Source organism: Stegodyphus dumicola, chromosome 3 (genome assembly GCF_044657685.1).
Source record: "Stegodyphus dumicola isolate Sdum_Otavi_A_Nest chromosome 3, ASM4465768v1".
Taxonomy (NCBI): domain Eukaryota; kingdom Metazoa; phylum Arthropoda; class Arachnida; order Araneae; family Eresidae; genus Stegodyphus; species Stegodyphus dumicola.
The window spans coordinates 171234116-171287902 of NC_140770.1; the positions used below are offsets into that span (position 1 = coordinate 171234116).

General features: G+C 34.2%; 3 protein-coding genes across 3 annotated transcripts; 1 reads left to right on the forward strand and 2 right to left on the reverse strand.

Annotated features, from left to right (window-relative positions):
• The first annotated feature begins 25311 nt into the window (after positions 1 to 25311).
• On the forward strand, positions 25312 to 26051 carry LOC146998200 (uncharacterized). The gene is made up of 3 exons (XM_085812383.1): positions 25312 to 25399; positions 25498 to 25642; positions 25738 to 26051. The coding sequence occupies exons 1-3, from the start codon at positions 25373 to 25375 to the stop codon at positions 26049 to 26051; spliced, it is 486 nt and encodes a 161-aa protein (XP_085668509.1). The 5' UTR covers positions 25312 to 25372.
• Positions 26052 to 41083: 15032 nt separating this feature from the next.
• Positions 41084 to 43056, reverse strand: LOC146998201 (uncharacterized). The gene is made up of 4 exons (XM_085813614.1): positions 42040 to 43056; positions 41873 to 41960; positions 41477 to 41768; positions 41084 to 41373 (listed from the first exon to the last, which is right to left on the reverse strand). Exons 3-4 carry the CDS (start codon positions 41622 to 41624, stop codon positions 41084 to 41086), a joined length of 438 nt encoding a protein of 145 aa, XP_085669740.1. The 5' UTR covers positions 41625 to 41768; positions 41873 to 41960; positions 42040 to 43056.
• Positions 43057 to 43210: 154 nt separating this feature from the next.
• Positions 43211 to 53437, reverse strand: LOC146998202 (uncharacterized). Its single transcript, XM_085812384.1, has 3 exons — positions 52266 to 53437; positions 52091 to 52171; positions 43211 to 43462 (listed from the first exon to the last, which is right to left on the reverse strand). The coding sequence occupies exons 1-3, from the start codon at positions 52391 to 52393 to the stop codon at positions 43285 to 43287; spliced, it is 387 nt and encodes a 128-aa protein (XP_085668510.1). The 5' UTR covers positions 52394 to 53437; the 3' UTR covers positions 43211 to 43284.
• Positions 53438 to 53787: the final 350 nt, after the last annotated feature.

A 53787-nucleotide genomic window follows, 5' to 3' on the forward strand; every position in this document is an offset into this window, starting at 1 on the left:
CGTACTTCGCCAATTTTTTTTCAAAATCGCGCCAGGTACTAAAGTGGCTGCACAATTGGGACGAGAGGAAGAAGAGAGCGAAAACAAGAAGCATCGCAGCGTGATCGTCACAGTACCTCTTTAGAAGTCGAAAAATTTCCCACGAAGATGAGAAATATGGAATGGCTGTTGAGTATGAGAAGAAAGCAGAATCTTGGAGGATAAAGCACTAGATCCAACGGGAAAAGACCCCTGCGCCGCTGAAGGTTTAATTTTTCGCCTTAATTAGAATGACGGTTTGGGACAAACAGCCCAGGAGTCTGCCTGAAGGAAATTGCAGATTTGCGGAGTTCCAGGCCGCAGCATCGGGATCAGCATTTAACTAATATTTACTTACTTTTTTCTTTTGTTTTACAGAGTTTCCTTCCCGGTATTGTACCCTACAATTGCAGTATGAAAAATTTGAATGTAAAAATGCCAGTGTAATTTCGGAGGAGCCCTCTCCCATAATTTTAGAATGTTAAATCATTATAAGGTATGCGCCTGATTATTTTGATATGTCAGCCAAAAATGTTAACTTTGAGGACCGCCATTCCCCAAATTAAATTAATTGTAACTGTAAACCTTTAATGTCTCTAAATAAACGTAAGATTGATTTACTTATTTTTGTATTGTTTTAATTTTAGTTATTTTACACTGGACCTTAGTCATAGAATGGATTCACATTGCTTTATTTTCCACAATGAAACAGTTTGATTATATGCTTTCTGGTTCTAATGATATATGTTCGTCTTCATTACTCTTGCTAGAAAATATTTACTTATGTTTGTACATTTTCACACATTTACCTACTACAATATAGGTATTAACATGAATTTTCAATTACACAGTAATGATGTTTAGTAGTACCCATTATAAAAATTTCATAAGTCATAGTGTTTTCTATACTCAATAGTAATAACTTGACAACGAGCCTCTAATACAATGCTATTTCATACAAAAAGAACAGGCAAACCTTTAAGGTAATTCATGACATGGTGGGATACCGCTTGTCCCACCGCGAACCTACAGCAGTAAAATGGCATCTTTGGCCACAGAGTAAATTCTCCTAACATGCTTATCTAAAGTGCTAGTTTTAGCAACCAAATGAAAATGCAAGATATACAAACGTTTTTGAAAAATTATCTAGAAAAAATATTCTTTTAAAAAAAATTACATAATTAAAAAAAAATCGCTCTCTGTACGACTTTTTAGATATTTTTTAATGAGTTCACAATAGATTTGAACCAGAGAAGATTTTTGCTCCAGTACTTTATTTACTACAGGTTTGAAAAGGAAGATATTTAGAAGGCTGTCAGGTTAATCTTTGGATTATGGTAACTTGGCGATTTTTTGGCGAAAATTTGGTGACAGCAGGGTTGGTCACCAAATTTCAAATTTGTTTTTGTTTGGACGCCATTTTGTTTTCACGAAGTAAAGGCATTTTTTTTTTTAAAACTCAACATTTTTTTCCAACAATCTGCTAGCCGAATTACGCTTATGCTAGAACATTTATGGAACAAAAGTGCTTAATCATGATGAAGATTAGGTGCGAAATTGGGAGAAAGTGCAGAATCGCAAACTGCTTGCCGCGTTTTTAAGATTTGCACATACACGGTATCCATGTATACGTCGACCTATTTTCACTTAAAAAAATATCCCAGAATTGCACAAAAATGGCATTGCGCACACTCTTGACTTTATCCATGTACACTGCTAAAGTCCTAGCTAGTAACCTTTATCGCCTTACCAAAATGTCGCCAAACTACCTGTTACCATATTCCAAAGATTAGCCGGCTGTCATTATTTACATTTCACCTCTCTTTCCACTGCTCAAGATATTTTTCTATGGTGAATCACACTCACATATCTATTCAGTATTCAATGACATTTCACGTTACAGAGTGATGTTTTCCGATGGTTTTCATTTAACATTATTGCAATTTATTAAAAAATATAAATTTGCATTATCAACATATAAAAAGAACATGATACTTGAATTTAAAAATATTTGAACGGTGCTGCCATCTAGTAGCAGCAATTCCTACATGTGCGGTGAGACGTATTTGGTCTCACCTTTTAATTTCAATCATTCTTAATTAATATATATGAATTCAAATAATCATGTTTTTAGAAAAGGAAACTTTCATATAAAAATTTTCATTCTAACACCAAAAGCTGTTGTTCAGACGATTTAAATTGCATCAGAAATAAATAGAAAAAAAAAACTGCTTCAAAATTAGACCTGCGAAGAATTTTTTTTTACATTAATTTCATGAATGAATTTTAGTGCTGCCATCTGTTGTACATTTAAAGAACTAAAAGGCGCCATTGTATGTATTTTAAATGGAATTTTGCAGATTTGGGAGATAAAAATTGATAAAAAAGGTAGGACGCCAAAGGATTAAATCTTACTCACCTAACGAGTTCCCACACCTCTCTATCCCCAGATCCGAATCACTTGTGACGTGAATGTTCTTTCGCGAGTGGTTCCTTTCTCCTACTGTTACACGACATGATCATTGATCAAGGAAACGTAGAATCTTTTCAAAATTCATGATATAACCCTTCAAAATTGATTCTGGCCCTTTTTCGATATAAAAATTATTAAATTAAGTCCTTCAGTGGTTTTACCTTTTTCACTTTGGAAGGTAGTTTACAATTTATTTATTTTTAACAATTCAACAGTAAATTTACCTCTTTGCGAAATCCTCTTTTTGGTGATAATAATTAATCTTTGATGATGTCTGTTATATATGTAACTGTATCTATTATTATCATTAATCATAACTGTAATATAGAATAGTACTACTAAGAACATATAGTAGATTATCAATGTGGAATAAACGGTGTTTGTGTACATCTTCTAATCATCACTGAGCACTTATCTAACATATAAAATAATATATGGTGTAGTCGATCGTAGATTAAAAAATAATTTATTATTATTATTATTATTTATTTAAGAACCATGCAGCTTTACTTGTGAATAACCGTAAAGACTCTTAAACTAAAACACGATGGGAAGTTGTTTACAGTGAAATCGAAACTTCCATCGCTATTAAGTGCGTTGTTTTTTTTTTATTTCAAATAGGTAAAAATACGTATATATTGTTGCGTGCGTATGGGTTCGTTATGAAATGAATGCACAAGCCCGATGAAAAATGAATAAGATTTACTATTATCACAAATAAATAAAACAAAATGCTTAACTTTTCTCAGATATTCGTACAATAGTGTATTCGTACAATCTCCCTGTAGTTATCTTTTATTTACTCAAACGTTCAATGGAACTTAATTCAAAACAGCTAAAGAAAGCGAATCCCCGAACTCGCTGCAGTCAACAAGAGCAGTTTTCTAAACAAACTCTTAAAACAACAACTAACTAAATAACGAATTGAGAGGTGTTCATACCGCTTATATAAGCTTTTCAAATGCGCTAGAATTTTCTGGTATTTTCTTGAAATCAAAAAGATATATTTATTTATTAAATGTTAAATGCACGCGCTCTTGTATTTTTAATTTTTCCGGCGTAGCTTTCCTTTTAATATTCGTTTTTTTTTTTTTTTTTTTCTTTCTTATGAAGAGTGGATTATTCGGGATCCGATTAGTGTTTTGTGTTATTCAGTGTGTTTCTACTGTAATTCTGGTCTTAATTACTGTGGATTAATACGTTTTTGACCGTGTTTTGTGCTATGGTGTGCGTTGTGGGTGTTAAGCCTAACACGTGCTAGTGTCAGCATTGGAACCGAAGGATTACCCACCGCTTCCTCCGCCCGAGGTTGTGAACGTTAGTAAAGAAAATCTCTCTGGTTTACCCGAGGAGATATGTGCGTATGCAGACAAGGTGTTAGGAAAAGGTAAAAGGTTGGAGTCAGCTATTAAACAAGGATTATTACGATGTGGAGGATTATCAACTCGCGCTTCAGCAAGTTCTGCTTCTGAATGTTGCAGTTCATGTAGATGAGCAGTTAACGGAAGATGATCTCAATACATTATCCAGTGAGGAGGATAAGCAAAAACGTCTGGATATACACCATAAAAGGAGTGGAATAGCCAAAAGACTGGCTTTGTTATTTCAGGGTAAGTGCGACGTTTTTAGTGCCCCAAATCCTAGTATTGTAAATTTATCTTGTGATAAGTTGAATGTGAATGTTGTTAAGCATGTCCCTAAGATGCAGGTTATATCTACTGTAAATTCTGTTAACTGTAATGATACTATATCAAGTGTAAAAAATGTTAGTGATAAATCTGGTGCAATTGCACAAACTCCTAGCGGAGAAAAAACAAAAATTTTGCTTAAACGGCCTTCGAAAAAAAGGAAAAAGATGTGTGAGCGAAATTCAGGATTCAGAAGGCTTTACACAGCCGCGTAATACGGCTCGGCCTGCTAAATTAGTCAAAGCTAATGCAGAAATTAATGTTAGCAATAAATTTGATAAGCTAGGTGAAAATGCTAATGCAGATAATACTGCCACTAATAATGATATGGAAGTTAGTGAAGAGAATGAGGTTATTGAAATGCAACAACCGAAGGTGAAACCGATAATGGGGAAGCCTCCAATTAAATTTTCGGATTTCTCTAAAAAATTGAGAGCTGAAACTAATTTAGACTTTGCAGCTAAAGTTACTGGCGAGTTTTTAAAAGTTTTTCCGAAAACGGAAAATGATCACCGTCAGATAACAAAATATTTGGATGAAAAAAGTGTAGATCATTATTTAATTACCAGAAAGATGGATAGGCTCATTAAAATAGTTATAAGAGGTTTACATATCGATGGCCCCTCAGATGACATTTTTGAGGAGCTGGTTAATTTAAAGTATAAACCTCGAAAAGTTACCCAAATGCACAGAACCAAATCTACGGCTCCTATGCCTTTGTTTCAGGTTCATTTAGAGAATGTACCAAGGGTGCAATCTATTTATGATGTTAAAAAACTGCTATGTTTCTTTGTTGAAATACATCCTTATAAAGTGCGTGGAAATGTTGTGCAGTGTCACAAATGCCAACACTTCCACCACAGTAGTGAAAATTGTAAACTACAACCAAGATGTGTGAAATGTGCGGGTGCACATCGTACTGATAAATGTAATGTTAAAAAATTAGACTCTCCTATTTGTTGTAATTGCCTGCAAGAAGGACACACCGCCAATTATCGCGGATGTCCGAAATTCCCCCGATTCATAGTCGGAAATAAAACTGTGAATAAGAGTGCAAACTCAGAAAATGTAAATAATGGTGTTAAAATGCCTAGTACTTCTAATGCAAATTTGAGTTATTCTGCTGTTGCCTCCGGGCGCAGTTATGCAAGTGTAGCCAAGGGTGACGTTCAAAGATCTGTAAATACTGTTAATAATTTTAATGTTAATGTGCATAAACAGACTGTCAGCAGTGGTGGTGCTGCTAGTGCTACTGTTGGTTCGGGTATATTTATGGACTTTCTCAAAATAATCAAAGAGGTGTGTGATGTTTTTGAAGGCACCACAGTTATGAATGTTTTTCAAAAAATCTCGGCAGCCATGCCTGAATTGCGGGCTGCGGAGCATTCAATCCATAAGTTGTTTATATTATTTAATGTTTTTGACAGCGTTTTTTCCAATGTTGAATAATTATGTATAGTGTAAATAATAGGTACTTAAGTATTATTACTTGGAACGCAAATGGTTTGTTCCGTAAGATTAATGAATTGCGGGATTTTGCAAGTGAGCACAGTCCCGACTTATTTTTCCTACAAGAACACAAGCTTGACCCTAAAATACCATTGTGTGTGGCAAATTACTATACCTACAAGTCGCACAGAAGTACTACCGCTCCTCGACCACGTGGAGGTGGCACTGCACTTCTTGTCAAACGCTGATTTCCCCATTATCACGTGAACATTCCACAGCTCTCAGCCGTAGAGGCCACAGCTATCTGCATCACAACAGACACTAACACTCCATACACTTTTGTCTCCACCTACATTCCTCCCATGAGACCTGTGGCTGTCGTTAACGCAGACCTTCAAATTCTACTCACACTTGGTACACATGTTATTATTGGTGGAGACTTGAAAGCAAGACACCGCGCATGGAACTGCTACACTTCTAATGCAACAGGCAGACTGATTTATTCCTTCGCCGCGTCGGCACGGTTTAAATTGGCAGTTCCAAGTACCCCAACACGGTATGCTGCTGGGTCCACCGCAATTATTGATTTTTTCCTGTTGCGGAACACCAGTTCTCCACTGGATATTTCCATACTGGACGAACTTTCAAGTGATCACAATCCTGTTAGGATTATTCTGGACCTCAGCAGCAGACACCAGGGCCTTTCGTACAGACTAGGAGGTCTTTGCCAAAGCCCTCTCCAACACCCAGTACACTTTACCCACGATACACAAGGGGAGTGACATTGATAGTTTGGTCAAGGACCTCACTGAAAATATACAAAATGCTTATGCGAAAGCACAAGTTGAAGTTAAACCTGGTATGAAACACAAGCCTCAAGAGCTCAGATTATTGATTAAAGAGAGAAATGCTACAAGACGAGCGTATCAGCGTACCAGACACCGTGATGATGAAAGGAACTTCAATCGCCTGTGCGAAGCGGTCAAGTTTCTTACAAATAAACTCTCACAAGATCGCTGGACTAACTACCTCAGATCTCTTTCTGCAGAGGATAACTCCTTATGGAAAGCAGTGAAGAGGTACAAAAAATGCTATAACGCCATTCCGTCCCTTCACGGCCCTCAACGGATCCATTACACCGGAACTGAGAAAGCAGACCTTTTAGCTCAGCATCTGGAATCTCAGTTCTGCATTAACAACATTTCAGACTCAGACGCTGAACAGCTTATGGCTGACTTCCACTCCAATTTTACAACACAGCCATGCACAGACAACATTATCTCAGCCATGCCATCGGAGGTCTGTCTCTATATCATGCGAATTGCGAAAAAGAAGAGCCCTGGAGTAGACGGGGTCACAAATGAGATGATCAAGCACTTCCCTGTCAAGATAATACTCTACTTCACCAAGTTAGCGAATATCATACTACGATGGCAATACTTCCCAACTTGTTGAAAACTGCCAAGATTGTCCGTCTGCTAAAGCCCAACAAGCCTGCGACTGCTCCTGAGAGTTACCGACCAATCAGTTTGCTAAGCTCAATTAGCAAAATCGTGGAAGCAGTTATTCTACACAGACTAAACATCTTCCTGGATGAGCAGAAGATCCTCATACCCTATCAGTTTGGGTTCAGGCGTAACCACTCGATAACGCATCAACTCTACAGAGTTGTTGAGTTAATAAGCAGTGGGATGCAACAGCATCGTGTCACTGGTGGACTTTTCTTAGATGTCGCCAAAGCCTTCGATAAAGTATGGCTGGATGCCCTCATATACAAATTACACAACCTGGGACTCGCAGGCTACATCACAAACATAATTAAATCCTACCTAACCGGTAGACACTTTGTCGTTCATGTTTCTGGTTCATTATCACAAACCGGCCTATATGGGCTGGTGTTTCATAGGGATCCCTTCTGGGCCCTACCCTATTCAATATTTACGTGAACGACATCCCCACTACACACAACACAACACTAGCCATGTATGCAGACGACACAGCGATCCTTACGCAAAGTGCATTTGTTAGTTCAGCAATACAACAGCTACAACACCACATCCACTCGCTAGAGACTTGGCTGACCAAATGGAAAGTCAAAGGGAATGTCGACAAGACACATGCCATACTGTTTTCTACTAAGAAGAATTTCCCGACTCACCTGCAAATGTATGGTGTGGACATTCCTTGGGTCAAGCAGGTCCCTTATCTTGGGGTGATCCTCAGTAAATCTCTTACATGGAACCCACACGTTACACATATTCTCAGGAAGTTTCAAGCTAGTAAAGCTTCACTCTTCCCCTTAATTGCTCGAAACAGTGTTCTATCTATTGATAATAAGTTGCTCATTTACAAAACCATGTTGCGTCCAATTCTTAGTTATGCATGCCCCGTCTGGGCATACTCGTGCAAAAGTTTGAGAAGGCAGTTACAAGCTGCCCAAAACGGGGTATTGCGTATGATATGTAATGCCCCCTGGTACATTCGGAATAGTCAAATTCGGAAAGAGTTAAGAATAGAGGATCTTTGTGATTTTTATTGCCGCCTATCTAGGGCATTTTATGATAAACAGGAACTTCTGGACAATCCTGTGGTTGTTAACTATTGTTATGATACTAGGGACCCCAATTTCAGTAAACGCCCAAGGGCGATCCTAAATGTTAGTAATGTGTAATTTTGTATATGTGTTATGCAAATTGTTGCTCAGATTCTTTATTGTATATTGTTCTTTTTTCCTCCTGATTGCTTTTTGTTTTTACTAGTGGCACTAAGGCGTCGCACTTCGTATTTTGTTTCTCTTGTGTGTACATGTATTCTTCTGTGAAATAGTTGTTAAAAAATAGTTAATTATGTATGAATTAGTAATTAGGTACTTAAGGAAAAAAATATGTATTTAACTATTAGCTATTATGAATTTAAACTCTTGCTCATTTAATTATTTAGCACATTCAGTTATATTTCTCATAATTCGAAACTTTTATCATGTTATTCGATGAGGGGTAGGGCTAGGGCGCCCAGGCATCCTGGTGGTTAAGCACCGCAGTTCGTATTTATTTATTTCTTATTAATGTCGGTTCACTTTTCAAACTGTTGCCACAAAATGTTAAGAGTCCTGCATTATATTTGAAGAAATTAAATAATGAAAAATCTGCATAAATGTATGTATTTTTCTCGCATTGTGATAAAAAAAAGATACCTAGAGTTTACGAAAAGATATGTTAAGCAGAATTCATTATGGTTATTTAGGAGTAGTAAAATGCAAGATCAAAGCAAGAGAAATATTATATTGGCCAGGAATGTCGAAAGAAATTGAAGATTTGGTACTGAATTGTCAAACATGTTTAAGTTTACAAAAAGCTAATACTAAAATAATGATATCTAAAGAAATACCTAATGGTCCATGGGAAGTATTGAGAACAGATCTGTTTTACTTTCAAGGAAGGGATTATCTAATAGTAATAGATTATTTTAGCAAATATGTTGAAATTGGACATTTGGAAGATTTGTCAAGTGTAGCAGTGATAAAGCAATTGAAATCAATTTTTGCAAGACATGGTATTCCGAAAATAGTATATTCGGATAATGGTCCACAATATAATTGCAGGAAATATAAAGATTTTGCAAGAAGATGGAATTTTGAAACCAGAATTTCAAGTTCAAATTACTCACAATCTAATGGAATGGTTGAAAGATATACTCAAACTGTCAAGCGAATGCTAGAAAAAGCTATAATTGACAACAGGGATCCATATTTAGTATTACTGGAATATCGTAAGTCTCCTATTTCGGATGAAATTAAGTCACCTTCAAAATTGATGTTTGGAAGAAAAGTAAATGGATTGATGTTTATAAAAGAGAATTTAATCCAAGCTAAACGATATGAAGACCTTAAATGACATATAAAATGATACAATGTGAGGGTAAAGGCACCAAGCCTACGAGCCTCCTAACTGAAACCTTCCTTGGTCCAGTACAAGAAGCGCAAGATTGGATACGAAGTTTCTTTTATTTGATCACTTTGGTAATTGAGAATGCGCAACTCTCACGTATTCAAAATTCTAAGATTAAACCGAAGATATAAAATATAATTTGTTAAGTGTGATATTTTAATTTTTACATATCCACATATCACTGCAGATGTACCATAACCATACAAAAACCAATTCAGTAATTGGGAAAACCAATGTATCTTCTAGCGGAGAGTTTTTCGCTACGACGACTATCTCTTGAGTGTAACCTTATCTGGTATCCTCGAACAGGTGACTTACCACTCTTCTCGTTCCCTACCGTTCATGAGCCTTGATCAAAACCAAGGAAACTCATAATATTACTGTACTAAATCTTGATGCTAAGGACGTCAGATATCTCGGGAAGAAATAGCCCACTCGGATAACACAGCTTGAATCAGAAGATAACTTTTGCAGCATAGTTTATTTATTCTACTTTTATAACGTAGAATGTTTACTCTGCAGTATTCTTAAAGCATTCGTTTGCTCGGAGTGATAAATTTTAACTTCTCAACATTCTCCAAACTAAAGTTATTCTCATATTAATAAAGATTTGTCATTATAAATGCGGAATAAATAATCTATGTTATGAAAACTATCTTCTGATTCGAGCTGTGGTAGTTGAATGGCCTTAAATTATCAGAAATTTTATTACCTTTGCTATATTATTACATTTAAGGCCAGAAGCACAGCCAGTGGAAATGCCCTGGACTCTTGGGCTCCTCCACCCCTCCCCCACCGAATCAGCGCTTCGAAAAGAGGAAATGGGCTAAATTATTTTCGGTACTTTTCCGCTTCGCCGGCGCAAATCTCGCCAAGCAGACTTTATTGGCGATACGATGCAGTTTACATATAAAAAATGTTAACAAATGTTAGTTCTAAGAATTTTTTATTTTGAAGGCATAAACACTGTATAATATCGTTTAAAATTTTATAAAAAGACAATAAATTTGTAAAAAGACTTTAAGAATTTACCATGCTTCCATGGTTCAACATCCTGATTCGCCGGTTCCTATCACGTGACCCCAAGTGATCTCATCTCACGTAAACTACACTACAAAAATCTAATTCTCTCAGTAATTATCTACATTAATTTAAAGTTAAATCTTAATTTGAAATAAAAGTATAAAATGCAAGAATTATTTCAATTCGTACGAATAGCTCACTCAGAAATTATGTAAAATCGCAGTGCTTTACTTCGCTGGTGCATTCTCATTAGAATTGACGAATTTAACCCTTGACTTTGCCTTTTCTATATTTTCGCCTTCGGGTGAGCGGTGTGTTTGCATCCTAATTGACTTAATTACCGCGAATGGCCTTAGGGCATAAAATTGAACTATCTTGTAAAAATTCTATGTAATTTTATGTACATAGAACATATTAGAAAATTACCGATTATTCTATTTTCGTTTTTCACATACAAATTTTGCCAGAATTAAGAAATCCTTAATTTGCTTTAGATATCAGAATGATCATTTCAATGTAATTTTATGTACATAGAACCTATCAGAAAAGTACCGATTATTCTATTATAGTTTTTCACATACAAATTTTGCCAGAATTAAGAAATCTTTAATTTGCTTCAGATATCAGAATGATCATTTCAATGTGCACATACTTTTATGGATGACCTTATCAAAGAACTCGTTTATTATTACATAAAATCTAAAAATGAAGCATTTAGGATATTTGTTTTATGTTATTGTTCATGCTCCTTAGATAAAAACGGTACTTTTCTGTTTTGCCGATGCGAATCAATCTGATAAGAAATGGCTGCGATGTGTTTTGAAAAAGAGGCGTAAAATGTTACCAAAGAGGGAGGATATTCCGTTTGGCATCAGTTGTACCACTTATTGGCGACTTTATCGCCTGCGCCGGCAAAACGGAAAAGTACCTTATTTTCAATAGATAACTTTTTTAAACATTGTTTTCTAGCTTCCCAACAAATTCACGTGATTAGCAAAGTTTGAACAGAAAGGCAACAATTTGCCATTTGGAAATAAGATGATAGAAGATCAGGAAACGTCTTCGTTCCCCTCGAATCAAGCTGTGGCAAAATATTTCGAAGATTATTTGACACTCTTAAGTCGTAAACCATTTTTCTTTTTACAGCTTTGAATGGTCTTCCATATGCCGATCCCATTTTCCTTCTAGCTTTCGAGTTAGCTACAAAGTTCTCTGAAAGTGGAGACACGAAGCAAAATCCCTTTCATTCTGGAACGAGAATCGAAAAGCACAAGAAAGACAAAAAAAGAAAGAAAGTATTTAGTTCTTTCAGATTTGCTAACTATGCTAATATTGCTCAAGGAAACGAAGGGTACTCAGTAAAATAATTTCCAGTGATTGCTTTTTACATTAATTTTAAATTTTAGTTGAATCAATAAATGTACCAAAGCATTAAACTTTTTTGAAAGGGGAGTAGAGAAGAAAGGGGGTATGACATAGAGAGCATGTCAGTTGCGATGCTTTACAATGGATTTTATTCTCTCAATCATCTAATAACTTAATGAAGCAGTGGTTAAAAACGCAAATGGTTAATTTATTTTCAAGTTGTGGGATTTATTTAGTTTAACTAACAGTTAACTTTAAGTTAAAGCAACTTTCAAGCTACTTGTTTTCACCCACGCTTTCCTGCCAGAATGCTAATGACATAGCGCGCGTGTATTCAAAATGAAGGAAAAAGAAGTACTATTTAAGGGAAGGTTTCTGAAGGTGAATCTAGAGCGTGTTATACATGCTTGAAAACCACGTTGTTATCTTGCATTACTAGTGATTTGATTCTGAGGCGTTGAGTTCTAGTCATTAAGCCCATTTCCCCCGGCTTTTATGAGTCAGAGTCTTCTGAGCGTTAAGTTATCATGTGAGGTGTTAGGCTAATTTAATTACACTTTATTTTAAATGCAACGTTACCTGTTTGAGTTAAGCCAGAAATGGTGGCTCTATGTAAGTCCAAGTGGATCTATCTGCGCAATTATATAGGATTGAATAAAAAGGGTTCTTTACACCTTTCTTCTGACTTTTCTGTTGCACTAAGATATGGGAATAATTCCTCATACAATCTTTTAGAGCTCGGTACTTAATCATATCAAAAGGGAGAGGCTCTATAAGCTGTTTTATTATTATTATTATATTTATTTGAATGTGTGTGTATTTGGGAAAGATTATCAGAAAATTATTGATTAAAATTAAGCATAAAACGGAAGAAATCCGTAAAATGCAAAAAGTATTTAGCTCATTATTGAGAAGAATGTACAAGATTTCTGAATATTGGTAATTCGACACAGGTAGCATAACAGGGAACAAGCTGACTACATTGCATTTTTATGGTTTTTATTTTATGTAATGTAAATATGCAGGCCTGCGCAGTCAGTAGGTGCAGGATCGTGCGCTGAGTCAAAGAGGCGCCGAGCAGTCATTTAAACAAGCAGTCCATCTCGCTGCCGGTCTGAACAGAAAATTCTTGTCTTATTTTGAACGTGAAAATACGTGATGCCGATGCGTATATAAGGGTAGACGCCAGCGCCTATAGACACGTTCGACTAATTGCTTAATCCTTATTTTGTATTTACTGTTGCAATCATAGTAATTTGTGCAACATTTATCTTTTTTGTGATTTCTTTTTTGGTGATTGTTTGTTGTTATTGTTATTTTACCTAAAAAAAAAAAAAGAAGGTAAGTGCCGATACTAATTATATTAAACTTAACTTTTTAATTCAGAAAAGCAATGATTTGAGCGTAATTGTTCGAAATTTTTTTTCATGAACCATTTGTTTATTAAATAAAAATTATTAACCTTCGAGAAGAAAAGATTGATATATTAAGCACTACCACTAAATGTTAAATATACATATTTAAGATTTTAAGCGAAGTTGACATATTACATACTACCACTGAATTTAAAATATACCTACTTGAGATTTGAAGCTAAGCAAAAATATACAAGGTGTTCTAAAATTAAAAATTAGCGATTTTCCAATTTTCAGCTATACGGGAAACCGAAGAAAAATCTTTCGTTATTTCATTACATCTTAAACACATACTTTTATTTAATTATTTAAATAAACAAAAGAGAACCACCACCTCCTTGAATTATTTGGCAGTGATCTAACAGTTAATATTTTTTCTCTGCTATGGTATAAGTTATACTGAGGTTTTCAGAAGTAAGGTAAAATACTTCAAACAGTGACTTTCCGAGTGTTTTTAAGAAGTGTTTTACGCAATAGTTCTTACGACAGTTATTTTCTACTTTTATTTTTACATCCATTTTATCTGTTTTAATTTCTTCCGAGATGTCGGAAGAAAACAGAAAAACTGGCTGGATATCAGAATTTACTGAAGAAACGAAAGCGAGAAGAAGACTTAATAAACCCGAACTTTAAAATAACTCAGTTTTTCCAAAGCCCAGAGAATACCCAAGTTGAAACTATTTGTCCATCAACGTCTCAGTTACCATTGAAATTACCAAAGGAACTTAATACCAGAAAGAGTTAGAAAGTGTTTTCACCTGGGAATTACCTTCGACTTCAGTGGACTTATTTTAATTACGTCCTGTCATTTTTAAAATCCAATAAATAGAATTAATCGGCGAGAAAGTTTTGAATTAATTAATTGATCAATAAAATTAATACATTTCACACTACATTAAAATTCACTGCATCTCCTCTTATAACTTGCCCTATTAGAAAGATATATAGTATTAATTATATAAAATGCTAATATTGTTACGTTTTTCTTTTCTGAAACCAGTTGTTACGTTATTTTCTTCCTTCACGTTCGTACGGGGTTTGTAGATTCGGAGTGAATAACGACGACACTTGATAAAATATCGAAACACACTTTATTTAGCCAATACTGATCAGGACAGCTCCAAAGTCACGTTTTACAGTCGTCGAAGATCTACTATAAACACGCTGACACGATCAGCGACACAGCTAGCATCAGTTATCAGGCTATCACTGTGGAGACAGCTTCACTGCAAAGCACCAGAGTGCAGCTCCCGATTCTTCTTGGTCGTTCTCGGAGCTCCACGTACTCTCTAGACTCTCCACGCTACAACTCGCAATGCACTCGACGATAAACAGGAGTATATTTCTCGACTCAGCACAGTCTAAGACAAAACTCGACGATGCACTAACTCGCGATACACTAAAAGACTCTCTCGATGCCCTCGACGACCAACTCGGCGCTAGACTTCGAGACACTGGCTCAATGACTGACTATCAGCTCGCTAGACGAGGCACACACTCGATACTAACTAACTCGCACTCTAGACGAGGCACACACACTGACTGCGGATTGTGTTCGAGAACATTCTGGGCTAAACCAGTAAGAATTCGTTCCAGAAGGTTCTCCATCCGTCCATGGTATATCGTCAATTTTGTCATCAAATGGGCGAATTTTCGCCAAATGTGGCAACTCTGCCTTCCCTTGACATTTTATGGCAATCCTAAAACTGCTTTGCTGAGAAGCCATCTCGCCGCGCCTGTACATTTCGTAACAATATAAAGCATTAGCAAAACATACAATTATAAAACGCAAGCGAGAGCCAATTTCTACACATCTATATATATTTTCTAAAGTTTGGTTTTTGGGATTACGGCAAAGCACACTAGGGCTGTCTGCCTAAGGGAAGGGGGTCTTCGTGGAGGTCTCTGTAAGGGAACCTGATCGTATGCACGTCACATATGCCGAAAACCACGGAAACGCCCATGCAGCCAGCCCGTTCGCGTGATTTGAGCCTTGGACTGAACTATCAGTGTTCAGCGACTTTACCGCTTGGCCGCTGGTGGGCCTCATTTTCCTAAGGAAAATGTAATATGTAAAAGATACCATGCTTAACTTTATTTTCTGCAAAATTTCGTACGGAATGGCGTATTTCAAATTAGAGGTAGAAGTTAACCTGCCTTGATAAAAACACAGCAACCTACTTTAAGTAAGCTTGAGAGTGATTTGAGAAACGTTCTTTCATTTAAAATGCCCATCACAAGCGTTCAACAAGTCATGTTGCAGTACCGACGGGTAGTACGACATTCCGCTTCTACGACTAACCAGCGTCGTTTATCTGAGATGTCTCATTCAAGGCGTTATTTCAGATTTGCGAAGATTTTCAGGAATTTGCAGCTATTCTCAAGAACTACGTGCACATTAGAAAAAAGAAAATAATTAAAAAAAAAAAAATCAGGGAGATTTCAGATTTCGTACTACTCCCAAAGGGGCGTGTTTTTTAACGTTTTGTGTATTACTTGCATTTATTAAATATCATGTTCTTGGCAATTAAACTATAAAGTTCAATTCAACAGTATTATCACAAAATATCTAAAAAGAGCATATCTTTAGAATTTCCCATACACAATCTCGCAAGCTGGAGTCATTTTTTTTTTTTTTTCCGTACCGTATTTTTTTCCGTACTAAAATCTGGTTTCTAACTCAAAATTGTTACCCTTAGAAATCTAAGAAAATATCCTGATCTGAAAAATGGGGGTCCTTTCTCTGAGCTCGCCCAATACAAAAGCTTTTACACAGAATCTTAAACTTAAATTAAAGTTCATATTTAGCACACCTTCTTCGAACATAAGATAGCAGTAATTTGACAGTTTATATTACAATCAAGTTTCGTAAAAGCACGCCATTTACCTAGGAAAGGTATGCTTTCGGGGAGAACTTTCCAAAAGAAACTGCCTCATAATTATGAAGAATAATGGATAAAACCACGAAACACGATGCAGCCTTCAACCGTGAGGAAACGAAAGACGAATTAACATTAGTATTAGGGGTTAACCAGTTGGTCCTATTGCTAGAGAGGCAAGAGATCACGTGAAGGTCTGCTTAGTACCTCCAGATATTTAAATCTGGGCAATACTGATCCGCCTCATTAACGGAAAACGAAATCATTGCGTTACTTATTAGAAATGCACTGAAATATATCTGAATTAGTTCTCTTGCTAAAAGTGCACAATATCAAAAATAAAGCTAAACCATTCGTACTAAACATTTAATATGGAATATAAGTATTAAATTAACGAATGTTATGAAGTAAGATTGCAGCGAGCGTTCTTAATTAATAAAAATTCGTTCTATGAAATTATGATTTTAGCGATGTGACATGAGAGTTTTACCTTTAAACTCTTTAAAGACCATAACGCTCCAGACGGCTTTTCATTCAAACGACCACAACCGCCCAAAATTCTCATGTTGTTTTCTTCCCTCCTCTAAGGTATGCAGTAGCAGGTGCAGTTTCCCCAAATGCATATTGTATCAGTTTATTGCAAACAGCTTGTCCTAAAAGGATTTATTTGTGGTTTCTTATATTTATTTGTTAGGAAGTAGACAGGATGACATTTGAAATCTTCACTCTTCTTTCTGCGTTAATGAATGAATGGGGAGGGGAGGAAATTGCTGTGACTCTCGAAAACCTTTTCGAGTGGTTCGGTATTTTATTCATACAGGTTAGTGAAAACTTCGGTTTTCAAAGAGTTAAAATTTTTCATTCTTGGCAAATAGGAAGGACATCGAAATCTTTTAGCGTCCTCAGCTGCTGAAAAGCCTGATTAGGTCTCTACATTAAGGATCTCCAAAGGAATTGTGCTAGATAAATAAACGCTATTACTATTACAAAGGGAAGGAGGGGAAAGGAAACTGATAAAATACTACATCGCAACAAGGGAGTGCCAGATGTCTTCTGAAATAACATTTAATGTTAGCAGATGCCCTTTTGTGCTTAACTATGTTATAAAACTGCTTATTCTAACAGCAATGAATGACTAAGCATGGATGGTATTTGAAGATTTCCATTCCGAGCTGTAATCGGTATTTACAATAAAAGTCGTGGGAGGACATAAATATAAATGTTTCTTGTTGCAAACTTATAACTATTAACAGGAAATTAAATTTGTGGAAAAAAAAAAAATCTGTTTGCTTTAAAAAAAGGGAGGGAATGATTTTTTTAATAAATTTCAAATAATATTTTCCAAATCAACCCCTAATAAAACAACTGAATTAAATCAGAAATTTTAAATTTCAGTACAGTCAAAAGCCGGCAACACTACACTACAGCACTACCTAAATCACATTGCATATTAACAACCGTGCTGCCCTCTACCGAACAGTTATTATACTAAAAGCGTTATTTAAGAACGAAATCATACACAACCTAAATCATTTCATCTAAAAAACGCTGAGAAAGTTAAATTTTTTTATTAAAAAATTTAAGTAAGATATGGAACTTTTAATTTAAGACTTAGATCTCGATTTATTACAAATAAATTTTAATAAACTAAATTATTACGTCTGCGGACAAAAAATTACTAACGTAATTTCGTTCTACTCAAAACCGCTTTTTATTAGTTTTCTTCAAAATTTGGAACTTAGGTGGACAGAAAGTCGGTTTCGTCATTTTTTGGTTGGTTGATTTCCTTAATTATGGCAAAGTACTCGACGGGCGTTCGTGGATGATGTTCTAGTGAAACCTGGCTCGTATATATACGTTGCACATGGGGAAAATACGCAACGCTCATGCAGTCAGTCCCTCTCCCGGGATTCGAACCCAGAACTGAATTACCAAAGTGTAAGCGTCTTACACACTCGGCGCTGGTGAGAATTTTCTTGCTTGGGATACTCAATATTAACAACGATAATATAACACTAAAAAAGAAATTTACCATCTTTCTCGAATATTACGCTGTTTTTCAATAACTGGCAAAAGAAGCGCTTCGAAACTTTAAAAACAACATATGTTGATGTTTCTTTTAAAGGTGTTAAATGTTTCTCTAGATATATAATAACTAGCTACTATTATTTTTTAACAATACCAACAAGAGAGGAATAAGATATGCATTGAAGACTACCACAGGTAATAACTATTAACTTTCCCCCACGTACCTGGATCACGTCAGACCACATGGATTCTCCATAAAATACGTCGAGGAAAGATAAATTCCCCCTTTACTCAATTTTATACATGTATTTAGCAAGCAGCTATGGCTTGCAATAAAAAAAGTAACGAACTGCTACTTTAGTAAGAAGTTTGTTGCAAGTGATCCAGTAAAATATACCTAAAACCATACCATGGATGATTACTTTTTTTTATTAAATTATTGCACATATTTGAAAGTGGCGATAAACAACTTTCGAATAATATTCGAATTTATTAGAAGAGTTGGAACCCTCCCGTGTACTTTAGATCAAATTCTCTCGCATTAAAAATTTAAAGATATTATAATTGTATTCTCCAAATAAAACTTTTGACAATATCAATCGTTCCAAACTTTGCACCACCGAAATAGCATGTGAAGACAGTATGTCTTAAAGATAGTAAAATATCGTAAGCTGATATAGCTAATTTATTAACTGAAACTTCAGAATTCTGAGCCACAAAAGCCATTAAGAAGATTTTTTGGTCGTTTTCCTCTTACATTCGGAAAATACTTAAAGATTAATACAAACCATTACAGCTCAAAGATTACGAGACTACCTCGTTTTACGAAGCATCTCATCTAACCATATACGGAGTTTTCCAAACAAGCTGAAAAATAAGTGTGCAATCCAAAAATATCAAGCGAAATTATGTAGTATCTCTTAGATTTTCTCAATTATATTAGAGGGATATTGTCAGTAATATATAAATTAATATGAAAAGAAATTACATATTTTAGGCTGACACTGTATACAATATTTTGTTGCAAAGAACGTGGTCTGTATGATATATTTCAGAACAAGTGGCGAAAAAATAAAACATTTCTCAATATGATGGAAATATTTTTGCAAATTTCGTGCACGTAAAACCGATACAAGTGCCCATAAAAATGATGAATGCATTCCATGATAAATTACGGACAAGAATTTCCACGTGGTGTAAATTTACGACGAAATAATATCACAGAAAATGTTTTACGGTTTCCAATTTGAGGCCAGGGCTTTGGCAGCAAAAGCCTTGAAAAGAAGGATGTATTTTGAACCGAATGCTTTCCTTCTTTAAGAAATCACCTGCTATTTGCAACAAAGATTCCTTTGTGTAACTAAATGGATTTCTGGTAAATGGATTTCTTATTCTGAGATTAGATTGCATTTATGCAAACTGTGTTCCGGTTGCCTTGAATTAGTTGTCCTGATGGCGATGAAAAGAAAGAAAATCATAAGTAAAGAAAAATCAGAAATGCTGGAAATGCATTCCAAATGGGAAATGATATCCAAATCAGTTGTGCTTTCATTCAAAGAATCAAACCCACTGCATTTAAAAGTTAATTGTTAAATAAATCTAGAAAGTAACTTGAGAAATAAAAGCTCTTCTTCTTTAAAAACTGTTCACGTTTTTCTTTAAATCCATTCCGTTTCAAGTACGTCCAAGTTATTCAATATATGAAAAAAGTATCTGGCAATATAGCTGTAACCTCGCTGATTAAAAAATTGACATTTATATAATAACTCTCGAAACCATTTTTCTTTAATCACTTATATAAGTACCGCGTAATTCATAAAAGTAGACTAATGAAAAAGACTAATGATTTTGTGTGCCAAATTTATGTCCAACATAGAGGCGTAACTGTAGTCATTTGAACTTATATTATTATAAATTAAGTTAATTTCGAAATTTACAAGTGCCATAAATAATGTAAATACTATTCAAGAACATAGCTAGAGTATATTATGCCAACAATAATGTACTGAACATGGTGTAAAGTGTAAACACATCTGTGTCTGCACTTAAGTCAAAATACAGTAACCTAATTTAACATAGCAAGAAATCATTTTCAAAAGGGTTGCGTTGTGATATTGTAATTTCAACCCAGTATATTAGTTATAATTAGTCCCGTGTTCTAAAAGTTAATAATGAAAACAAACAAATTAAGTTAAAGAAAACATCTAACATTTATTGTGAGTAACAAATTACGTAGTTACATTTTGTAGTTAAAACATGCGGTGGCCTTTGTCTATATCAGAGAATTGGGAAAACAACAAAATAACACACCTTTAAAAATTAATGAAAAATCATCAATGTGGGGCCGCCACAAATTACTTGAGCTTTAAGACATTCTATCCACTAAATACGGAGCAAATGGTTCACATTTTTTCAGCAGGGTAAAAGTTCCTTTTTTTTCACTAAATTCTGAAAATATAAGGAATGTTTTTTATCTTCAGAATTCAGTGAAACGATTTCAAATTTAAACGTTTGAGATCGTTTTAGCAACTAGTTTCTGCTTTGTCTTTCCGAATTCTTTCGGTCCGAAAAGATGTTGCGTGAAGCAGTGGCTGTAATAAGAAAGGACACTTCTTATCAGCTGCGGATCTTTGGCGTTTGGTTTTATAAAAGAAATAAAAGAATGGGCATGTAGTTACTCTGCAATATAGAAAGTAGTTGCATGACGAACAGAAGCGTGGATTCAATGGAATTGCCCAAAATAATGAATCGAAGAATGCTATCAATGGACAAACGAAAACATGGAGAGTTTATTAAAAATAATTATCTTTGCAAATTATTAAAATGTAAGTACTCCTTTTTTTTTCTAAATTGGCTGTTTCCGTTCGATACCAAGGCCACGTTTTATCAAGGAAAAGAAAAAGGGAAGTGTGAAGAAAATGATAAAAACTCTACCAATAATTAAATGAAGGTTGTAGATGGTGCTATTTCAACGACTTCATCACCGCATATATAAGCACGTGATATTTTGTATCGAAATGAAATATGTACAGTATACCAATGAAAAATTTCCTGTGGAGTATTGAAGACTTTTAAAATACAGTTCTGCATTTTATATGTAGCAAAGTATGTAGCATAACATTATATATGTAGCGTGATACTCATCCGTTTCCTACGGTAGAAAGAACACCTTTATATGTTTGTTTCAACCACAAACCTAATACGCAGAACCTTAAGACGGACGGTCAAATATTTTTTAAATGACTATAATTTATTCAAAAGTATTCTTAAATCTTTCAAAAAAATTACTTGTGTTGCCAATGGACAGGAAAATGTCTGTATTGCGAACATATATTCTTTTGAGAGACAATTTTATTCGGTCACTGCATTGAGTGACTATAATGAACCGATTATGCGTATGTTCCATTGCTATGTACTTTTAGTCACGTATATGCCATAGCAAGAAACTAATTTTTCTTCTTTATAGTTGCAAACTATTGCTTGCTTCAATAGTGAAAGCTCAGATTTATCATCTGTCTAACAGAGGAAAGCCTTTGTTGAAGCATTCTTTTGTAACTCGATAGTAGTTGATTAAAATATAGTTGCAAATTGTAAGACAATAGCTGTAAAATATTTTTTTCTCGAATTGTCTTATAGTAAAACAGTATGATAATATGTTAGGTATTTTACTTGGTGAAAAAATAAAAAAGGGACTAATTATAATTTTATTTGTTTAATTTTTATTTACGTTTAACCATCAGTAATATTTACATATTAAGAATTAGGGTAACAATGACAATCTCTTAAAATCTCACTTTAATTCATATAACAATAAATCATTATATATTTCCATCAAATATTAAGTTGTAGCTTTTACGAGCGATGATTTTACGAGCGATGATGATAATCCGAGATGGCTGACATCTTTTTCGACTTTTCTAATAGTCATATTACACAAGTTTTCTAAGGTAGAAAACAGAACGTCGATATGACGAATTAAGAGAAATGAAAAAAGTAGAAAGCTATATGCCCAGACTTAACTTTGTATCGGGAATTCTAAGCATATGCTGTTATGCTGTTTTTAAAAGTTTTGTCATTTTGCTATTATCAAGTGCGAAGAAAGCGATAGTTAATAATAAAGCAAAAAACGCATACTAGATTGTGTTAGCAGAAGTGAGTGTAAAGAGCGGATTGGTAACTTGCGATGTGGAGCGTTAGTATAAAAGACCTGAACAGGTATAATCTGATATAATGCTTAAATCTGAATCTTAACCTTTATCTTCCTTTTTTTAATGTCTTGCAAAAAGAACTTACAACCTGTGCTTTCGGAATTAAACCAAATTCATAATTTCATATATTTTAATTTCGCAGTGAAAGAAAGTTTTCTCCAGTTTTGTCCTACATTTTAACGGAGTGATTAACATGTACATCTGTATACATTTATTTTTGTTGTTCCATAATTCCTTGATAAGACTGTAGAGACATTAGGTTAATTGGAAAAGCCGGATAGATGAAAAATGAGCTATCGCCTTCTTTGCGAATCGAACCACGGACCTCTGGAATACCGCCCCAGCGTGCAGAACCACTACACCACGAAGGCACGCTAGGAAGGCGGGAGAAATATCTTATTAGACAATTAACATAACTTTATCGGTTGAGTTTACTCCTGGCAATTTTGCCAATATTTTCATTATTTCAAATTCGCTTAGAAGGTCTAACTGTTGTTTGGGTAAAACATGACATTGGTTTTATTCATAAACAGAAAATATATCAATTAGTTTCAAAGTAGGTTTCAGATGCATGCATTCAATAAATATATGTCATCCTTTGAGTGGTAAAAAACGAAAGCCTTCGAATTACTGCACAAAATATTTGTCCAAAACCTACTTTTGGCTTGACTTATAATGATGAACATGTGATGTAGCTAACATTTTATTTAGAACATCTCAATTTACGAACAACAAATTTACGATGAAGTAATATCAAAGAAAGTTTTTTACGGTTTCCAATTTGAGGCCAGGGTTTTGGCAGCGAAAGCCCTAAAAGAACGATGTATCTTGAACCGAATGCTTTCCCCTCTTTAAGAAATCACTCCTATTTGCAACAAAGATCCTTTCGTATAGATGAATTGATTCCTGTTTCCCTTATACCGAGATTAGATTGTATTTATGCAAGCTGTGTGAGTACCTCCTACATACAAAGCCACGGCACGGCTGACACTACGTCACTAAAGTCGTCCTTATCTACAGACAGCATGGTTGCCACATGAAGCCACTTCTCGCTGTTATTCCCTTGAGACGAGAGAAAATGAAAAGTAGTCCTCCCCCCTTCCAGAAGGCTTACATCATTCGGTTTTAAATAAATACATATGTATATCCGATTTGCCCTTCATCGACTGCATTTCCTAATTTCAAATACGTATCTTAACTTTTCTTTAGTAATTTTACATTTAAAATAATAGAACAGAAATTAATTTAACATACTTCAGATGATGGTAATAAAATACGTGTTTAAGATCTGGTTGTTGCTGGTTTGTTTTTTGAATATGTATTTTACTAAATATCCTCTTCCTTAATAAAAAGGCAACAATAATGCATAATGACAAGTTAATAGTTGATTAAAACTAAAAATCCCTAATCCTAAATATATTAATCATGTTTTATTTTTGCAATATCAGTTTTTAACAACATTTGCTATTTACACATATTTGCTTAGTAATTTTCCGGTTTTGATCTTGTTCACTTCACTGTAGGATTGAATTTCGTAACATATAATAAACCTGGAGTATGATTTGAATACTATTATTGAGCAATATGAAAATACTATTTTTGAGCATATATTGGTATTTATTCAGTATTAATTTTCAAAATAGACGCAAAAAATTCCATACATTTAAGCTTTTTCAATTAGATTCCTATTTTTGAAGAATTTGTAATTGCATCTTTCTCAATAACTAAAAAGGAAAATTGCAAAAATACAACAAACTTTACACTTGTTTGGAATTCAAAATTCTCAAGTTTCATTCTTATCCTTTTAATGTCTGTAACATCCCTTTTGTTTAATATGTACATATATAATTTTTTTGTAACTAGTAAATTTTTTGTTTCTAAAAATCATTTAATTGTAACTTATCTAAGAAGTTTTTAGCAAATGATAAATATGAAGTTGTATAATTGATATGTACTTAATTTTTTTATCAGGATAATCAGCAGAAACTTTTAAAACATCTAAATAGATCAAATGCTCTGAATTTTTAGAATTGTAAGGATGATGTCGTTAGGATTAGTGTTAAGGTAAGTTTTAAAATTTTAAGAATAATTTCAGATCTTTATTAAGAAAGTAGCACAACTAGAGTGCAAAATGCATTAAAAAAATACTTTTTTTTTTTACCTGAAATTTTTCTACCAGTACAATTATAACTAGAAATAAAAGGAAATGACACCATGTATTATAGTGAGAAGAAGGGGAGTAAATGTTTATTTAGGCAAATTCATGCTACTTACTTTTTAACAGTAGTAATAAGCGGCCGTACTCGGGTGACGTCACAGGGGGCGTGACCTCCGCCATTTTGGATTTCCCCGGAAGTGACGACACCGGCGCCATCTTGGATCACGTGACAACCGGAAGTGACGTAGATAGATGGGATGACGTAATCGTGTTGAGTTTCGTTTTTATGGTGTGGCAACGATCTTTTCAAAGTTTTTATTTTTGTGGCAACGACACTATTTTTTTATGTTTATGGTAACGATCGCTTAACACGTGTTTTTGAATGACATCATCCGTTTCTTGTTTGAGCACGTTTTTACAAAATGGCGTCAGGAGGATGACATCACCCGTAACCTGTTGGAGCTTGTTATTTTACAAAATGGCGTCTGCCGTATCACACTTTTGTGTGCCTCCGCTTTAGGTGTAGGGATACTTTTCTGTGGACCAATCAGATTCTTTGAAATATGACCTCACTGTCTCTTAACCAACCATCGTTCAGATGAAATAAAGAGTTCCTACCCGATATAAGGTTATCCCGAACAACGTTCCGTATTTCTTTCCTGCTGTCGACCTGAGTGTACGTACCTGCTTTTGCTTCGACAATCCTTCTTCACTGCTTCGAATGGATCAGGCACGAAACAACAAAAAAGTAAGTAACTTATTGAAAATTTACTGTTTTTAGAAGTTTAATCTTTAAAAATAGTTGAATTTGCAATATGTGCTTAATTTGGCTTTACTTTTTTTCAGATGGAAAACCTATTGGAGAAAGAACCTATGCCTTTGAACGATAAAGTGATGAACCATGAAGACCGCACCCTAGATGTTCCCAGAGAATCAACTAGCTCTTGTGCCAAAAGAAAAGCAGAAGAAACAACCCATTTCGAGAAAAAAAGTACGTATTTGCGAAACGTAGTTTATATGTCAAAGTTGATATTGTATGTGACCCCATTTTTAATGTATTATATACTGACTGAATTTTTTTTTCAGCGCAAAGGACTCTTCCCCGAAGAGGCTATTCCAGAGGAGCTCACTCACATGGGAAACAATGTCTTTGTGGGACCCAGCATTTACAAGGGAAAGTGACTGTGCACATCCGAGAGTATGCCAAATATGGTAAAGCTTACTATCCGACAAGACGAGGAGTGAACTTTGAGCCGTGGTGTTTGAATGTTCTCGCAACCAACATGACAGTGGAGGAACAAGACCTGCTGACACTAAATCTGGAATTTCCCAAGAATTTTGTGATCACGTATAAAGATTCTCACTTCACTCTGAAACATCTTTCTGCTCAAGGAGATTGAAAACGTAGCCTCAGCATTACAACTACGCAATGGGAAGAACTGATGACCCAATTTAGCCGTATCAGTGACATTGTCACCAACCTCGTTTATCAAAACATGAACTTTTGTGAAGCCTACGAAAGCATATCCGACGAACCTGTTAAGGAGGAAAATCTGCCCCAGTCCTTCGACATTTCTATGGGAAGAGCACGCCTCGAAACCATTCTAAAGATGTCGCTTGAAGAGCTTCTTAACCAACAAGGAGATTTAAAACATCCCAAGCTCATAGACTGTGAAGAACTCGCTGTTCATAAAACAGAAACGGTGAATTCTCTTGCTGTGAGTTTCAATGCTGTTGACATCGCCAGACAATTTTACGGAAATATTTGGGGTGAAGAACCCTATTTAATGTTAGTGAAACCTGCTCACTACATTACCAAGGACTTTTTGAAATCGGTATCTTTTTGTCCGACAAACTTAGAACAATATGGTGCCTTTGGTACTGAGTATTATGAATATATGTAAAATAGTTATGATGTTCAATAAAATGTAATTTTCCTTTACAAAGATCTCATGTCTCATTCTCAGACACTCTTTAAATGAAAGAGCAAAGACAAAAAAAAAAAAAAAAAAAAAAAAAAAAAAAAAAAAAAAAAGGTATAGTATTTAATTTGTTACATAAATTTTTTAAAACGTATTTAGTAAGAATCTATGGATTTTGTTTAGAGAATATAAATGTTGTTGTTCTTAAAAATGTTTCATTACTGTTTCAACCTTTGAGATGTTATGTAGTATTCATTTTCTCTCTTGTACATGTGTTAGACCTATTTTCTAAAATCTTTATATAGGCAACTTATTAGAAACTCTGGCATTATTTTCCTGTTCTAGTTAAACATATATAAATGAATATCAGTGTACGCTTAGATCATAACAACTGTTGCAATGAACACAGCTCTGTCTCAGACTTGGGATCCACAGGTCCCCGCAAGTTTCGGGGGTGTTGCTGCTTTGCATCGTGCTTTAAAAGGTCGCGTAAAAACAAAAGACATCCAGAAATGGTTGCAAACCAAGGATTCTTATACTTTGCACAAGCCTTTGAGGCCCACGTTTCCCAGGAACAGAGTCATCGTAGGAGGCTTAAACGAGCAATTTCAATCTGATTTAGTGGATATGCAATCCCTGGCCTCTTTTAATGACGGATACAAATATTTGCTGACCTGTATAGATATCCTTTCCAAATACGCTTGGGCTATTCCTCTCAAAGATAAAACATCTACGTCTATCCAATCTGCTTTCGAAAAGATATTTTCGGAACGTACGTCCGAATCATTACAAACAGATGCAGGGAAAGAGTTTACCAATAAACACGTTCAAAATTTTTTGAAAAAGACAAATGTTCACTTTTTCACGACACATAATGCAACCAAAGCTTCTGTCGTAGAACGATTTAATCGAACTCTGAAAACGAAAATGTGGAAATACTTTACCGAAATGAATACACGAAGGTATATTGATGTGATTGATAAATTGATATCCAGTTATAACCATACATGGCATCGTAGGATTAAGACAGAACCTGTATCGGTTACATTACAAAATCAAGAAAGAATTTGGAAAACATTGTACGGACAGCAACCAGCACAAGTGCCTGTTTCAGATTTAAAGATTGGAGATACGGTACGCATCAGCCGAGAAAAACTGGTCTTTGAGAAAGGATACGAACAAAACTGGACAAGAGAAATTTTTACAATCTATAAAATTATTCGACGGATTCCAGTTGTCTACAAACTCAAAGATCTAGTAGGAGAAGTTATACAAGGAACCTTTTACAAACAAGAACTTCAAAAGGTTTCGGACTCTGGTTATTATCCCGTTGAAAAAGTTTTAAAAAAGAGGAAACGTCGCGGGAAAGTGGAATATTTTGTAAAATTTCAGGGGTACCCCGAAAGCTTCAATGCTTGGGTAGATGATGTTAGAAGGATATAAAAGGCCTGTACATTCTGCTTATCTGTCATTTGAACGAAACATGTCTTTCTTTATCACACTGATCAGTGACAGCTCCATGCGCTTTTTTCCAGACAACAAAATATCACAATTTACCACTCAGCTTCCTACTCCGATGGATTTAAATAGTCAGTGGGAGTTGTCTCTTGTGGACTTTATTTACCCTCACACATGGTATAACGTCCGAAAAGACAATAATTTATTTGGATTTGATTTGGGTGATGGAAAATTGGAAGGACGAAGAGTGCCTCCAGGATGTTATGAAACGATACCAGATTTATTAAAAGCCATGAAAATACCTTCCCATAAAAATAAGATTGAATTCAGTTATCATCCTGTCACGATAAAAGTGACCATTAAGACCGACGAAAACTGCAAAGTCATTCTTCACGAAGGATTAGCTGAGCTTCTAGAGTTCGAGCCGGGTGTTTACAAAGGATTGGAGCCAAGTCCTTTTGTAGCCGATCCCAAAGTAACTTTTCCTGTCATGTATGTGTATTGCGATCTCGTACAGCCTCAAATTGTGGGAGACGTACAAGCTCCGTTTTTAAAAATTGTCACCGTGGAAGGAAATGACGGAGACATCACAAATGCTCATTACCCCCGGCCCATTTACTTGCCAGTTATCCGTCAACATTTTCAGACTATACATATTGACATAAGACTTCACTCTGGAGATTTAGTACCATTCGAAAGAGGCAAAGTATTTCTTGTGTTGCATTTTCGTCTGAGACAAATTCTATAAAAGAAGCCTTCATTTGCAAATTGATTTCATTTGGATTGTGTATGCAAAATTAGAAGCATCAAATATGCGGGTGCCTTATACGTGTTGCACGAAAAAATTTGAAGATTATTATTTAGCTCAAACTGGAAATGGATTACCTTACTATCAAGGAACCATTTTACAGAAAGGTTATGGTATTGGTGGATTTTTTGCAAAGCTGTTTTGTAGTGCTATGCTTTTTTGATGAGTGGAGCCAAAACAGTTGGAAAAGAAGCTTTGCGGACTGGAACACAAATTGCAAACGATGTATTGTCGGGAGAAAATTTCAAAGTCTCCCTCAAAACCAGATCTAAAGAAGCTGGCAAAAAATTAGCGAGGAAAGCAGTTTAAAAAAGCAGACGAGATGATTGGTCACGGAAGGTTTAAAAGGAAGCGCAAAAACCCCAAACACTTCATTTCGTCTAAGGCCAGGAAGGTGCAACGACGTGATATTTTTGACTCGTAATGGCTTTTCTGTTAAAAGATTCTCCGGAATGCGCAAAATCCGAATTGGATTTATTTTCGTTACCTCCCACACAAACAGTTATAGAGAAAGGTCAGTGGGTTGAATTTCATCCATTAGCCAATGTATCGGAAGGAAGTCCTGTCGAGTTCAATGTTTCAGGAAGCGGAGACGACTACCTAGACTTATCACAGACACAACTCTACGTCAAAGTGAAAACTTTAAAAAATGATGGCAAGCCAATCACGGCTGAAAGTAAAGTGGGACCTGTCAATCTCTTTTTACATTCTATGTTTTCTCAAGTGGATATTAGCTTAAATGAAAGACTCGTTTCCACCAGTAATAACACGTATCCTTACAGAGCCATGATAGAAAAATTATTGAATCATGGTTTTGATACGAAAACGTCTCAACTGTCATCAGGATTGTTTTTAAAAGATACAGCAGGACGTCTGAACGTTTTTGATATTCAAGACACTCAGCCGAATGAAGGATTCAACCAACGAGCAGAATTGTTTAAACTGAGTGCTTCGGTCGATATGATTGGCCGATTGCACTTGGATATGTATCATCAGGAAAGACTTTTGCTGAATATGGTGGATATAAAAATTAAACTCATACGCTGCAAACCTGAATTTTGTTTATTGGGCGAAGGTGAATTTAAAGTTTTACTCGAACAAGCTTCATTGTTTGTACGCAAAGTGAGAGTCAGTCCAGGTGTTGTGCTAGGACATGCCAAAAGCCTAGAAAAATCAACAGCCAAATATCCCATTAATAGAATGCTCTGCAAAGCCTATTCCATTCCAACGGGAAATATGAGTTTTATTCAAGACAATATTTTCATAGGTCAAATGCCTAATCGTACTGTGGTGGCATGTGTCGATAATGATGCCTTTAACGGAAACTATAAAAAGTCTCCTTTTTAATTCAAGCATTATAATATGAACTTTATCGGCGTTTATGTGGACGAGCAACCGGTACCTCATAATCCTCTTCAGCCTAATTTTGACAAAAATCATTTCATACGAGCTTATCAGAATTTATTTATGAATGCAGACGACAGAGGACTTTACCTTTCAAGATCAGAATTTTCAAAAGGATATTCCTTACTTCGCTTCGACCTGTCACCTGACCTTTGTGATGGCTCTCATTTAAATCTGGTTCGACACAGCAACTTAAGATTAGAAATAAAATTTGGGACTCCCTTACAACAAACTGTATCGTTATTAGTGTATGCTGAATTTGAAAATTTGATAGAAATCAATAAAGCTCGAAATATTCTGTACGATTTTGGAAACTGATGAATTCATCACAGATTCATCAAATCTTATCTCGAGATCCTATTTCTTTGAGATATTATGCGGGTGTTTTCTCTTGTGATAAAATACCTGCGATTCAAAGTTTTCCCTGTGCACTGGTGCTCAATACGGATAAACATGATGAAAAAGGAACTCATTGGCTAGCTGTCTACATTGCAGACAAACAGACTCTGGAATTTTTTGACTCTTATGGACTCCCGCCTGAAGTATATGGAAAAGATATCACATCCTTTGTCAAGAAATATCGTCATGTTTGCTGGAACAAGATTTCGCTTCAGAGTTTAAGTTCTAATGTATGTGGACATTATTGTATTTATTTTATTATTAAACGCTGTCAAGGACTATGTATGGAACTCATTGTATCACCCTTAGATGGGAAGAATCATGATTTCCAAATATTTCAATTTGTCAAAAAAAGATATGGTGTAAACATGATTTTTAAAAAATAAAGTTGTTTTAATTTGTAAAAATGTCTCTCGTGTTTCTTGTTTCTACACTTATTTAAACAAAATGAATAAATGTCTTATGCAAAAGGATTTTAGGTAAAGTATAAAAGTCAGTGTTTTCTTAACATGCTGTCATTTCCAAAAATGGAACTGGCCAAGTTCGTACATCCTTCTACTTGTCTTCTGAGCGGACCTACCGGTTCGGGTAAAACGGTTTTTGTGAAGAAATTGATAGATCATAAAATGTTTCATCCCATGCCAACCAATATTATTTATTGCTACGGAAGTTATCAACCTCTTTTTAATTCCATGAAAAACGTAAATTTTGAAGAAGGATTGCCATCTAACCTGCAGACTCTTCAAAATGCTTTAATTATCATAGACGATTTAATGTCTGAATTAGCAAGTGATACTCGCTTAAGCAAACTTTTTACAAAAGGAAGTCATCACCGAAACCTTTCAGTCGTTTTTATAACACAAAATCTTTTCCACCAAGGCAAGGAGATGAGAAATATTCATTTAAATTCCCATTATCTTGTCCTATACAAAAATCCTAGAGATAAAAGTCAAGTTATGCATTTAGCTAGACAAATGTTCCCCGGAAAAGTAAAGGCCTTTCAAGAAATTTTTCAGGATGCTACTTCAACTCCATTTAGCTACTTGTTGATTGATTTACGACCTGAAACAAGTGAAACGCTTCGCCTTCGTACAGGCATCTTTCCTGGTGATAAATACTATGTCTACCAGCCCCGATAGTTCATTTCAGTTTGAGACGTCGAATAGCTCATAGACCTGTTATATACTAGACGGAGTATCGCCATTCAAAACCGGGTGAAAAAGCGGCACAGGAATGAGCTGCAGGACTTTGGGCATGAAATGGAACTGAACCCAGACTTTGGCGTACTATCGCCATGGCTGGCGATTTTTTCCTCTCTTTTCTCTTAGTTCGAAATGCGAACTTGGAAAGATGTCATTTCGCAGAAGCTGCCGTTGAATTTGCAGAAGAGGTTAGATCGATAAACACCAGCCAAAATTATTAATTTCCCTAAAATTGGACACTTTGTTTTAAAATTTAACTTTATTTTAAATTTTAATTTTTAAAATTTAAATAATTTTCATGCTGTAGAATAATATTTTGTAATATGTTCCTCGGCGTCTACAAAATTTAAAATAAAATAAAAAAAAACTGGAGAGAACAAACTAAATAATAAACTAATAACTAAATAATAAATAATAAACTAAATAATAAATAATAAACTAATAACAAACTAAAAAATAAATAAGTAAAATAAATAAATAAAAAAGAAGATTTTTTAGTACTTAGGACAGAATAATAATAAAAAATAAAAAAAATAGATAACATAAGAAAAATGAGTGAAAACAGAAAATAGTACAAAAAGGAAATTTAATGTTAATACGGTGTATTACAGAGAACTACGGAGTAGGCGAATCAAAGTGAGAAAGATATTAGATTAATTGAACTAAAAATGAATGTCAGTATAGCAGATATAAGTTAAAAGGAAGAGAGAGTGGTAAATAATGAAATTATGAAACTGAAAAGTGGTAAATTAATACTCCCTTTTACTAACAAATATATATATATATATATATATATATATATTATGCACGTTGCACAATGTAGTCGCACTTATTTTAAATAATTTTAGAAGGTAAAATTTAAATAATGTTCATTATTTTTAAAAAGAAACTTAAAACTATTAAAGTTTTGAAATTTAACTGCTATATAATTTCTATTTTCTTAATACTTAACAAATTCTTAATATTGGAATAAATGCCAGAAACATGATATAAGAAAGAAAATACGTGATTGAAAGTAAACATATTTGTTATATTTGGATGCAAGAAAAGGGGATAAAATAAAGTCATTCATGTCCCCCCCCCAAAAAAAAAACATAATTTTATGCAGTTCTTACACAGTGTTACATCAACATTACCAAGTATTAAATACATACATTACTACTTCGCACATGTCCGCATAAGCAAACGCATACAAAGAATATATAAACAAACGCATTCAAAGCAGTCTGTTGGCGAATGTAAAATGTCGCCAAAGCAGAATACTAGACTAATTAAAATTATATGGTATTACTAAAATTTTAACATTTTTTTCGGAACACAGTTATTAGAAGCATACATATATATTAAGATACTTTTATTTAAATGTTATTTCATGTATGCATATATTATATAAAATTAGAAAATCTATTTTTTGTTAGAAAACGGCAAGTAGAGTGGATAAAAAAACCTCTACATTTTATATAATTACGTTTTAAAACATTAGAAAAAGCTCAGCTGTGAAATCTTACTCCTCCACCTTTCACGTATCTGGAATTTCATCTATATGCGGAGCACGAAAGTATCATTTTTGAAGTCCGAAACAATGCGCGTACACGCAAAGCATTTGCTTCTCACAAATTATCCATAGAACTGTAATGGGAAGGAAGATCCGCGGGAAATACGATCTGGGAAATGTTCCAAATGTCACGTGGTTCGCATTCCTGTTCCCCTTCAGGGTTGCCGTTTCTCTCTCTAGTACATTACAGCTCTATGGAATAGCTAACATGTCTTCTCCCATCGTGATCGATTTCGAAGGTTTTCAGTGGATGCCTCATTGTTACATTGTTAAAGAATTAGCTTTTTACACCGTGCATGAAGGATATCACAGTTGCTGGTCATTTTTACCTCCTCAGCCTTGGAAAACATTATCACGATCTCAGCAAAAGTGTTTTGCTTGGGTCACAAGAAATCGTTATCATGTGAATTGGAGTGAGGGTGTTTTACATTATACTCATCTTCGTATTATTTTGCAATATTTGTCATCTATTTATTCTGTCATATACGTGAAAGGATTAGAAAAGAAATTATTTTTAGAAAATTTATTATGTAGAGACATCATAAATCTAGACTGTCCTAAGATAGAGAATTTAAAAAAGAAAAGTACTTTAACATGTTCGATTCATGCAAAAGGATTTAATTGCTGTGCTTTAACCAAAGCGGCTGCATTTGCTACCTATATAAAAGAAAGTGTGCAAGAAAAAGAGCTCATTTGTCATCAGAATGTCTCATCTGAAGGATGTGGATTATCTAAAACTATCAGGAAAAAGTCGAATAAAAGCAGCTGTACTGAAAAAGTGTCCGAATCATGTCATCAAATCAGTTTGTGAGTGTATTTTAAATCTTCTAAAAGGAAACGTACCCATCACCAAACGCGTCAAAAATCGACTCGCCCCTTTTAAAAGAACTTTAAGAAAACTAGCGGACAAAAAAGTACCTCTTTTTAAGAAAAGACGTCTTTTGGTTAAAAAAGGTGACGGTTTTCTATCTTTCCTGATTCATGCAGCAGTCAGTGTCTTATCCTCTCTTGTCAATGGAACACAGTAAGAAATTTGCCTTGGTACCGCTGGATCGTATGCACCAGTTTGAAGATGAACATTTGAGTGATTTAGATACCCAAATTCAAAACATCTTAAAAAGAAAATGGACGATGAAGAAAAATCCAAATTGTGCATCCAGGTTCTGCAAAAGTATGTTACGTTTCCTCATGTGAATGCGTCTGAAAAACAACCGTCTGAACAATTTTCTGAGGCAGATGTAGAAAAGGAAATTTTGCAGACTGTTCCTGTGAAACAGAAAAGAACGGCACAGAAAATAATGGATTTCCTAAAAGAACATCAGATTTCCTGGACACACAATAAAGAACTGATTCTGGACGGTCATGTGTTTTCTGGGTCCAACATTGTTCAACTGATAAACTTTCTGTTGAGAAATAGAACTGAAAGACCTACTGCCTTTGAACAGTTTAAAAATGTACTGAATGTGAATAACTTTCCTCAAGACTTTGTGAAAAACAAACATTTAATGAATGTAAAAATGATGTATGCTAGACCTAAAAGAAAATTCTCTTCGAAACTATGGCTCAAATTGTAATGAAATGTTCATAATAAAAGTTAATTTCTGATTATTTGTGTTATGTTTTTCTTTGATGAAGTTAATATATAAAGTCATTTTTTTCTGATTAAACTAATATATACATAATCATAACCATTATTTTCTAAAAAAAAATAAATAAAATAAACTTACCTTTCATGGCATCTTTTCCAAAGGAAAAAAGAAAAAACACCACTATTTTATCATTCAAACTTCTATTTTATTTTACGTTCATTTACAGATACTGGATGTATCATAATGTATATTTTACATGCAAACATTTGTGATGACTTCGTGGTTTAATAAGGCACCATTTAGCAAGACGAAACAAACATTTATTAAATATATAATTCAAAGCATAATATAATAGTTACTCAGAGCAGTACGTCGCTCCTACCGCATAGTACAATCTATATTACCTTCCTCTTCCGAGGCTAACATGCAACTCTTAATAAATACATTAACCCTTCTCGGAGAAGAGCTACCTGCGCCAAGCATGCTCTGTTGATCGCCAAACAGTCGCCAGATATCACACCCCCGTCGTAAGATTGTTGTTGATATTATTTACAAATCAATCAGCAATCTGGAAACTAAAATCTAGCAACTGCTTGCGATCAACGGGGAAAAAAAAAAAAAAAAAAAAAAAAAAAAAAAAAAAAACTACATATACTTTTATACATTCTATCCTAATTTTCAAATCTCAATTACTATAGACATTTGCAATATAATACCTCCAATTGCACCTCAGTTTACTACATAAACATATATAAACATAAATAACACATTTTTATATATAAGCATAGATAACTCATTTTTAACTTCACTTGTTCCGAACTTTATTATTATTGTAACAATTTATCAATTCTTAATTCAAAGAAACCAAGTTGATATTTTCTTTTACAAACATGTTAAAATATATAAAAAATATACCCTAGTATTATTCCAATGATGACAGTAAAATTATTAAGTTTCTTATATATATATAAAATTATATTCTTAACATTCTTTTTAATTAATGATGCTGCAGCATGATTTAAATCCTTGGGAGACAATATCTAAATTTACCACTTACCTCGAATACTTGTTATCCAATAATTTCTCTATCTATTTCAAATTACATAAACATCTTATTTGCACAAAATTGTAAAATGATTATGAAAAGCAAAGAAAAACTATCTAATTATTAACTATACAAAATGTTCGTGAAGATGAACAGTAAATTAATGTTCAAAGTTCACAAGTGGGAAGTCTGGATAATGCATCCGCGTTTGACAGTTTTTTTCCAGGGCAATGTTCTATTTCGAGATTATATTTCTGCAAAGCTATGGCCCATCGTTGTAATTTGGACGATTGCGGAGCATTTCTCACTATAAAGGCTAGAGGATTATGATCAGTCACAATTTTCACTGATGAACCGAATATCCAAGGTTCAAACTTTTTCAATGCCCATACTATAGCGTAAGCTTCACGCTCTATAGTCGGCCAGCTCTGTTGAGGTTTCGATAATTTCTTGCTCGCGTAGCAGATGGGAAATTGCTTCTCTTCCCTTTGCTGTGATAAACATGCACCTATTCCGATTTGGGATGCATCAGAATGAATGACAAACGGATCCTGCAGTGTTGGGGTGATCAATTCCGTTGACATCGCTAATCGTTCCTTCAATTGTTGAAATGTTGACTCATGAATTTCTTTCCATTCGAGTATTTCCGGTTGTTTATTTTTCGTGAGTTCTGTGAGTGGGTAGGCGATCTCTGCATACCCTGGGATATAATCGCGATAATAATTACATAATCCTAACAGACTTTTAAGATCTCTTTTCGTTTTCGGCGTTTCCAGCTTCTTGATTGCCTCTATTTTCTCGGGATCTGGTTGATGTTTTCCTGATCCAATAATGTGTCCTAAATATTTAATTTGAGGTTTTGCAAACGAACATTTCTTCGAATTGATATTAAATCCAAGTGACTCTAATTTGGTGAAAACTTTATCCAGATGTTGGAGATGAGTGTCGAAATCCGTGGAAAATATAGCTATGTCGTCAATATAGGCTCTTGAAAATTGTTGAAATTCTTTCAGCGCGTTATTCATTACTCTCTGAAAAGTTGCTGCTGCGTTCCTTAATCCAAAGGGTAGCACTTTTGACCTCGATGAGTTTTGAACGATGTGTACTCTTTACTTTGTTCCTCCATGGGAATTGCCCAATATCCTTTCAGTAAATCTAAAGTTGTTATGACGTTGGCTCTTCCTATACTGTACATTAAATCAATAGCGTTTTGCATAGGAAAGTCATCTGGCTTCGTTACTGCATTCAAAGCTCGATAATCTAAGCACAATCTGATATCTCCATTTTTTTTTTGCTTACACAAACTACTGGATGAGCTATTTCTGCATTACTTTCTTCTATTAGTCCCGATTTCAATAATTCTTCTACTTCTTCATCGACCTTGGGTTTCAATGCTTCAGGAATCCTATAAATGTAAGGTTTCTTCCTCTCCATATTGGGTATTAATCTAATTTTATGAGCTTCAACTTTAGCTATTTTCAGCTTTCCGGTGAATAGTGCTCGGTGTTTGTTGATAAGAGCTATCAATTTTCTTCTCTGCTGCGGATTCAAATTTTCTAAATTCAGATTTGCATCTATTTTAAAATCTTCCAGGGGGGTCGAGAGATCTTTTCCTGGTAAAGTTATAATTTCTCCAAATTCTTCTTCATTTTCAAATATCACTCCAACTGCATTGACACTAGCTTGGAATTTTCTAATTTTATTTGCATGAACATGTTTGATCTTTCCATCAGGTAGTTTTACTTTATAGGAATGAGGTGGGCAATGATTCACGATTTCTCCTGGACCAGTCCATCGTGCATAGAGTTTGTTATTTGAATCTGGTATGAGTAAATAAACTTGTTCTCCGATTTTGAAATTTTTTGGTATTGATCTCCGATTAAAGTACTCAGCATATTTTTGTTGTTTATCACTTGCAATTAAATTGGCTTGTTCGGCTGCTTGTTCTAACCTTATTTTTAAAAGCTGTAAGTAATCCACTGCCGATTCACTTAGATTAGGTGGTATAGGTATTTCTCCTGACCATGAAGACTTCAGTACTGCTAAAGGACCTCTTGGTTGTCTTCCATACATCAGCTGAAATGGTGAGACACCCGTGGTGCAGTTTGGTACTTCTCTGTATGCAAAGGGCAGGTATTGGATGTGCTTATCCCAATTCGATCAGGATCAGTCCTGATGACATGATGTAACATTTGCTTGAAGGACTTGTTCCATCTTTCTACTAATCCATTTGAAGCACTGTAAGCAGGTGTAGAGAACCTAGTCTTTTCTGGAATTCTTTAGTTAATTTTGAAACAAAGTTACTTGCGTTGTCACTAGCTATTGTATTAGGGATTCCTGTTCTCATGAAAATCTCCAAAAGCGCGTCGCAAGTGGCTTTTGATGTCAAACTTCTCAGTGGAATGGCTTCTGGCCATCGGGAATGTTGATCTACCAGACATAACACATATTTATGTTTCCTAGCAGAGGGAGCTTCAATAGGTCCAATAACGTCGATGTTAACTGTTTCGAAAGGTAATCCTGGCCTTCTGACCGGTGTGACGGGAATCTTGTCAGATCGCTTTTCTGGACTTTTCAACTGACAATCTTTGCACGTTTTACAAAAGGTTTCAACATCTTGTGCTAATCCAGGCCAATAAAATGAATATCGTATTCGCTCCTTTGTTTTTCTTATTCCAAGATGTGCACCGAAAATGGAACTATGTGCTAACTCCAACACTTGCGCTCTTCTACTAAGCGGAAGCACTAACTGAAAAACAGTCTGTCCTAATATTTTTTCTTGGCGATGTAAAAGATGATCAATAAATAAATAATTTCCTTTTTTTTCTATTGCTAGCTTCCATGCTTCTCTCAGCGAGGGACAGTTAACTTGCTCTTCGCGTAGGCGTTCAGCAGACGATAAGTCTGAGTTTACATAAACACTCGCCTTCTCCCCTTCCTCCTCTTCGTTTTTCTCCTCAATAAGCATTAGCAGGGGGGGGGAATCGACGCTGTCGTTTGACTGTGCATTGTCGAATAAAGTTTGTAAGTTTTGGCTTCCGTAATTATTTCTTTCTGCGTTTGGTTCTTCTGCCGCAGGATTAATTAACAGTTCGTATATTTCTGGAGTTATTAGGCAAGGCACATTTATAGCTTATCAGTCACTGCAATTAATGTATCCACAAAATTAAATATATTGCTTCCATGATCTTTATGGTAAATAGGTACACGGCAAACTTTTGCTTCAATTGGTTGTCCGAAAGCAGGTGTTAGCAATATTTTACCTCCTTCTTTCTGCTCTAAATTTGGAATGAGCGATGAATGTACGATCGTTATCTGCGTTCCAGAGTCTACGATAGCTTCGATTTTCTCAGAGTTAATAAAAATATCTACTTTTTGCAGTGGTTGAACGATGCGTTCTGCGAATTCAGATCGTAGATGGGATGAGTCTACTTTAGCTACGATGGCTTCTTCTTTTGATGTTCTGTTTGAACTTTTTTGAGTTTTGGAATCATCCTTTCCCTTCTTATTTACTGCAGTTTCGTTCTTTCTTCTTTTGTCTGGGCAATCTCTTGCGATGTGTTGATAATTTCCACAAATATAACATTCTTTTCTTCTCGCGTGAGATCTTTCGTGTTTTGGATATTCTTTACTCATGGGTGGCGGAATATATTTGTCTTGTGCACATGTTGTATCCAGGAATCTCGGTGATCGCTCAATTCCATTTCGAACTTCGTCGAAAGATTTTCCTTTGGCCGTGAAATAAATATCACATTCTGTAGCTAATTCTTGAGGCTTCAGCCATTTATTTCCTTGGCGTATTGCGACGTGTGCAGCTGTTTCTTCATCTAAAGCTTGGAATAATTTATCCGAAATAATTAACTCCTTGAGTGTTTCGAAATCCTTTACTTCTCTTGACTTGCAGTAATAGTCCCATGTAGCTGTTAATCTTGAAGCGAACTGGATATGCGTTTCGCCGGAATAACGTTTAGTTTTCCTGAAGTTTTCTAAACAGGTTTGAGGAGTAGGTTGATATTCCTTCAGAACAAGAGTTTTCACTTTTTCGTAATTTTGCAGATCTTCCTCCTTTATATAAACAAGAACATTTGAAGCTTTTTCTCCAATTAATTTCAATAATATTTCTGATTTGTATTCTTCAGGAACCTTCTTGTGCTTAAATGCTCTTTCGATAGAATCGAAAAATATATTCCATTCTTCTGCTCTCTTCGGTACTTGTATAGTCAGTGTTTCTACTCTTTTGATCAGCTTGTCCAGGGAAATTTCGGTTTCTCGTTCTGTGTTTTGGATTAAAGGTGTTGGACGTCTACTTCCTTCATTTTGAGTTGCTCGAATCTTCGCTAGTTCTATTTCGTGTTCTCTTTCTGTTCTTATTCTTTCTTCTTCCATTTGCATTCTTTCCATTTCTTCTTTTCTTTTTCTATTCTCCACTGTAGTAATCAGAATTTCTTTCACGAAATCAGCATCTTCGATGTATTCCTTGCTATTCTGGGGTGTGTTTCAGTTCTACCAGCTTCAAATCTAGGGATGCTTCTTCGCCAATTTCCAATAGAACTGTTACTAAATCCTCTTTCTTTGCGTTTTTGAACATTTTCTTCTATTTTCCTTTAGAATCAAGCCTTTCAAACTCTCGACTAAATAATTCTCACGTTTCTACTCCCTTTTGCAAATGAACACTTCTTTCGTTAGTTAGGCTTAACTTTACGCCTCTTCCGTTTTCAACGCTCTAAGCTTCTAACCTCTTTGGTTATTCTCGTAAGAGAGCGTGTTGTGATGACTTCGTGGTTTAATAAGGCACCATTTAGCAAGACGAAACAAACATTTATTAAATATATAATTCAAAGCATAATATAATAGTTACTCAGAGCAGTACGTCGCTCACAATCTACTACCTTCCTCTTCCGAGGCTAACATGCAACTCTTAATAAATACATTAACCGTTCTCGGAGAAGAGCTACCTGCGCCAAGCATGCTCTGTTGATCGCCAAACAGTCGCCAGATATCACAACATTTTTTTGTACAAGCCATTATAATATCGTTCATAGTCTTTCTTTTAAAATCCAAATGGTAAGGTGCTCAAGTCTTTCTGTATCACTCGTTTGTCGAGCACAATTTTGTATAGTCTTGTTAATGGTTTATTGATGACCTTTCTTCTTTTTGGTTCACGGGTGATTTTGGAGGGGTTGTGCAGAGCTATGACATCCTTTTGGTCCAGACTACATACCAGACTTTTGATGGCTTCAAAGTTCAGTAAATGGGAATTGCGAAAGTTCAGCGAAAATCCTCTGACTTTGCAGCAGGTTTTCCCAGTGGTCGTCTGGTACGCATAGTTTTTCGGACCTCCTGAAAAACAATAAATAAAACATGGTGAGAAAAAGACATGACAGAAAAACTTTCAAGATTTTTGGTACATGTTAAATAAAGAAATTTTTTTAAAGGTCCTTACCAGAGATAAAGGTTTTGATGACATCACCCTCCAGTTCATCCGTAAATTCACCCAGGAAGTTGCCCAAGGGGGGATCATTGCGGCCATTCGAGGCATAGATGATGGAGTCTGTGTCGTGGTACAGGACATCTCTACCCAACTTCTCCATTTCACTATACAGCTTGAGACGAGCCCAAGCTGTTGTGAACGTCGCTAGGAAAATGTTGGTAGAGGCATCCTGCGGCACAAACTCCTTCGCAGATTCCTAGGAAATGGCAGCCACCTCAGGCGTGGGAAGAAAGACATCTTTGATCTAAAAAATAGAAGAGTCATGAGGTAACAGTTCAAAATAGTCATAAGTTAACAGTTTGAAACACATTGAGTTTACAGATGAATAAAATCGGTAAGGAAACTTACTTTTTTAGTAGAATCCGCCAACATCTTATTGAAGTCTGGCACCGTGTGGACATAGGTCAGTTGGGCTTTGTTCACGTTCATACCCCATCTGAGTTAAAAAAAGCTATCATAAATCACAACGAATTAAAAATATTTATAAAAATTAAGTACAAAAGAAATCATCTTACCTGCCCCAGAAACTGTTCAGGGCCAACTTGGCGACTTGTCGACGCCCAGGGTTTTTCGATATTTTTTCGGCCTCCAACTTGACGTCCTCTCTTTCTTCATACTGGCGAATGTACTTCAGTCTGGCTTCTTCCGTCACACACACCGAAGGCCATCTGCCACTTTCCTGCTTGATCTTCAGAAACAGATCAATGTAGGACGAAACAGAGAAGCAAACGATGCCTGGAAATGGTACACTTCGTAAATCTAGAAAATAAAAAATAAAGGTCAGTTATAAAAAAATTTTAAAAGTAACCTCTGAAACTAAATAAAGATTAAAATAATCTTTGAGTACTTACATGTGTGATGCGGTAGCCTTTCTTTTTCGCCAGTTTGACTTCCTCCGTTACCCACGTTCCGATAAGAGCTCGCTCGTCGTCTGTGTGGGTACACGGAGTCTGCAGTTTAAGAAGAGCGCAAGTCCGACACAGGGGGAACATCAGCTTCTTCCGGCACCGATAGGGCAGTACCGGAAGATACAGATTCCGTGGAGGAATCACTCGGCATTGGATAATTCCGAAATAATCTTCCACATCTCTAAAGCTTTAAGTGATGATTGTTGGATGTCCCACAGGGTAGACGCAATACTTGTTCACCTGTGAATGAAAACAAAAAAGTCAGAAAAAACACATCATAAAAATATACAGAAAATTTAGAAAAGTAAACATTTTTGAAATAATAAAAAGTACGAACCTATGGATAGAGGGATGTGAAATCCACATATTTTGCGTCTCCCTCGTGGAACAATTTGAGGGCATTGGTCCTTCCTCCAAAAAACGACTCGCGAGGATTGAGTCGATCTCCCAGATGGTGTTGATCCTGGAAAGCTTGGAGATCTGGATTTTCCTCCTTCTCTTTTTGAAATTCATGCTCCCACATTTCGATGACGTGGAAACCCTGGGTGCGAAGCTTTCTTGTCGTCTCTTCTGTCTTTTCTCTTAACGTTGCCATGGAAACTCCTTTTAAAGGGTGGATGGCATCACCGTCATAGCATAAACTACACCCATGGAAGAAACAGCCCTAAAATAATATAAATATATTAATAGGGTTCCACATGTAAATTAACATTAAAAGTGTAAAATCATTAAAAAAGAATCACATAGAAAAAGAATGGTTATATTTTCTTACCTGAAACTGATAGACGGTTTGTGTTGCTTGGCAGAAACCGTCTACCGAGATTCCGGCGACTCTGTGCTCTCCGGAACCGTTCAACGCATGTTGAATCTGTAGGCCTTCCGAAGCAGCAACAAAGTACAACCATCGGATCGAATCAGGGCTGTAATTCGTGGAGTTGATGTAGCCCTGTGTAGGCACCATGGCAATCGTTCGGGTTGAATGTGGCCACTCCGATACGTTGCCATACAGGCTGACGCGATGGTCACGTATCTGAAAAGACAAAAATAAGAACGATTTAATGAACTGTAAATATGACTATTATTGTATAAGAGTAGAGGTAAAATGAGAGTTCTGAGCCATGGAGCTAAGGGAGCGGGAGTTGAGGGAGCTCCCGAGAAGGAAGGCTGAGTCGTGGAAGGGAGGCTTATCTGAAAATGGAGACAGGGAGCCTTATCAGGAGGTGGATGGGAGTAGGGTAGTTGCTACGTCATAGAAAAAAGATATGCGCTTAGATTATTTTCTTTTTTAATTTGGTGATTTAGGCATTGAGTAGTTATATGATAATGTGTACTTATTTATATTGAGTTCTTAAAAACGTATATCAAGTAGGTGTTTTAAGTGACTGATACAGTTATTTTCTAGAAACAGATATAAAATGAAATGTTTCCTTCACAGTCTTTGGAAAATAATTATTTCCTTACTTGTATTTATCCTATGACTGAATATCTGCAAAATTGCTACATGTCATCACAATTTAATAAGAGATTATATTTTACTGATTTTTCGGAGGTGATTTCCCTTCGTTAATAAATTTTTAGCCTTTGTGTTTTTCATCGTATTCCAACTGTTTTACTACGTATATGATGATTATCTCCTAGTTACCCTGAACGAGGATTATTTTCGAATTTAATAATTGAATGATCCTGTACACTCAGAATTTTACCTTATTCCTTAAATCTTCTGTTCATAATATCACATATACTTTCCGTAATCTTCATTACATTACTCATTTTTATTCTTAAATTCATTTTACCCAGAGATTTTTCAGACTTGTTAGGCAATACTTTTAACTTATTTGTTATATTTTACGAGTGTAATTACTAAAACACGCGTTTTTATATGTTATATTATTTAATGTTAGATGTAATTTTTAACTTTTTTCGTTCTTTCCAACGTTAGCGATCTTCAACATATTCTGTATTTTAACTTATTTCATACATTTTCTAATCATATAGATGACTTGTATTTAATTTTAGATGTAACATTTCTAGCTAGTTTTGTACATTTTAACCTTCACACTGTTTCATATACTCTAATTTTTAACCAGTTTATATTTTCACACTATATACATGACTTTTGCTTGATTTCTCTCATTCATTTTAACCTTCAAAATTTCCAATATAGTCCTAATTTTAACATAATTCCTACATTTTCACATCATATACTTGACTTAATTTTAGGTGTAAATTTTAATTTCTTTTCTATTTTTTTAACGTTTTTAGTTTCCAGCATACTCTGAGTTTTAACTAATTTGCTATATTTTCACACTACGTACATGACTTTTACTTGATTTCTTTTATACATTTTAACCTTCATAATTTCCAATATAGTCCTAATTTTAACATAATTGCTATATTTTCCCATCATATACCTGACTTATTTAATTTTAGGTGTAAATTTTAACTTCTTTTCTATATTTTGTTTCTATATTTTAACGTTTTTAGTTTTCAACATACTCTGAATTTTAACTAATTTGTTATATTTTCACATGACTTTCATTTAATTTGTAACGACTTTCATACGTTTCAACCTTCCTAATTTTAAACAGGCTCTTAATTTTAACTTAATTCCTCTATTTTCTTACCATGTATATGAGCTTTATTTAATTTTAGATGTTATTTTTAACTTGTTTCGTACATTCTGAACCTTCGTAATTTTGAATTTTAAACTTTAATTTTAAACATTTTACTTTAATTTTAAACTTGTTTATCACATTTTTCTACTATATACCTGACTTATTTAATTTTAGATGTAAAATTTAACTCCTTTTCTATTTTTTATCGTTTTTAGTTTCCAACATGCTAAGAATTTTAACTAATTTGTTATATTTTCACATGACTTTCATTTAATTTGTAACGACTTTCGTACGTTTTAACCTTCCTAATTTCAAACAGGCTCTTAATTTTAGCTTAATTCCTCTATTTTCTTACCATGTATATGAGCTTTATTTCATTTTAGATATTATTTTTAACTTGTTTTGTACATTTTATACCTTCGTAATTTTTAAAGTACTCTAATTTTGAACTTGTTTATTACATTTTCCTACCATACGCATAGTTAATTTTAGATGTCATTTTTATACTTTTCTGATAATGGGTTTCTTTCTAGTTTCCAACATACTCTAAAGTTTAACTGTTTTATAATTTTTGATTGTAATTGCGCTTGTGATTTTACTATTTCAGCTAAATTAACACGCTTAAATTTCTTAAACATAGAGATAGATTTCAATTAAACATTTAATTTTACAACCTTTAACTGTTCTTCATATCCCGTTCGTTGAATAGCCCGCCCTTAGTCCATAGTTTATAGTACTATTTTAATTCAGCAATTCTACAATTTATCATTCTGTAGTACGTTTACCATTACTGATCCTACTATTTTATTTCATTGTTAACTTCATTCGCATTTTCAAACTTTAACATTTCCTACGTATTCTGGTATTTCCTTTTAATTCTTAATACTCTCTATATCTGAATATATGTTTTTAAGCTCTTCAGTGTTACTAATGTTCAGTTTTGAATCTTGATTCTCATGAAGCTAGTTTGATGGATTCCGAATTTTTAGAATGAAATCTCAACTTTCATCCATAATTTTAGACCTATATTCATTCTTTCATGTACTCATACAAAATTCTTTCTTATTATTCTTTCTTAGGCCTTGTTAAACAAGGATAGGTACATATCCTGGTAGTGGTAAGTTTAACAGGCTGTCACTTTCCTAATCACTTGTTAAACAAGGATAGGTACATTTCCTGGTAGTGGTAATTTTAACAGGCTGTCACTTTCCTAATCACTTGTTTACCGATTCAAGATAATAACCCCTTCTTATTTTAGATGATTCATTTTCTTAAGGTTGGATGTATTGGCCATTGTCTTGGAAAACGTAATGCAACATTTCTAAAAACGTGAAATGTGCTTAATATTAATATGAAATATGCATAGAATTATATAAAATGTGATTAATGTTTTTAACGGTTTAATGTATTCTTTAATTAAGTCCTTGAGTATTGTTGTCTATGTTCTGTATGTAATATAGAGTATCCAGCTTTTCTTATAATTTGCACTGTGTAACTGTAGTATTATGTGAAATTTATGGATGCTGAGCTTCGAACATGGAACTTACAATAGTTTTGTGCAGTAAAAAATGGTAAGTAATATGGGAATAAAATGTTAGTAATTCGTTGTAATAGTTTCCGTATGAAAAATATAAACTTCTATTTTCGGAAAAAATACGAGAAATGTATCAAATCATGTAATAAATCTGGTTGGTCTTCAAGTTCGACTGAAGTGATATAACTTTACATAAGAATATCTAAAATTTCCAATGGGAATTCATATTTCGGAAAATAGTTTTCTATTTTTGATACAGTTTGATTGCACTAAGTCTTCTAGCTCTTATGAAATATCATTGTTATTCACAAATTTTCATGAAAGATGAAAAATATTTGATTTTTTCCTTGAAAGGTTTAGCGTCATTCAGTAAGCACCTGCAATTAAACTCGTATGGCACTCTTTAATAAATAAACTAATTAATGTGAAATGATATATATTCTTTGAAAAAGATTGGGCTATGTTCTTAGAATCTACGAAATAGGTAAATGTTTGGTATGAAACGATAAAAATCTTGCATGAAGTTTGGTATATGTTCACTCTCATTATTGAAGATCTCTTCCTAAATTCTAAAATAGTGATGTTTTTACTCCTATTATTTTCAAAATTTGGTACTTCATGAATTAAATAACTGTATAGATGTACTAAACTTTATCGAAAATTCAAATATTTTATTAATTGTTTGGTTTTATTTAAATGGTTTAGAGGTGAGTGAGCGGTATGTTAGGTAGTTTCTTTCAGAAATATATTCGTGTTTGAAAACTCTGTAGATAATTTGCCTTACTGAAATTGTTCTAAATTTTTAAAAATATATGGGTGATATGATGCTATGTTATCATCTAGAGTGTATTTTCTCTTTGCAAATAGTGTATAGAGTTACAATAGGAATTGAATCTTCTTTCTATAGCAGAATTTATTAGTATCTCTAGAAGAGGAATTAGAAAAAAAATTCCTGTTTTTGTAAAAAATAATGAAGTATCTGGTTGTCATTATGGTGGAAAGTGTTATTCAAAAGTTTCAGAGTGGTAAAATATGATTCTGAAATGGCGTTTTCTGAAAATAATCAGTGTATTTCTCAATATTATAAATTAAAATAGTCAAAACTAGAAGTCTTTTTACACACTGTGAGTATGAAAGTCATTGAAAAATCTGTTGCAGTCGTATAAAATTTAACTCGAAGGTGAAAATTGTTGCTTGCAGGATTAAACAATATCAAAATTTGGTTTGAAACTAAATCACTGAGTGCTACATACAGATGTGATCGCGATTTTTTCAAGGTCTTTTAGTAGAAGATATCCTGTTTTTTAAGTAAAATTATTTTCCTTTTCCTATGAAAGTAAGTCTAAAGCTAAATCTTTGGTAAAGTGAGATATCTGGATTTTCATCTGTTAGGAGAAATGCACATGCTACATAAAAATAAAATAGGGGTATCACTGAATTTTCTTATTACTACAAAAGGGTAGATTTAGAAAATAAAAGAGCATTTCTAAAAAGTTGGTTCATTACCTTACTCTTACTTCTTAAAAGTTGATAAGTTATAAGAAAATTCTTTTTAACCGTATACTGCTTATAAGAAATGATTTGTTACTCAGGTTTTATATTAATGCATTACACGATTTTACATTTCGTTTAAGTATTGGTAAGGTTTTACTGTTCCTAACGAGTGGAATTTTCTTAGTGCGTACGTGAATATTTAATTGCATTTTCCTTAACAACGCTTGGGGGTAATTTAATAATGTATCGCATAAATATTCTTTTCTTTTAAAAATCCTAGTTGAAAGTTAATTAAAATTATTTAGATTAATATTAAATGTATGTAATGAGCTAATTGTACTACAGAAAGGTTCATGACTTTTCTGTGTATACTGACGAGGGTATATAAAATGAACTTCAGGTTTTTCCCACTGATAGTAAATCTGGAACCAATAAAAATGTATTAAGACTCATTTTTAGGTAAATATATTGCTTTCTATCGCACATTTTCTAAACATTTGTTGGGAATTCTGGGTAAATAACTTAAAGATTATATCTTGATTTGGGTAAAACCTTAAATATTCTACAGTGAAAAATGTTTATTTCATATTTAGTTCTTAATATTAAGATAGCAAATTACAGTTCTAAAAAATGTATAGAAATTTCCTATAATGCAAACATATATCTACAATTATAAGAAAACGTAACACTTATTTGAGTGTAATTTTGTATTGAAAAGGGGATATTCCTCATTAAATGTGTATTGGTAAGGAATATTTAACTGATATGATGAGTATTGTACGAAGAAATTTCTGTATTTGTGATGAAGAAGGTTAAAATATTCGAAATTATAGTGGAGATTTGGGTAAAATATCTCTTTCTCTCTGTGGTTCCTTCTGTAAATATAGGTATATTGGTAGTGATATATGTTGTGTAAAGTACCTCACAAGATTTTGTTCATAAGAAAATAAATTGGTAAATAAATTAATGCAAACTGACATTTGCGAAAAGAATATTTTAGTCTAAGAAATTAAAAAATAGAGTATGTATGAAATTGTCTAGTGAATTAAATTGGAACTGGACTAAGTTAAGAAAATGTGTTAACATTATGCGTTAGAAATTAATGCATATCAATTAAACAAACTTTCAAGAGATGAAATGGTAACCAATGGGTAAAATCAATGGTCATTCATCTCTTATTCAATACTGTAAATGTTTATCTTAGAAATTTCTTTTATACATGTAACGTCAAAGTTCGTCCATTTCACATGAAATTCGTTCATGAAGGTAGAAATATCCGTACTTAGTGTAGGGAAAGGTAATAAAGTGAAAATTTACATAGTCGAGACATTTAAAGTGATGTAGAATGCATTCAATTAGTACAAATTACTGAATTAAAAGGTACTGAGCGTTCAAAATAATAAGAAAGAATTTTGTATGAGTACATGAAAGAATGAATATAGGTCTAAAATTATGGATGAAAGTTGAGATTTCATTCTAAAAATTCGGAATCCATCAAACTAGCTTCATGAGAATCAAGATTCAAAACTGAACATTAGTAACACTGAAGAGCTTAAAAACATATATTCAGATATAGAGAGCATTAAGAATTAAAAGGAAATACCAGAATACGTAGGAAATGTTAAAGTTTGAAAATGCGAATGAAGTTAACAATGAAATAAAATAGTAGGATCAGTAATGGTAAACGTACTACAGAATGATAAATTGTAGAATTGCTGAATTAAAATAGTACTATAAACTATGGACTAAGGGCGGGCTATTCAACGAACGGGATATGAAGAACAGTTAAAGGTTGTAAAATTAAATGTTTAATTGAAATCTATCTCTATGTTTAAGAAATTTAAGCGTGTTAATTTAGCTGAAATAGTAAAATCACAAGCGCAATTACAATCAAAAATTATAAAACAGTTAAACTTTAGAGTATGTTGGAAACTAGAAAGAAACCCATTATCAGAAAAGTATAAAAATGACATCTAAAATTAACTATGCGTATGGTAGGAAAATGTAATAAACAAGTTCAAAATTAGAGTACTTTAAATATTACGAAGGTATAAAATGTACAAAACAAGTTAAAAATAATATCTAAAATGAAATAAAGCTCATATACATGGTAAGAAAATAGAGGAATTAAGCTAAAATTAAGAGCCTGTTTGAAATTAGGAAGGTTAAAACGTACGAAAGTCGTTACAAATTAAATGAAAGTCATGTGAAAATATAACAAATTAGTTAAAATTCTTAGCATGTTGGAAACTAAAAACGATAAAAAATAGAAAAGGAGTTAAATTTTACATCTAAAATTAAATAAGTCAGGTATATAGTAGAAAAATGTGATAAACAAGTTTAAAATTAAAGTAAAATGTTTAAAATTAAAGTTTAAAATTCAAAATTACGAAGGTTCAGAATGTACGAAACAAGTTAAAAATAACATCTAAAATTAAATAAAGCTCATATACATGGTAAGAAAATAGAGGAATTAAGTTAAAATTAAGAGCCTGTTTAAAATTAGGAAGGTTGAAACGTATGAAAGTCGTTACAAATTAAATGAAAGTCATGTGAAAATATAACAAATTAGTTAAAATTCAGAGTATGTTGAAAACTAAAAACGTTAAAATATAGAAACAAAATATAGAAAAGAAGTTAAAATTTACACCTAAAATTAAATAAGTCAGGTATATGATGGGAAAATATAGCAATTATGTTAAAATTAGGACTATATTGGAAATTATGAAGGTTAAAATGTATAAAAGAAATCAAGTAAAAGTCATGTACGTAGTGTGAAAATATAGCAAATTAGTTAAAACTCAGAGTATGCTGGAAACTAAAAACGTTAAAAAAATAGAAAAGAAATTAAAATTTACACCTAAAATTAAGTCAAGTATATGATGTGAAAATGTAGGAATTATGTTAAAATTAGGACTATATTGGAAATTTTGAAGGTTAAAATGAATGAGAGAAATCAAGCAAAAGTCATGTATATAGTGTGAAAATATAAACTGGTTAAAAATTAGAGTATATGAAACAGTGTGAAGGTTAAAATGTACAAAACTAGCTAGAAATGTTACATCTAAAATTAAATACAAGTCATCTATATGATTAGAAAATGTATGAAATAAGTTAAAATACAGAATATGTTGAAGATCGCTAACGTTGGAAAGAACGAAAAAAGTTAAAAATTACATCTAACATTAAATAATATAACATATAAAAACGCGTGTTTTAGTAATTACACTCGTAAAATATAACAAATAAGTTAAAAGTATTGCCTAACAAGTCTGAAAAATCTCTGGGTAAAATGAATTTAAGAATAAAAATGAGTAATGTAATGAAGATTACGGAAAGTATATGTGATATTATGAACAGAAGATTTAAGGAATAAGGTAAAATTCTGAGTGTACAGGATCATTCAATTATTAAATTCGAAAATAATCCTCGTTCAGGGTAACTAGGAGATAATCATCATATACGTAGTAAAACAGTTGGAATACGATGAAAAACACAAAGGCTAAAAATTTATTAACGAAGGGAAATCACCTCCGAAAAATCAGTAAAATATAATCTCTTATTAAATTGTGATGACATGTAGCAATTTTGCAGATATTCAGTCATAGGATAAATACAAGTAAGGAAATAATTATTTTCCAAAGACTGTGAAGGAAACATTTCATTTTATATCTGTTTCTAGAAAATAACTGTATCAGTCACTTAAAACACCTACTTGATATACGTTTTTAAGAACTCAATATAAATAAGTACACATTATCATATAACTACTCAATGCCTAAATCACCAAATTAAAAAAGAAAATAATCTAAGCGCATATCTTTTTTCTATGACGTAGCAACTACCCTACTCCCATCCACCTCCTGATAAGGCTCCCTGTCTCCATTTTCAGATAAGCCTCCCTTCCACGACTCAGCCTTCCTTCTCGGGAGCTCCCTCAACTCCCGCTCCCTTAGCTCCATGGCTCAGAACTCTCATTTTCCTCTACTTATAAGAAAATGAGAAAATGACTTACTGGAATGGATCCACATTCGCCACATCCAAAAACTGGGCTCGAAACTCCAGGCAGCAACGGCGAAGAATGTCCACGTCCGATCTATTAAAAGAAAAAATGTTAAAAATACGAAATATATAAAAAAAAAATAAATAAATAAATAAAATAAAAATAAAACAATAAGAAAAAAATATACCTGCAATAGGCCAGCATCTCATCTTGAAAGTTAAACACGTCCCCCTTGTGTGCTTCATGCCAGGACAGAAATGCTTGTCGTGCTGAAGTGCTCATGGTATCTGGGCTGTAGTACCGGGGCTCAGGCATAATTTTGGTTTTCTCGCGAGTTGAAAAGATGGGGAAAGTATCCCTTTTTCCGCTCGCTGAGACCGAAGCATCCCGGCAGTTTGGCCAACGCCATCGGTAGAAAATTTAACGAGTCTATGACCCGAATGTTCAAACTAGGGTGTCTTACACTCATGATCATAGACCCGTTAGGGATCACCTCCGGCGCTGTGCCTTGCGCTCCAGGAGCCAGGCCATCACGAACTGACCATCGAACCTGTAAGTAAAAAAATTATAAATAATATTGAAAAAAACAGCCATGAAAACTAAAGCATGCAAACTATGGTATTTTTAACTTACCCTTTCATGTTATGAGACTCGGCGGTGAAGCCCTTGTGCTCTGTGGAGAACAGCCAGGCGCAGAAATCTTGACATGCCGTGTATCCCGGGAACACTTTTTCTGTGCCGTCGGCATACTGAGCCACCGCGAAATTCACAAGATGCTCCCCCGAAGACTGGTCCGTTTCAAAGTCAAAAAAGATGAGCTTATCCTCGGACTTCTTCGGGGCAACACGTCGCAAATAGCAACGGTGCTCAGCAGCCATGACAAACTGGCCGCAGGACGGACACTTGGTGGTTCCGCACTTATGCAACTCTTTAGGGCAATCCCGCCTCCGGATCACTTGGCAGCATTCCCTGCACTGGTATACCTGTAACGACAATTATTTTTGTTAAACACTACCATTTTGAGAAAATTATATGATAATTAACTTTGTTAAGATAAATTTTAAAAAAACAGTTACCCTGTCGCAGAGTGAAAACTCTTGGTTTCCAGTCAGGGCTTTGTGTGCTTCAAAGCAGGTATGGGAGCGGCAAAGGCGGTCACAGTCCTGGCATCGTTGGGGCACGCCTGGAAAGCAGTCGGTCCTCAAACATATGGGACAGGCATTAGCACATCTATGGCTTTCAGGCATTTGGTAGGCCTTTTCGCATGTCGTGCAGTAATATTTGCTGCCGAAAAATCCTTTCAGGGATTTAATCACATCGTAATGTCCATTGTGGAGGCATAAATTGATCCGCTGAGACCTCTCCTTTCCTTTATAGACCACCTAAAACATAGATAAAAGTTTTCTCTTAAATTCCAAAATCAAACCCTGTAGACATTTTTAACATCGAAACGAATTAAATTCTTAATCATCTAAAAATTACTTGTGCATAAAGCATCTAAACTAATTACATGCCTAATCATCTGAAAATTCATTGTGCATTTCATTTTAACATCAAAACGAATTGCATGTAAAAATAATCTAAACAAGTTAATGTAACCTAAAAGTAAAAATTTTCACAAATTATATTTTTAACATCTAAACAGAAAAACTTTCCCCTAAATCGAATAATCTAAAACTTTCGATTTTATACACCCTAAATTTTGAATA

What these genes read in the sequence shown, in the direction of transcription:
- LOC146998200 (XM_085812383.1), top strand. Translation starts at nt 25,373, where the DNA reads ATGGATCAGGCACGAAACAACAAAAAA. An exon ending in AGGCACGAAACAACAAAAAA is followed by an intron (nt 25,400 to 25,497) that starts GTAAGTAACTTA and finishes ACTTTTTTTCAG; the next exon opens with ATGGAAAACCTATTGGAGAA. An exon ending in AACCCATTTCGAGAAAAAAA is followed by an intron (nt 25,643 to 25,737) that starts GTACGTATTTGC and finishes TTTTTTTTTCAG; the next exon opens with CGCAAAGGACTCTTCCCCGA.
- LOC146998202 (XM_085812384.1), bottom strand. Translation starts at nt 52,393, where the DNA reads ATGCCTGAGCCCCGGTACTACAGCCCAGATACCATGAGCACTTCAGCA. An exon ending in GAGATGCTGGCCTATTGCAG is followed by an intron (nt 52,172 to 52,265) that starts GTATATTTTTTT and finishes TTCTTTTAATAG; the next exon opens with ATCGGACGTGGACATTCTTC. An exon ending in GCGAATGTGGATCCATTCCA is followed by an intron (nt 43,463 to 52,090) that starts GTAAGTCATTTT and finishes TTGTCTTTTCAG; the next exon opens with ATACGTGACCATCGCGTCAG.
- LOC146998201 (XM_085813614.1), bottom strand. Translation starts at nt 41,624, where the DNA reads ATGGAGAAGTTGGGTAGAGATGTCCTGTACCACGACACAGACTCCATC. An exon ending in CATCAAAACCTTTATCTCTG is followed by an intron (nt 41,374 to 41,476) that starts GTAAGGACCTTT and finishes ATTGTTTTTCAG; the next exon opens with GAGGTCCGAAAAACTATGCG.